Genomic DNA, 72,089 nt, shown 5'->3' on the forward strand with positions numbered 1-72,089 from the left:
GGTTCCAGACACGAACCGGGACCAATGTGCCTCGCTCCTCGCCCACAATCAGTAGTCCCGGTTTGTGGCTGGAACCGGGACCTCAGGTTGTCCTTTGGTCTCAGTTCCATCCACAAACCGGGACCAACGGTTGGCCCATATATACCCCCGCGAGCAGAGCAGTGCACTGCTCTGTTTTTTCGGCCGGCCGTGGGAGAGCTTTGTGGTGCTCTAGCTCACCTCCTATGCACATGAGGTGTTCGATGAAATGCTCAAGCCACACTTAAGCTTTCTCCTTTAGAAGCTCCTTGTCCAAGCTCCATTTTCATCAAGATTTGTGTAGTTTTTAATACACTTTATTATATAACGCACGCAGATGAACCATCAATGGATGTACGGTGACCGCTGCACCTCTGAGTATATTAATGGCCTGCATAATTTTCTTGAAGCGGCTAAGGCAAACAAGCAAAATGGTTTTATGCATTGTCCATGTACTGTCTGTGGGAATACGAAGGAATTCTCCGACTATAAAACCCTTCACTTCCACCTGCTTCAGAAGGGTTTTGTGCCACACTATAATGTTTGGACCAAGCACGGAGAAAGAGGGGTTATGATGGAATACAACATAGAACAAGAGGATCATGATAACTACCCGCCCCCTGAATACGGTGATGGTGCAATGGGGGAAGCTGAAGATCAAGAGGAACCAGACGATGTGCCCGATGATGATCTTTGTCGGGTCATTGTTGATGCACATAGAGAATGCGAAAGTGAAAGAGAGAATTTGAAGTTCAAACGCATGTTAGAGGATCACAAAAAATGGTTGTACCCAAATTGCAAAGATGACAACACAAAGCTTGGTACCACACTGTAATTGCTGCAATGGAAGGCAGACAATGGTGTATCTCACAAGGCATTTAGTTCGCTACTGAAAATAATGAAGAAGAAGCTTCCAAAGGATAACGAATTGCCCGACAGTACGTACGAAGCGAAGAAGGTTATATGCCCTCTAGGATTGGAGGTGCCGAAGATACATGCATGCCCTAATGACTGCCTGCTCTACTGCGGTGCGTACGAGGATTTGAATGCATGCCCGGTATGCGGAGCATTGCGGTATAAGATCAGAAGAGATGACCCTGGTGATGTTGAGGGCCAGCGCACCAGGAAGATGGTTCCTGCCAAGGTGATGTGGTATGCTCCTATAATACCACGATTGAAACGTCTGTTCAGAAACAAAAAGCATGCCGACTTGATGCAATGGCACATAAAAGACCGTAAGAAAGACGTGAAGTTGAGAGCACCCGCTGACGGGTCGCAGTGGAGAAAGATCGAGAGAAAGTGGTGCGACTTTACATGTGACCCAAGCAACGTATGGTTTGGTTTAAGTGAAGATGGCGTTAATCCTTTTGGGGAGTAGAGCAGCAAACATAGCACATGGCTTGTGACTCTATGTATGTATAACCTTCCTCCTTGGTTGTGCATGAAGCGGAAGTTCATTATGATGCCAGTGTTCATCCAAGGCCCTAGGCAACCCGACAATGATATTGATGTGAACCTAAGGCCATTAGTTGATGAACTTTTATAGCTATGGAATAGAAATGGTGTACGTGTGTGGGATGAGAATGAACAGGAGGAATTTGACCTACATGCGTTGCTGTTTGTAACCATCAACGATTGGCCTGCTCTCAGTAACCTTCCAGGATAGACAAACAAGGGATACAACGCATGCACACATTGTTTAGATGACACCGACAGTATATATTTTGACAAATGCAGGAAGAATGTGTACATGGGGCATCGTCGATTTCTTCCGATCGACCATCAATGTCGAAAGAAAGGAAAGCATTTCAAAGGTGAGGTAGATCACCGGAAGAAGCCCACCCTCCGTACTGGTGATCACATACTTGATATGGTCAATGATTTACAAGTAATCTTTGGAAAGGGTCCTCGCGGACTATCTGTTCCGAATGACGATGCGGGACACACACCCATGTGGAAGAAGAAATCTATATTTTGGGACCTACCCTATTGGAAAGACATAGAGGTCCGCTCTGCAATCGACGTGATGCACGTGACGAAGAATCTTTGCGTGAACCTGCTAGGCTTCTTGGGAGTGTATGGGAAGACAATAGATACACCGGAGGCATGGGAGGAACATCAATGTGTGCATGAAAAAGATGGCATGCATCCAGAGCAGTATGAAGGTCCTGCCAGCTAGGCTCTTACCAAGAAGAGAAGGAAATCTTCTTTGAATGCCTGCTTAGTATGAAGGTCTCGTCTGGCTTCTCGTCGAATATAAAGGGAATAGTAAATATGACAGAGAAAAAGTTCCAGAACCTAAAGTCTCATGACTGCCACGTGATTATGATGCAACTGCTTCCGGTTGCATTGAGGGGGTTTCTACCGGAAACGTTCGATTAGCCATTGTGAATCTATGTGCATTCCTTAATGCAATCTCTCAGAAGGTGATCGATCGAGTAATCCTGCCAAGGTTAATGTGTGATTTGGTGCAATGTCTTGTTAGTTTCGAGCTGGTGTTCCCACCATCCTTCTTCAATATCATGACGCACGTCCTAGTTCATCTAGTCGACGAGATTGTCGCTCTGGGCCCTGTATTTCTACAAAAGGGAAGTACTCTTTCCATACAAATAAAAACAAAAGGGAAGTACTCTTTCCTTACAACTTCAAGTGAGTGTTGTCTTCTCTGTATACTCGGTTTCGCTTACTCGAGGTTAAGTAAATGTAATTGATGAGTTATATATGCGTGCGCAGTTACCACTTTATTCTGCTATCCATTAAGCTTGATGGGGCAAAAGTAACTCTCTTAGACTCGACACGTAAAGATCCCGAGGATTATGCGGACATGACTGCAATGCTCAAAAAGTAAGTTCACTCAATACCGGGACCATACCGGCATGCAACTTCTGTTAATTTCCTGATATCAAGTAATCATTTTCTTTGCGTGGCAGGGTTTGGAAGAAGTTCACGAATAAGGTTTGCGGTATACCCAAAGAGTTGCAATTTACACACCCCCGAGTAAGTAGTACTAGCTAATTCCGCGCATCTCTAATTGATTCAAATTTTCATCAATATATCATTACCATGCTTCCTTATTGATACGTCTCCGTCGTATCTACTTTTCCGAACTCTTTTGCCCTTGTTTTGGACTCTAATTTGCATGATTTGAATGGAACTAACCCGGACTGACGCTGTTTTCAGCAGAATTGCCATGGTGTTGTTTTTATGCAGAAATAAAAGTTCTCGGAATGTCCTGAAAAATTACGGAGATTTTTTCTAGAATAAAAGAAAAATACCTGCGCAAAGATCCACCGGAGGGGGCGTGCGAGTGGGACACAAGCCCACAGGACGCGGCCACCCCCCTAGGTCGCGCCGTGAGGGCTTGTGGGGCCCACGTGGCACCACCGCCCCCAAACTCAGCTCTATATCTTCCGTTTCGCACGGAAAAAAATCAGAGAGAAGGTTTCATCGCGTTTTACGATACGGAGGCGCCGCCACATCCTGTTCTTCATCTGGAGGGCAGATCTGGAGTCCGTTTCGGGCTCCGGAGATGGGAAATCGTCGCCATCGTCATCATCAACCTTCCTCCATCGACAATTCCATGATATTCTTCATCGTTCGTGAGTAATCTCATCGTAGGCTTGCTGGACGGTGATGAGTTGGATGAGATCTATCATGTAATCGAGTTAGTTTCTGACGGGGATTGATCCCTAGTATCCACTATATTCTAGATTGATGTTGCTAACTACTTGGCTATGCTTAATGCTTGTCACTAGGGCCCAAGTGCCATGATTTCAGATCTGAACCTATTATGTTGTCGCCAATATATGTGTGTTTTAGACCCTATCTTGCAAGTTGTAGTCACCTACTATGTGTTATGAACCGGCAACCCCGGAGTGACAATAGCCGGAACCACTCCCGGAGATGACCATAGTATGAGGAGTTCATGTATTCACCGCGTGTTAATGCGTTGGTCCGGTTCTTTATTAAAAGGAGAACCTTAATATCCCGTAGTTTCCATTAGGGCCCCGCTGCCACGGGAGGTATGGACAATAGATGTCATGCAAGTTCTTTTCCCTAAGCACGTATGACTACATACGAAATACATGCCTACATTAGATTGACGAACGGGAGCTAGTTACATATCTCTCCGTGTTATAGCTGTTACATAATGAATCACATCCGTTATACTCATCCATCACCGATCCACTGCCTACGAGTCTTTTACTACTGGTCCTTGCTACGTTACTTTGTCCAGGCTTGTCCCTTGCTACAAAAGGGATTGGGCCACTTTGCTGCTACTGTTGCTATTGTTGTTACTCTGTTGCTGCTGCTACTGTTGTTCCTTGCTACTTCGTTGTTACTTGTTGCAAGATCGTTTCCCACACTGTTGTCCGGGAAGAATAGTAACTCGTCTACGTGCAACCTACTGGCGCCATTGATACAACAGTTAGGAATAGTCTGCATTGTCAACAGATCATTTCTCGCACCGTTGCTATCATACCACTTTGCTAATAATACTTTTCTTGCAGATACTAATCTTTTAGGTGTGGTTGAATTGACAACTCAGCTGCTAATACTTGAGAATATTCTTTCGCTTCCCGTCGTGCGAATCAACAGTTTTCGAGGTAGAGTATTCAACCCAAATTTGATGATTCCCCTTGTGTCGAATCAACAAATTTGGGTTGAATACTCTACCCTCGAAAACTATTGCGATCCCCTATACTTGTGGGTTACCAAGACCTTTTTATGGCGCCGTTGCCGGGGAAGCACAGCTATATTCTCTGGGTCACTTAGGATTGACGTCTGCTGATCACTATGAGGAATCCGAAAGATCCAAGAACTAAAATATTGCCTTCCACTACGAGGAGAGGTAAGGAACTGCCATCTAGCTCTGCACTTGATTCACCTTCAGTTATGAGTAAGTTTGCAACATCGCCTCCTGCTAGAAATCTTGATATGTCGCATGTGCTCGATGATGCTACTTCTGCTGCCCATAATGCTTATGATAATGATATGCTTGATACTATGCCTGATGATGTTATGCTTGATACTATGCCTGATGATGCTATGCTTGATACTATGCCTGATGATGCTATGCCTGATACTTCTTTGCCACTTGGTGCATTCCTTGATGCACAAATTGCTAGAGTTGATGCTAGATGTGATGATACTTCTGAAACTTCTGATACTATTGAAGCAGAACCTGCTACTATGCCTGAATTGCCTATTATGCCTGATACGCGCTATGTTATGGAGGGAGAGATAGCTGAGGATTTTCTTGCATGTAAGGATAGCTATGATGTTGAGAAATTACTGCGCAAGTGGAAAGAAAAATCTCTGAACGCTAGGATGAAATACGACCCGAAGTTTGCCACTTCGCCTATCTTTGTGACCGATAAGTATTATGAATTCTCTGTCGACCGTGAGTTAATCACTCTGGTCGAATCTGATCCTTTTCACGGTTATGAGTCTGAAATGGTTGTATCCCATCTTACCAAACTGCACGATATAGCCACACTATTCACTAGTGCGGAAAAGATCCGGCATTACTATATGCTCAAACTGTTTCCTTTCTCACTAAAGGATGATGCTAAGACCTGGTTCGCTTCTCTTGCTCCTGGTTGTGTGCGTAGCCCCCAGGATATGGTCTACTACTTCTGTGAAAAATATTTTCCTTCCCATAAGAAGCAAGCTGGCTTGCGGGAAATATACAACTTTGCTCAAGCTGAAGAAGAGAGTCTCCCACAAGCTTGGGGGAGGCTCATCCAGCTACTGAATGCTTTGCCTGATCACCCTCTTGAGAAGAATGAAATACTTGATATCTTCTATAATGGACTTACCGATGCTTCCAAAGACCACCTAGATAGTTGTGCCGGTAGTGTTTTTAGGGAACGAACCGCAGAACAAGCTGAGATTCTATTGAATAACATCTTGTGCAATGAGAATGCTTGGACTATTCCCGAACCACCTCCTAAGCCAACTCCGAAGAAAAGAGGTATACTATTCCTCAGTCCTGAAGATATGCAAGAAGCCAAGAAATCTATGCGAGAGAAAGGCATTAAATCTGAAGATGTCAAAAATCTACCACCTATCGAAGAGATCCATGGTCTCGATAACCCGATACAGGTAGTAGAAGTAAATTCTCTGCGTAGGTTTGATGAGAGTGATATTCCTTTTGATAAACCTGCTAGCTTATGCATGGATGAATTTGATAACTTTGTTGCCAAACAACAGAGTTTCAATGATTATGTTAGCAGACAATTGGAAAAGAATGCTTGTATGCTTAGTCATTTAAGTGCTTGTGTGGACAGAAACGTCAATAATCTTAAGCTTCTGAGTAAACATGCCTCTATGGTTACTACTCAGGTAGAACAAGTACTTAAAGCTCAGAATGACTTTCTCAATGAGTTGAATGACAATTCTGTTAGATTCGTCACTAGAGGCGGTAGAATGACCCAGGAACCTTTGTATCCCGAGGGTCATTCGAAGAGAATTGAACAAGATTCTCAAGGAGTTAGCACTGATGCACCTAATCATCCTAGAAAGAAGAAGAGAGATGATAGGAACATGCACGCTCGCAACCCTGTTGCTGCTACACGTGAGAGTCCAAACGATGCCTCTATCTCTGATCCTGAAGCACAATTTGGTGATGAACATGAGCCTAATGATGATATCAATAGTGATGTTCATGAAGATGCTCAACCTAGCAATGAAAAGGATGTGGAGATTGAACCAGTAAATGCATCTAGTGCCCCTTAGTGATTTTGGTGGTTTGAAGACTTATAGGTTAAGTATCTAATGTGTTTGTGAGTGTACACAGGATCTATAAGTCATTGAGGAGTTTGAGATATTTGAAGAATATCGACCCCTAAAAATATATGTCTTCAGTTGAAGAAGTTGGTCTGAAGCTGAAAAAATGAATCGCGAGAAATCTGCGATGAAATTGATATTCCTCATGAAGATACTGATATTGAGAAGTCTGGTGGTTCCTGAAGAAAATCAATCTGAAGAATTTGAAGCATGAAGATTTACACTTTCTGTTTTACTTTCTTCGCATTTGAGTAATAGGAACACCGTACTGTTAAAGGGGGTCGAAGTTACACTATGGAATGAATTTCCTCATGATGCTCAACCTAGGCCTAATCCTACCAAAATCCTCAAGTGAGGAATACGAGTAACATGAGGACTCTCACAGTTGAGGGTTCCGACCGTTTTGATAACCACGCCAAGTCATTGGTCTTATCCACTCCAACGGTCATATTATTTAAGGGCATTAGTGTCAAATCATGTCGGGATGCTCCCAGGCTATAAATAGCCACCCCCCACAACCACTAGCTGGTTGGCTGCTCCGTTAGAAACTGACACTTGTCATAAGAGCAACCCAAATTCCTCAGAGCCTTCGAGAGTAAATCATCAGTGAGGAAATACACCACCCACCGAAACCACAAACCAAACCTAGTGATTGAGCATCAATGAAGAAGTTGTTCCTATGTGGGACTGAAGCCTTTTACCTTTGAGGACTGTGCATCCTCCAGACGGTTAGGCGTCATGGTCTAGAGCAATCCAGCAGTTAATTGTCGATCGCCGGGTGACCAAGTTTGTGAGGGTTTGGAAGTCTGCCGTGAAGACTTACCACGAGTGTTGGGCGAGGACCGTGTGTCCTTAGCTCAAGGAGAACACGGTAGGGACTATGTGTCCCGGTACTGTGTGTCCTTTGGTTTCAATACCAAGCCGCTCCAAACCAGATGTACGACTGTCACAGCAGTTGGAACTGGGTCATCAACAACAGTCTTCACTGAGAAACGGGTTCTAATTCCTCAACTCCTTACTTTCCTCATATTATGTGTTGATGACTTTCACTGCGACTGTTTGAAGAATTTTCTAAAGACTTTCTCTGAATTTCCTCAACCCCAAGTTCTTCACGTCAGTTAATCCTCATCTGTATTCTGCGTGCCTGCTCACAGTGCAATCTATTTTCGCATTCTTCACTCTGAAAAACTGCTGTTGTGAAACTTTGCACTTCTGATCCTTTACTGTTTCTGCTGTAAGTTAGTCATCAGTGAGGAATTTCCTCAAAAGGAATTTTCTCGGTGATGAAATTCTAAAAATCTCCTATTCACCCCCCTCTAGTCGATATAACGCACTTTCAATTGGTATCAGAGCAAGGTACTCCCTTGTTCTGTGTGATTTTGGTTTAACCACCTGGAGTTTTAGTTATGTCGACTGCAGGCATGTTTAAGGTGACTGCAGCAGGTCCTACCTTCGAAGGAAAGAACTTTCCCTTCTGGAAGAACAAAATACAAATGCATCTACAAGCTATTAATAATGATCTCTGGTATATTGTGGAACATTGCGTCCCCATCATCTCTGCTAGTGTCACTGCGGTGATGTGAAGAAATTCAAGCAACTCGATTCTCAAGCGAAGAACATCATCTGTGGCCATCTGAGCCCAGGCCAGTTTGGAAGAGTAAGTGCTTTGGGCTCTGCAACACTGATCTGGGAGAGACTGTGCAAGGTAAATGAAGGAGTATCAGCCCAGCGTGACTCTCGTGTTGATATTCTTCGCAATCTCTTCAATCGCTTCAAGAGACATGACAATGAAAGCTGCCAAGACACCTTTGATCGCCTCACTGACATATCAAATGAACTGCAAGCACTGGGAGCTCGAGACATCACTGATCACGAAGTTGTGAAGAAACTGCTGAGATCTTTGGATTCTTCATTTGATACTTTAGTTCTGATGATTCAAGAAAGACCAGATTACAAGATGCTTGATCCAGATGATATACTAGAAAGGCTAAATACTCATGAATTCCAACTAGAAGAAAAGAGAGATTTATATGGACCAAGCTATTCCAGACCACATGCACTGAAGGCTAGAGCAATTTCCTCATCTGAAGACGAAGATACATATGACAGTATTTGTGACCCTGGAGAATTTGGACAGGAGCTTGCAATGCTCGTGAGGAAATTCCAGAGATTTACACGACGTGGTCAGTTCGGTAAATCTTCAAGAAGAGACATGAGGAAATCAGAATCTTCATCTGAGGACTACAAGAAACGAACCTGTCACAAGTGCAAGAAATCAGGTCATTACATTGCTGATTGTCCCCGTTGGGGAAAGGAATCAAAGAAGAAGAAATACAAGGATGACAGTTCTAATGACTCGAAGAAGAAGAAGAAATCTTCAAAATCCACATATTCAAAGCCCTCTTCACACAAGAAGACTAGTTTCAGGAAGGCTCGGGCACTTATTGGCAAGGAAATGGACTCCGAGGCAGAATCAGAGGAATGTGATGAAGAGGAGGGCTCTGATGAAGACTCAGAATCCGGACAGGCTAGTCTTGCACTAGCAACCACTTTCGTCAGCAAGTCAATCTTCAATCTTGAAGAAAATGATTGCATCATCCATATTGATGACTATGCTGATGACTTTGCTCCAACCTATTGCTTCATGGAAAAAGGATCAAAGGTATCAAATAATGCCTCCTCCTCTGATTCAAGTGACTGTGAGCCTAATGATTATAAGAAACCCAGTTACAGTAAACTTGCTATCATTGCCACTAAACAACAAACTGCTTTGGAAAAGCTTCAGAAACTGCTAGACAAAAGTGATGATCTGTTGAATGATGAAATGAACCTTACCCAAATCCTCACTGATGACATGAAAATTCTTCAGTCTAGATTTGATAATCTTCAGGATCGTTATGATACACTCCTCACTGATCATGAGAAGCTTTCCTATGAATTTCTTCAAAGGAAGCTTGATCTTGAGAAGTTGAGGATGTCTCATGATGATCTTCGTATGGAAAATGATTCATTACTAGCTCAACAGATCAGCGCTAGTCAAGTTCAATTTATTCCTCCATGTCTTAAATGCATTGAACGCGAAACTGCTAATTCCTCACCAGAATCATCAAATGCTACCATTGCTACAAATTCTTCAACTACACCTGTTGTGTCTATTTCCTCACTTGAGGAAAACACAAATGTTACTGATGAAAATGCAGGGTTGAAGGAATTGTACGTGACAGGCATGTACAAAAGCCTCAAAGGACATCAAACCCTTTGTGATGTGCTCAAAAAGCAGATTTTGAACAGGAACCCGAGGAAAGAAGGAATTGCCTTTGAGAGGAAATTAAATGCTGATGGATCTTATTGGAAACTTGAGCAGTACCCCAAAACCTCATGGGTTGCTGCTACTGGGCCTCCTTTTGATCCATCTAATCTAACTGGCTTTTCATGTGAACTATCCTATTCCTCGGATGAGTCACTTGATTCCAACTATAAATTGTTCAAAAATCAATCTGGTGAAGTATTTGCTCGATATGTTGGAACTAACTGCAGGAATGGCCCTCCTCTGAGGAAAATCTGGGTTCCCAAAAGCTGTCTTGAAAATCTTCAGGTGAATGTCCTCATGACACCACCATTGAAGAATCTGAACCCCAGATCAAATTCCTCACGAGGACCAAAGTCTTCAAGACGATCAAAATCCTCAACTGGTCAAAACTATGCTCGTATCCGTGCTTATGCGTCTAAGATGCACGGAAATTACAAGGAATATGAATATGAACGTTACTCCTCAAATCATTATGTTCATAAATCCTCAAACCAGTTCTCTGCATATTCATATGAGTACTTTAATCCCCCTACTGCTAAGAGAAGTGCATTGGCTTCAATGCCACCTCTCTCATATGGTGCTCGCAGGATGATGAACGCTTTGCCACCCCTTCAGATGTGGGTGGTGAAGAAATCAAACTAATCACTTCTGTAGGACAGGTCTCCAGATGAAAATCATCATCTGAAGAATTTGCTGGAGACCTGAGGAAATGCTTGATAGGACGCAAGCTAATGATTGATGAAATAGAGATATTTCACTCGTCCTTACATTTCTGTTATGATGAAATTACTGATCTGATGAAATTAGTATCATATTCTTCAAATCTGAAGCATATGAGATGGTAAGCAGTACTAATTCATCTGCAGGATGACAAACCCAAGAATACTGAGTGGGTTCTTGATAGTGGCTGCACACATCACATGACTGGTGATAAAATCTTACTGATGAATATGCCACTAACTCCATCACCTCTGAAGCAAATCACATATGCTGACAAAGGTAAAAGCAAGGTATTGGGACTTGGCAAAGTGGCTATTTCCAAGGATAGGCATATGGACAAAGTGATGCTTGTTGAATCCCTTGGTTTTAACCTTATGTCAGTCTCGATGCTTTGTGATCTTGATATGATTGTTATCTTTGGTAGATATAGATGTGTAGTCATCATGGAATTTGACAAATCCAAAGTCTTCGAAGGTGTAAGAAGAGGGGATTTGTACATTGTTGATTTCTCTACAGGTCCTCAACCAGCCACTTGCTTGCTAGCAAAAACCTCAGAAGGATGGTTGTGGCACCGAAGACTAGGTCATGCAGGCATGAGGAATTTGCACACGCTCGCGAAGAAGAAGCATGTCATCGGCATCGAATCAGTCAAATTCCTCAAGGATCATCTCTGCTGTGCTTGTGAATCTCGGAAAAATGACCAGATCCAAGCATCCCTCCAAAACCATCATGACCACTACACGTCCATTCGAATTGCTTCATATGGATTTATTTGGACCTACTCACTATGCCACACTAACCAATGCAGCATCTCTATATGGCTTCGTCATAGTTGATGATTATTCCAGATACACTTGGGTGCATATCATAGTGTATAAAACTGAAGTGCAGGAAATCTTCAAACGATTTTCTTCAAGGGCCTCGACGAACTTTGGCATCAAGATCAAACATATCAGGAGTGATAATGGAACCGAGTTCAAAAATACTGGTCTTGATGATTATCTTGATGAACTTGGTATTACTCACGAATTGTCTTCTCCTTATACTCCTCAGCAGAATGGTGTCGTCGAAAGGAAGAACGGGACTCTGGTTGAAATGGCGAGAACCATGCTTGAAGAATATCAAACTCCTCGACGCTTTTGGCCTGAAGCAATCAACACTGCATGCCATATCATCAACATGGTATATCTTCACAAATTCCTCAAGAAAACCTCATATGAACTCCTCACTCACAAGAAACCCAATGTAAGTTATTTCAAAGTCTTTGGTGCAAAATGCTGGATTAGAGATCCTCACCATAGCTCAAAATTTGCACCTAAGGCACATGAAGGTTTTATGCTCGGTTATGGAAAGGACTCGCACACTTACAGAGTCTTCAACAACTATCACAACAAAGTTGTTGAGACGGTAGATGTGCGGTTCGATGAAACTAATGGCTTGCAAAGAGAGCAATTGCCTTCTGATCCAGATAAGTTGTCTCCTGAGGAAGCAATAAAGCTCAAGCCTACTGAAGACATTGTCCCATCTGAGGAAATTGATGAAGAAACGATCCCCATCTCTGATAAAAACCAAGAAGATGCTCCTAAGGAAATTGCATCAGCACCACTTCCTCAGCCCAGACAAAATCCTCAACCAGCTCATGTGAGGATTGCAAACGAAGTAGAACTTGACAAAATCCTCAACGACATCAACGCGCCAGGTCCTCTCACTCGCTCAAAAGCATCACACTTAGTTAACTTTTGTGGGCATTTCTCCTTTGTATCCATCACAGAACCCTCAAAAGTTGCTGAGGCTTTTCTGGAACCGGAGTGGATCCAAGCTATGCAAGACGAACTTCTTCAATTCAAGCTGAATGACGTATGGGAGCTCGTCAAACGACCAGATCCTCGCAAGCACAACATCATCGGTACCAAGTGGATTTTTCGAAACAAGCAAGATGAGGACGGTCAAGTGGTGAGGAACAAGGCACGACTTGTAGCCCAAGGCTACACCCCGGTTCAAGGAATAGATTTCGATGTAACTTTTGCACCTGTTGCTAGACTTGAAGCTATTCGAATATTACTTGCTTATGCTAATCATCATAACATCACCTTATATCAAATGGATGTGAAAAGTGCATTCCTCAATGGTAAGCTTGAGGAAGAAGTATATGTAGCTCAACCCCCGGGTTTTGAGGATCCAAAGAATCCAGACAAAGTCTTCAGACTCAAAAAGGCTATGTATGGTCCCAAGCAAGCCCCTCGGGCATGGTATGATATATTGAAGGAATTCCTCATGAAGAAAGGCTTCAAACCTGGTTCACTTGATCCAACTCTTTTCACTAAATCCTATGATAATGAGCTATTTGTGTGTCAAATATATGTCGATGATATTATATTTGGCTGTACTGACAGAAGATACAGTGATGAATTTGCCTACATGATGAGTGAGGAATATCAGATGTCCATGATGGGGGAGCTGAAATTCTTCTTAGGTCTTCAAATTCGTCAACAAAGCAATGGAATCTTCATATCACAGGAGAAATACCTCAAGGATGTTCTGAGGAAATTCGACATGCACGAATGCAAAGGTGCCAAGACTCCAATGCCTACCAACGGCCACCTCGGCACTGATGAAAATGGTAAAGATTTCGATCAGCATGTATACCGTTCTATGATTGGCTCCTTATTGTATCTATGTGCATCTAGGCCAGATATAATGCTTAGTGTTTGCATGTGTGCACGTTTTCAAGCAAAACCGAAGGAATCACACCATAAGGCTGTGAAACATATTCTTCGATACTTAGCTCACAAACCAACACTAGGATTATGGTATCCCAAGGGCTCCAATCTTCATCTGGTAGGGTATTCTGATTCAGACTATGCTGGTGACCGTGTGGATCGCAAGTAAACTTATGGCACATGCCATTTCCGCGGAAGATCACTAGTTTGCTGGTCCTCAAAGAAGCAGAATTGCGTATCACTTTCCACTTCTGAAGCTGAGTACATTGCTGTTGGTTCTTGTTGTGCTCAATTGCTATGGATGAAGCAAACCCTCAAGGACTACGACATCAACATGAAGAATGTACAGTGCTATCAAGATTGCATACAACCCAGTACAGCACTCGAAGACAAAGCACATCCAGATTCGTCATCATTTTCTTTGGGACCATGTCCTCAAGGGCAATATCCTCCTCGACCATGTGAAGACTGATGATCAACTGGCAGATATCTTCACTAAGCCCTTGGATGAGAAAAGGTTTTGCAAGTTGCGGTGTGAGCTAAATATCTTAGAGTCTTCAAATGTTTTGTAAAAACATGCACACATCCTAACACTTATGCAAAGTTGATGACTTAGATGTGCAACACATAATGAATCGATTTTCTTCAACTGATGAAGAATGTCACTCTGAATGTGAAGAAATTAACAAAGAAATTGATTCTCAGGGCCCTACGACAATTGTACGCGGCGTCTGTAATCAACATTCTTATATGGTGGGTAACGCCACCGCCCTATGTGAAATTCCTCAAGTTGTTTTTCATCAAATGATCAATTTCCTCACAGTGTGTTTTTCTTCAAAACAGCTCTTCTTCATTGTGATGATTTATTACAAAATCTTCAAAAACACTTGATGACTTTCATTTGACTAGATAGACTGTGATTTCTAGTCCTCAACAACATTCACTTATTGCTATTCCTTCAAGTTGATGTTTCTGCTAAGTGAATGTCATCAGACCCTACTTTCCCTCTATGCTATACTTATCCAGTCTATTCAATTCTTCATATGCGTTCTATTTGAAACTTTGTTCAAAATCCTCACTGCGTCCTTGTCAGCTGATGATTTTGTAACGAAAATCCTCAAATCTTCAAAAATTGTTTCTTTAAAGACACAGTAACTGAACCCCACTTCCCACGATCGGATAACCACGATCTCCACTATCTCCACCGCATCGTACGGGAGCTACACGTGTCCTGCGGAGACGTAGAGGCAGGGGCTATTTGGTCCGACATTTTCGCGCCAAACAGTAACTTTTGGGCTATAAATATGTCCTTATTCCCCTAGGCATCCTCTTCTTCGCCTCATCGCTCTCCTGCCACAGCACACTCCACCGAACTCTAGCGCCACCGCTGGTAGTCTCGTCGCCGGTGAGGAAGAGCTTCACTGCCTCGACTTCTTCGTCGCGAGAACCACGCCGGAGTCGGATCATCTTCGTCCGCCGCCGCCGTAGACGTCCTCTGTCGCCAAGTTAGGGTGCATTGGACACTCGAACGAAGAGCCTCTCCACACACAACTTTCTGTGTTCTTCGTGCGCACCTTCCAGGGTAAATATATCCCATTTTTACAGCAAGTTAGATCTAAAATTTTACTTCCTCTATGTGAAATCTGTTTCTCCTCAAGATACGATGCGCACTTGATTCCACAAACACTACATATCACCACAATCATTGATGAACTATGCTAAGCATCTAAGATTATCCCGAGATTCCTCAATTGTGCGAATTTTCGGATCTGTACAACTCTGGAACCCAAGAACAATATGCTTAGGCAAATTCCTCAACCACTGGTTATATTCCTCAAACTGTCAAACTTTTTCATTTTCCTCAAATCTGAGAACGCATATGACCTCTCCAAATTCCTCGCAACCATACTCTGTTCACAGGTACACACATGTCAGGTGATGAATCTCTCGGTTCTCATCACATTAACTCATTTGCAGCATTTCTGGAAGAAACTCTTCAAGGCTCCTCAGAATCCTCAAGAGTTCAAAATCATCAGCAAAATCCTCAACTGAAGAAAATGGAGGAAGACAGAAAACAGAAGGGAGGAAAGAAGCTTGAGCAAAACACAGCTGTTGATATCCCTGAGGACATTTACTTGGACTATTGCACGCCTGATGAACATGAGACAATGGCCAAGAGAAAGATACGGCTGCAGAAGATTGAACGCCGATGGGTGAAGGAATGGAAGGAGTACAGGTTTGTGACTCCCAAATATGCGAAGAAATTTGCTTTGAAGCCTCCTGGCAGAAGGGCCCCACTTGAGGATCATCAAGTAGCACATCCATCAAGCCTCAAGACCATTGATGACTATCCAGATAAAAAGGAAAAGCATCTGGCCAAGCTCAAGAGGCGGGCAGAAGCTGCAGTGAGGAAATTTAATGAATCCTCAGCTGCTGCCTCTGGCGCTGCTAATTCCTCAGCTGCAGAAACCTCAGGCTCAGAAATTCCTCAAATGCAGTTTGCGCCATCAAAGACGAAGGCTCCAAAGCCTCAAGAGAAGTCTGCTCAGGCTTCTGTCACAAAACCCTCAACACCAAAACCCTCATTACCAAAACCTTCAACACCAAAACCATCAGCGCCAAAGCCCTCAGCACCAATCTCCTCAGTATCAAAATCCTCAGCTCCAACCCCAAAGCCTCAAGAGAAACCAGTACCAAAGCATGTCGTGAAGCCTACGACCGCCAGCTCCAACTCCTCACTCCCAGCTGCAACTAGCTCGGAGGCAAAGTCTTCAACACCTCCCGCGAAGACTTTGGCAACTGCTGAACATGCACCTCTGCCCAGCCCCAGGAAAATCATCGCAATCCCTTCTGCATCAGAGGGAAGTGATGAATATGATGATGAAACCCTGCAAGCCATCATCAGAAACAATCAAGAAAGAGTAGCTCAAGCATCAGGCAGTGCTATTCCTCTGGCCATGGACCCCAAGGTCCTCCTTGACTACATCAATATCTGGTATGAGGACCCAAACACTCCTACTGATGATTTGAAGCTTCCTCCTGGCATCAGCCACATGGTGGTCACCTTCATAAACGAAACCAAGTGGAAAGAACAGCAGGCCAGGCAGGCAAAGGTTGCAAAGATTGAAAAGGAGAAATTCCTCAGGCAGAATCTTCTCAAACTGACTCCTGATGCACTGGTAACTACACAGGCAGAGCTGCAGAAATTGACTGACAAGTACACCAAGTTGTCAGATCGCAAAAGCCTCAAGAGCAATTTCATCAAGCTGGCCACTAGTGCTGTTGATGACTACAACAAGAGAACTGCACCCCCAGCACCAACCCCTCAGCCCTTGGTTGAGGAGCCAGCAGATGAATCTCCTCAGGAGGAGGAAACTCCTCAAGCTGAGGAAGTACACCAAGAGCGCCATGTTGATGAACCGGCCATTGAAGAACTCATCATGGAAACACCAACTGATGAACTTGCTGCCACTGATGAGACTGCTACTGATCCAGCTGCTTCATCAAAGCAGGCTGATGACTCTGTTCTAGCTGGTTCCTCAATACCAGCTGAAGAAACTGAAGAGAGAACACCTTCACCAAAAGCTTCAAAGGTGAAGAAGATAATTCCGTCTGCATCAGACGTGAAGAAAACAAGGGCTACTGAAAAGGAAGCCAAGAAGAGAAAAGCCTCCTCAGCAGTAGATGAAACAGAGGCAAAGCACCTCAAAGAAATTGAAGAAACTGCTCCTCTGGACCCTGTGCCTCTCAATGTCGCCCCTTCCTATGAGATGGTCGTCATTGATGACCCAGCTACGAAGGCAGATGAGGAAATGAAGGATGTCCCTCCTGAGGAACACACTAATGAGGAAATTCAGATTGACGACAGTCCTAAACCTCATATTCCTCAGACAGAAACTGCTCAAGCATCAGCTGCACCAGCTGATGAAACTGCTTCTGCCACAGAACCAACTGAGGCAAAACAAGCTGAAAATCCTCAAGCTGAAGAAATCCAAAACTCTGAGCAAAATCCTCAAGATGAGGAACAGGCTGATCAGACTCCTCCAACTGAGAAAGAAGCAGAAATTCCTCAGCCTAAAGCTCAGTCAGAGAAAGCACCATCTCCTCAGCATGAAGTACCAGCTGATGAAATTCCTCACCTTGAGGAAAATCTTCAGCCAGTTCAGCGTCAGCCATTCTCCAAGCGTCCAAAGTTTCAGAAAGAAAATTTCTTTGAGGAACGCATGTACTTCATCGAAGAGAACCCTTATGACAAGCCTCAAATGAGGCATCTGAAGTTTTGGACAAGGACCCAGATGAACTACTATGCCTCTGTGCTTTGTGGACGCAACAAGATTTTCCAGCACAGGCATATTCCTCATGTTGAGCTTGAAGCAATACCTTGCCTAGAGCCAGTCCTCAGTGTACTCCACGATGCAGGTTTGCTCCCAATGTGCTCAGACATATCAGACTGGATCAGCGAGCTTATTCTTCAGTTCTATGCCACTCTTCACATATCTGGCAACCCTGAAGACATTAACACATGGGTGTTTGATTGGATGACCCAAAACACTCACTACAAGGCTCCTGCTTCTGAACTCCTGAGATAACTGCCCATACCAATTCCCTCAGATGCGGCAGTGAAGCTTTATGGTGAGTGTGAGCTGCCAAATGGAATGATGGAGGTCCTCTTGAAGCCTTTGGCTGCAGGCAAATCTTCAAGAACAACCTTCCTCGTCCACGAGCTCAAGTACACACCCCGATCTGTTTACAGAATACTCTGCAGTGTACTAGCACCGATCAAAGGCCATGACGATGAAGAAGATGTTGTAGGCCTCATGAAGAATATCCTCTTCAACATCATTCACGGTATTCCTATCAATATCCATGATTTCTTCTTGAGGACTTTGCCCGACAATGCCATGTGTCCCTTTGATCACAAGATATATGCCCCATGGATCATGAGATTCATCAGGACAAGGACAGGCATCAACTTTCACGCTGATTGTCAAAACCATGTTGGTTATATGCCTCCTATTCGGGTAAACAAGAAGACTATCGAGCCCATTGAAGGAAAAGGAAAATCTGTGATTGAAGAAGGTAGCAGGCCCCTTGATGGCCAGTTCAGAGAGCCAGAAGCATATTCTTCATGGGACGATACTGAGACTCGTCCAGGAAGCTTAGTTCCTCCTCGCGTGCTGAATACCAGAGAGTTCCTCCTCAGTCTTCACTAGAAGGTGGATCGCAAACACAAATGGGTCAAACGCTAGTTTGGTGCCATTGTGGAAACCCTCACTGAAACACAGAACTCTGTGAAGATTAACCATCACTATCTGCATGAGATTTTCAATCGCACCTGGGCTACACTTGCACATCTGAAGACTCAGACTGAGCTTGAAGAAATGGACTTTGAGCGAGACTGCACATCTGAAGCCTCCCAAGAAGAAGTTCAGGCCCATTCCAGTGCCAGACCTTGAAGACAGCTCCTTTTCTTCATTCCGCACTGCTGAATCTGATGAAGAACAGCTCGACACTGCAACCGGCCCCAGGAAGAAGAATACTCCCAAGAAGCATCACCGGCTCTTCCTCGACCGCCAAGAAATGAAGTCTTCACGGGCGTTAGTCCTCAGTTTGTCCCTTTTTGTCACTTGATGTCAAAGGGGGAGAAACTCGAGAGTTAGTCTTCAAGCGGGATATTTTTGGGGCTTATAAACTATATTTAAGTTACAAACTCTTGGCTCTTCTGAAGTTTTTATGTAATGAGTTGTAACTTAAGCCCGATGGTACTCTGACGCTTTTGAACGTTTTTCTTGCATGCTTATTCCTCAAGTTTTAATGCACGCATGCTGAAATTCTTCAGATACCATTTGCCATCATCCATCTTCATTTTATTCATATGATATGTTATATGTATGCATGATTTACAAGAATCAGGGGGAGATCTCCATGATATAAATCATCAATGTGCATTTGTTGTGAAAAGCAAAATCCTCAAGATATGCACATCTTGAGGGGGAGTCTCTCTGAATCTTGTTTTCAAATTCCTCAAATGAGTATTTACACTTCATATTTTTATTCCCTGTTGAAGACTTAACCTAATTGTCATCAACCACCAAAAAGGGGGAGATTGTAAGTGCATCTAGTGCCCCTTAGTGATTTTGGTGGTTTGAAGACTTATAGGTTAAGTATCTAATGTGTTTGTGAGTGTACACAGGATCTATAAGTCATTGAGGAGTTTGAGATATTTGAAAAATATCGACCCCTAAAAATATATGTCTTCAGTTGAAGAAGTTGGTCTGAAGCTGAAGAAATGAATCGCGAGAAATCTGCGATGAAATTGATATTCCTCATGAAGATACTGATATTGAGAAGTCCGGTGGTTCCTGAAGAAAATCATTCTGAAGAATTTGAAGCATGAAGATTTACACTTTCTGTTTTACTTTCTTCGCATTTGAGTAATAGGAACACCGTACTGTTAAAGGGGGTCGAAGTTACACTATGGAATGAATTTCCTCATGATGCTCAACCCAAGCCTAATCCTACCAAAATCCTCAAGTGAGGAATACGAGTGACATGAGGACTCTCACAGTTGAGGGTTCCGACTGTTTCGATAACCACGCCAAGTCATTGGTCTTATCCACTCCAACGGTCATATTATTTAAGGGCATTAGTGTCAAATCATGTCGGGATGCTCCCAGGCTATAAATAGCCACCCCCCACAACCACTAGCTGGTTGGCTGCTCCGTTAGAAACTGACACTTGTCATAAGAGCAACCCAAATTCCTCAGAGCCTTCGAGAGTAAATCATCAGTGAGGAAATACACCACCCACCGAAACCACAAACCAAACCTAGTGATTGAGCATCACTGAAGAAGTTGTTCCTGTGTGGGACTGAAGCCTTTTACCTTTGAGGACTGTGCATCCTCCAGACAGTTAGGCGTCATGGTCTAGAGCAATCCAGGAGTCAATTGTGGATCGCCGGGTGACCAAGTTTGTGAGGGTTTGGAAGTCTGCCCTGAAGACTTACCACGAGTGTTGGGCAAGGACTGTGTGTCCTTAGCTCAAGGAGAATACGGTTGGGACCGTGTGTCCCGGTACTGGGTGTCCTTTGGTTTCAATACCAAGCCGCTCCAAACCAGATGTACAACTGTCACAGCAGTTGGAACTGGGTCATCAACAACAGTCTTCACTGAGAAACGGGTTCTAATTCCTCAACTCTTTACTTTTCTTGTATTGTGTGTTGATGACTTTCACTGTGACTGTTTGAAGAACTTGCTGAAGACTTTCTCTGAATTTCCTCAACCCCAAATTCTTCACGATAGTTAATCATCATCTGTATTCTGTGTGCCTGCTTACTATGCAATCTGTTTTCACATTCTTCACTCTGAAATACTGTTGTTGTGAACGTTTGCACGTCTGATCCTTTACTGTTTCCGCTGTAAGTTAGTCATCAGTGAGAAATTTCCTCAAAAGGAATTTCCTCAGTGATGAAATTCTAAAAATCTCCTATTCACCCCCCCCTCTAGTCGATATAACGCACTTTCAGAACCTGATCTTGATAACCCACAGCCTAAGAATAAGAGATACGATAAGAATGACTTCGCTGCTACGAAGCACGGTAAAGAAAGGGAACCATGGGTTCAGAAACCTATGCCCTTTCCTCCCAACCCATCCAAGAAAAAGGATGATGAGGATTTTGAGCGCTTCGTTGAAATGATCAGACCTGTCTTTCTGCAAATGCGTTTGACGGATATGCTCAAGATGTCTCCGTATGCTCACTACATGAAAGATATTGTGACTAATAAGAGGAGGATACCTGAGGTTGAGATTTCCTCCATGCTTGCTAATTATACCTTCAAGGGTGGAACTCCAAAGAAACTAGGTGATCCCGGTGTGCCCACTATACCTTGCTCCATTAAAGGCAACTACGTTAGAACTACGTTATGCGACCTTGGAGCCGGTGTTAGTGTTATGCCTCTTTCTCTTTATCGTAGACTTGAACTGGATAAGTTGACACCCACTGAAATCTCTGTGCAAATGGCCGACAAATCAACTGCTTTCCCTATCGGCATTTGCGAGGATGTGACTGTTGTGGTTGCTAACACCACTATCTTAACAGACTTTGTTATCTTGGATATTCCCGAGGACGATGCCATGGCTGTCATCCTTGGAAGACCCTTTTAAACACCGCAGGGGCTGTTATAGATTGCAACAAAGGCAATGTCACTTTCCATGTCAACGGTAATGAGCATATGATGCACTTTCCGAAGAAACAATATCGAGTACATTGCATCAATGCTATCGAAAAGACTTCATCGATTCTTATTGGAAGCTTTGAATGCCCTATTCCTTGTGTCAAGATGAAGTATGATTTGCTTGTTGGGGAAATACACATCCCTATTGAGGTGACTTAGTGACTATTCGAAAATTCTCCGTTCTCTTTTGCGATTCGAAAAGGTTTGTCAAAGAGGCTTGATCAACCTCACTTACGGATTTCTTTCGATGACCATGAGATGGATGAATCGAGGAGTCACAAACCTCTGTTCCAAATTTTCACTTTAGGTTGCTTAGAAGAAAAATGATATGTTTAGTTTAGTTTTCCCTTTTTTCTGTTTTAGCGTCTGGTAGACAAGTACCCCGAAAATAAAAGTTCTTCGAACGCCGTGAAAATCAAGTATGATTTTTTCTGGAATTTTTTAAAAATTCGGAGACAAAGAGTTTGTCTGGGGCCCACACCAGTGGGACACAATCCCTTGGGGCGCGGGCACCCCCTGGCCGCGCCACCCAGGCTTGTGGGGCCCACAGGCACCCCCTCCACTCATTCTTGCTCTCATCTGGTTCTCCTACCTCCAAAAAAAATCGTTTCGCAGCTCAAACCCGTGTTCTCGCTCCTCTTGCTGGGATTTTCGATCTCTTTGCTCAAATCACCATTCTCCGAACTGTTTTGGGGAAATTACTCCTTGGTAAGTGACTCCTCCATTGGTCCAATTAGTTTTTTCTCTAGTGTCTTATACTCCGCGTATTTTTGCTGCCTTGGTGACCATGTTCTTGACCTTTGCATGCTAATTTTAGCTGGTCCCAAGTAGTTTTGATGTGTAATATGGCCTCTAGGCACTTGTGGGAGTAGTTGCTACTAGTTTAGTTGAGCCTTGTTCACTTTTCCTTTGGGTCACTAAAAATTTCAGAAAAGGAAGATGTTCAGGAGATACTTTCATGGTGGTTCCTCAAGCAAGAGAGGTCCCCATCTTGCGATTCGGGAGCCTGATCCTTACCAACCAAGGGACACGCATGTACAACCATGTGAATGGCCCTCTGATGAATTTATGATTGAGGCAGGTATCAAAGATGAGTTTTATGCACTTGTTCACAATGTCGGACTCGAAGAGTTCATCTCCAATAAATGTGAACAGTATGTTGCTCTCACTGCCTCTTTTGTTCGTAGATTCAAATTTTCAGCTGGCCGTGAGACACCGGTGCTGTTTGATCTCTATGATAAATCGTATACCATGGATTTAGACAATTTCAATAGAATTTGCAAAATACCTATTTGGGGTAGCCTCAATGATCCTGCTAAATCTTCGGTTAGCGATGTTTTCTCTGGTATTACTGTTGGGGAAACTAGAGACATTACGCAAGCTACCATGGGGAGTATTCATTTTCTATCCTTGCATTATTTTGCCCTCTTCATAGGCAGATGCATTAATGGCAAGATTGCGCATTGTCACCTTTGCGCACCCGACCTTAGTATCCTTAAGAGCGCAGTGACAGGTGACAAAAGCTTCAACATGGGAGCTATTATAGCAAGGAGGCTGAATAAGAATGCTATTGAAGGGGATTTCTTTGGTGGGATCTATGCCACTCGCATAGCAAATTTTCTTGGAGTACCCATCCGCGAAGGAGATCCCCCGCTCCATACAGCTTTCCTTGACCGCGTCGCTTTGACACGCTACCAGTTCCTTGAGAGGGATGATGAATCCCTCCTATACTGTTTGATATTTAACCAGCAGCGTGTTTTCCATATTATCCTTCCTGCTCCTGCCTTCTTTGACTTTCAGGTAAAACAGAGATATTACTTAACCAGAGGAGACGCAGAGGAGTATGAGAGGGAGTCAAAGGCTGCTCGTCTCCGTGAGGTAGCTATTCATGCAGTGGCTGCAGCGCTCCCGTATAACCCCCATTATGATTTTGGGTTTCGCGAGGACCATCCTTGGAAGTAGACCAACTTAGGCCAAAAGCCTAAGCTTGGGGGAGTACGTGTTCTCACCAACTTTACATTCTTGCTTATGCTTTCACTTTGTTAGCCGGTGTTCACACTTTGCCACTGTATCATCCATGCTAGTTTATTTTCTTTTTCTCGTTTTCTTTTCGTGTGTCTCTCTAGTTTGAGAAAAACCCAAAAAGATTTTGTTTTCTTCTTTTGCTTGTTGGGAGCTTTCCCGTGTAGATAGTTTTCTTTTTCTTTGGGTCAAGGTAGAAGATATTGGTTACAATGTTTAGTGGCTCTTGCATGCATACCTGTTTAGCTTTCAAAGAGCCATATTACTTTGTCTTCTCCTTTGTGTTTGTCTGCAGATTCCAGCTTTAGTCCAACGCACGAGCACACTTATTATTGTTCACATCGTTCGGTCGTGCAAGTGAAAGGCAATAATGACGATATATGATGAAGTGACTGAGCCTGGAAAAGCTGGTATGAACTCAATCTATTTTGTTTTTGTAAATATGACTAGCTCACTGTTCCTAGTTCAGCTTTGTTGTGAGAGAAACATGTTTGCAATGACAACTTAGAGATCATAGTTGCTTATGCCATGCTTACTTAGCTAGGAGCTTATAATGGTCTGTCTTGGTTGCCAACATGAATGTTGAGATGACTATGATGTAGTATGGTAAGATGGTATCCGCCTTTGAATGATTCAAGTGGCTTGACTTGGCGCATGTCTACGCATGTAGTTGAAACAAAATCAACATAGCCTCTATGATGTTCATGTTCATGGTGATTTATGTCCTACTCATGCTTGCGCTCAATGTTAGTTAATCTCAATGCATTTTGATGACTGTTGTCGCTCTCTAGTTGGTCACTTCCCAGTCTTTTGCTAGCCTTCACTTGTACTAAGCGGGAATACTGCTTGTGCATCCACCTCCATAAACACAAAGTTGTGCCATATGAGTCCACCATACCTACCTATGTGTGGTATCTACCTGCCGTTCCAAGTAAATTTGCATGTGCCACTCTCTAAATCTTCAAGAAATAATCTGTTTTGCATGCCCGAACCGCTCACGTGGTGATAAGGGACTATTAGTAACTTCCATGCTAGGCGTGTTATCCTTGATATGTATTTATTCACTATCATTCACGAGAAAGGGGCCGGTAATTGGAATTCCCAGTTCCATGCTCAAATCGAAAAGATAATTGCAAACAAAACTCCCCCGGGATTGATGTTGGTATGGACGGTACCCGAGTATTCGGCTAGCTGTGGAGTGTGGTTGATTGGTGGTGGGGGAGTCAAAACTTTACTTTTCTGTTTGGGAACCGCCTATAGCATGTGTAGCGTGGAAGATGTTGATAACTCTTAGTCATTGCATTGACAATGAAAGCATGCCACCCAAAATTATTATCTCTATTTTCAAAGCTTGAGCTCTGGCACCTCTGCAAATCAATGCTTCCCTCTGCGAAGGGCATGTCTATTTATGTTCCTGTTGAGTCATCCTTCTCTTATAAAAGCACCAATTAGAGAGCACCTCTGTCATTTTTATGCTTTGCTTTTAACTGTGTTGCGTATGACTGTGACTGGATCTTCATTGCCATGAATTACAATGTTTAGTCAGCCCTTGGTCTTTGAAGGTGCTCTGCATTTATGTTTTGCGGTCTCAGAAAGAGCTAGCGAGATACCATCTATTCGTACTGCTTCATGTTGTGTTGATTGAAGTGTTGACATTTGAGGCTTATTATTATTTGCTCGCTAGTTGATTATGCCATTGATATGAGTTTACCGTGAGACCTAGATGTCATTTGCTTATGTGGTTTGCTTGTGATCTTGCTGAAATTCTGGTTATGAGTTAGACATAGTTGCAACAACAAGATCAAACAGAGTTCGTCAATTTTTTTCTTTTGTCTCTTTCAGTTTGTCAACTGAATTGCTTGAGGACAGACAATGCTTTAAGCTTGGGGGAGTTGATACGTCTCCGTCGTATCTACTTTTCCGAACTCTTTTGCCCTTGTTTTGGACTCTAATTTGCATGATTTGAACGGAACTAACCCGGACTGACGCTGTTTTTAGCAGAATTTCCATGGTGTTGTTTTTGTGCAGAAATAAAAGTTCTCAGAATGTCCTGAAAATTTACGGAGATTTTTTTTGGAATAAAAGAAAAATACCTACGCAAAGATCCACCGGAGGGGGCGTGCCAGTGGGCCACAAGCCCACAGGCCGCGTCCACCCCCTAGCTCGCGCCGTGAGGGCTTGTGGGGCCCACGTGGCACCACCGCCCCCAAACTCAGCTCTATATCTTCCGTTTCGTCCGGAAAAAAATCAGAGACAAGGTTTCATCACATTTTACGATACGGAGGCGCCGCCACATCCTGTTCTTCATCTGGAGGCACACCTGGAGTCCGTTTCAGGCCCTGGAGAGGGGAAATCGTCGCCATCGTCATCATCAACCTTCCTCGATCGACAATTCCATGATGCTGTTCATCGTTCGTGAGTAATCTCATCGTAGGCTTGCTGGATGGTGATGACTTGGATGAGATATATCATATAATCGAGTTAGTTTTTGACGGGGATTGATCCCTAGTATCCACTATGTTCTAGATTGATGTAGCTACTACTTGGCTATGCTTAATGCTTGTCACTAGGGCCCGAGTGCCATGATTTCAGATCTAAACCTATTATGTTGTCGCCAATATATGTGTGTTTTAGATCCTATCTTGCAAGTTGTAATCACCTACTATGTGTTATGACCCGGCAACCCTGGAGTGACAGTAGCCGGAACCACTCCCGGAGATGACCATAGTATGAGGAGTTCATGTATTCACGGAGTGTTAATGCGTTGGTCCGGTTCTTTATTAAAAGGAGAACCTTAATATCCCGTAGTTTCCATTAGGACCCCACTGCCACGGGAGGGATGGACAATAGATGTCATGCAAGTTCTTTTCCCTAAGCACGTATGACTACATACGGAATACATGCCTACATTAGGTTGACGAACGGGAGCTAGTTACATATCTCTCCGTGTTATAGCTGTTACATGATGAATCACATCCGTTATACTCATCCATCACCGATCCACTGCCTACGAGTCTTTTACTACTGGTCCTTGCTACGTTACTTTGTCTAGGCTTGTCGCTTGCTACAAAAGGGATTGGGCCACTTTGCTACTACTGTTGCTACTGTTGTTACTCTGCTGCTGCTGCTGCTGTCGTTCCTTGCTACTTCGTTGTTACCTGTTGCAAGATCTTTTCCGACACTGTTGTCGGGGAAGAATAGTTACTCGCCTACGTGCAACCTACTCGCACCATTGATACAATAGTTAGGAATAGTCTGCCATGTCAATAGATCATTTCTGGCACCGTTGCTATCATACCACTTTGCTACTGATACTTTCCTTGCAGATACTAATCTTTCAGGTGTGGTTGAATTGACAACTCAGCTGTTAATACTTGAGAATATTCTTTCGCTTCCTGTCGTGTCGAATCAACAAATTTGGGTTGAATACTCTACCCTCGAAAGCTGTTGCGATCCCCTATACTTGTGGGTTGCCCTCTCGACCTCTCGGCGGGGCATCTCTCACGAACAATTTGAAGTACGTAAATAATATTCACAATTTTATTTTATATATTACCATCAATTGTGTTGAGTTTTATTCATATACATGCATGTATTGACCCCCTTCTTTAAATTAGACGAGGAAGAAGCGGGATGAACACCTATCAGACGATGGCATACGAGCAATTCAAGAGGAATTGGCGGGATTCTTTCTTGACCACGTCATACCTAAAGACGGAGAATACCATGTGAGCTATTTGTGATTGGATCTTAGGTAGATGATGTTAGGCGTTGTAAAAGATGTTATATTGTAAAAGATGTTAAGTATTGTAAATGGTTTCCTTCATTTTCTTATTAGCTAGCGTCATGTTCTCTGTATTTGTATAGTAGCTAGCGTCGATCAAGCACGAAGAAAGAGAGGACACTTCTCTCTATTAGCTAGGTAAGAGAAACTCTAGCAGACCCTGCATCCTGCCGGCCCGCAAAACGCGTTTGCAGTTCGCGCAAAACCCCTTTTGCGGGCCGACGCGGGCTGGCACAGATGCAGACCCTCCAAACGGATCCGTAAAAAAGTATATTTGCGGAATATGCTTTTTTACGGGTCGGCTTCTGCGGGTTCTGCTCGGGCTCCACCGCGACAATCCGCAAACATAAAAACTGCAAATCTCGCATTTGACATAGGGTTTGGCAAACAAATTCAAATTCAAACGACATAAATAGTTTGCGCGCAAATAAAAGCAAAGTTCATTACACAAAAGAGGGCATGCAAAGGTTTGCGCCCATGTCCGGCATTGTCTTGGGGGTCGATCTTCACTCCGCGCCATGGAGTCCATATTGCAGTTCATCGGTGCCACCGAATCCACCTCCGTCGCTTGTTCCAACTCCCGCACCAAAATCATCCACATTGGCACCATACGGAGCCGAGAAAACATCACCGGAACTGGAACACGGACCGGTCGAGGCAAGCATTCTCCTCTTCAAGATCTCTCACCTTGCCATATCATGCCATGTTTTGGTGAGGTCATCCATGTCATTGCGGTTCATTGACATGATCTTGTTCTCCTCGGCGAGCAACAATGACATCGATTTGTTTTCAGAGGCGCGTGCTTTTCTCTCCTCAATGGCAGCTTTGTGGAGCCCCTCTTCCTTGAGCATTTGCCATTTTTCTTGCTTCTCTTTTGCCTTCTTCTCGGCCAACTCTTTGGTGATCTCCAACGACTTCAACAACATCAACTCGTTTGATTCCACCATGGCATCAATCTTCTCCCTCAAGCTCTCTTCTTCTTTCTCTCTCTTCATCTTCTCTTTAGTCTTCTTGTCACCATCGGGCTTGTGAAAATTTCTTGGGCCATCATCATCCTCATCTTAATCCATGTTTATAAGTGAGCTTCTCTTTGGTGGGGATTCTTTGTCGATCAACTTCCACTTCTCGCACTTTTGGAGCAACTCCCAACAATGCTCTAATTTGAAGAATTTGCCTTCTGAAGCTTCCATGTCCTTGTATATATGTTGAGCAATCTTGTCCTACAAAATGTGAACAAAGTGATGCAATCATTTCCCATGATACATTATGATGATGCACAACTTGAACAAAGGAAAAACAAACTCACGTAGTCGGACTCCACGGTGCCACTTGGAGTTGCATTGTGTACTTGCTCCAAGCAAGCTGCCCAACGGCTGCACATAGGCTTGATATTATCCCAACGCCCTTGAAGTCACCGAAATGTGCGTGTAGTCCTATTAGGATACTTTTTCATAATGCGGAAATATTGATCTTCGATCCTTTGCCAATATCTCTTGGCGGTTTGAGAAACACCCGTGCATACATCAAGAGACACCACACTCCATGCTTGGATCAAAGCTTGATCTTCCAAGATTGTGTAGTTCTTCGATCTTTGGATTTTCCCACTCTTTGCTTGCGATTTCTCAAACGCTTCCACTTCGATCTTCTCCAATTCATCCGCAGCACCATGATCATCCACGCCGCCGTCCGTTTCATTGTAGTTGAATGGTTCGAAAGAGGCTTGATCAATGTCAACCGCGTTCGTGTCCAACATGTTCATGAACTCGGTTGTTACATTATTCGAACCACCACTATAGACAAACGATAACAAGTCATGAGCTATCGACACTAATGGCGAAAAATGAAAAGGAATCGCCAAGACCGAAGAGGCATACCTTCCGGCCATTTCGTCGAACACCTTGGCCGCGGGGGGAGCGGCATCGTTCAATGGCATTGCCGGAGCATCTCCTTGCGGGGGGTGGGGGTGAAGTCAGAGGTTGAATAAGGTGGCTTCCTTGAAGCCGGAACCTTCCTCCACTATACGCCCGTGGCCTTGTCGTCCTTCTCCGCCGCCGGCCGGGATCGCAATGCGGCGTTGGCGCCCGGAGCACGGGCCGTCGTGGCGGGGGCAGCCGGATTCCCGCCATGCACGACCACGTTGCCCTCCCTGTTTCGGGAAGGCGCGACGTGTTCTTAGGCGACGGCGGTGGGGACAACGTGGCCGCCGATGAGATCCGCCCGAGGGGAAGGAGCATGCGCGACCTCGACGGTGACGGGGGACAGCATGGGGTCCTCCATGGCGGCGAGGAACGACCAGGGAGGAAGAACTGGAGCTTGCGGAGGGGGGTAATAGTGGCGGAGGGTGCGGGGAGCGGGGATAGGGCGCGCGAAAATGTCCATCCTGCCAAATCTTGCGTCGGATAGGGGTTCAGCTCGGGTCGGCCTCCCAGCCCGTGAAGATAGAGGTTGGGGGAGAAGATCTAATGCGCCCCGCAAAAAAAATTGCGGGCCGGGACGGGATGCGGGGTCTGATCGTGCAGATTTTTCGGCCCCTACCCGCAATTTGGCGGTTATTTTGCGGGCCGAGGCGGGATGCGGGGTCTCCTAGAGTTTCTCTAACACAATATGAAACCACTAAATTAACCCTCCAACCCCACCCCCACCCCCCCCCCCCTGCGTTCAAAAAAAAAACCCCAGCTCCGGCCAAATGCTGACGCGTGGATGCCATGTTGTCCCTGTTGGTGTGACCAGCCGGGACTAAAGGCCCTCCTGCCCTGGCTCCCGGCTCCCCGCAGCGGCCACGTGGAGACCATTTGGTCCCGGTTCGTAAGCAAACCGAGACTAAAGGTTTTGGGCTTTAGTCCCGACCATTTAGTCCCGGTTCGAGAACCGCGGCTAATGGGCCTCTGGAACTGGGACAAATGGACAATTTTCTACTAGTATTAGTATGACAACTAAAAAAATTGGCCACACAAGTCTTAGTTAGAACTTAGAAGACGCCCAATTCACGAGATCAACTAAAAAGAACAATAGTAAAATCCGTTCAAACAATACTAGACGCCCTCATGAACATCTATATATCATATTGAGAGGCCCATGGTTAAAACTCATCAAGATGGCGTTGATTCTAGAGAGAGGAGACTGACTCCCGTGTCGCTTCTGCGGGCGGCTCCGGAGAAACCCTAGCTGCCAGTGACACCCATCACACCTTCCCTCCTACTCCTCCCGTCGTTGTCGTATGACGTTGCCGGGCAAAGCCCGCACGGCTCCAGCGGCAACGGGGACAGTTCTCCCTATTCTCCTTCAAACGTGGCGGCACGGGATGCTCGGCTGGCTGGGGGGACTCACACTCATGGACGAGGACGCGCCCCAGCAGTAGTGGCGCGATGAGGAAGCACGAGCGGTGTAGAGGCTCGGACTGCTCAGCCAACTGGGAGACCCGTCATCGCTCTGTCCCAGGGAGTTGCAGCTCCACATCTAGCTCCCTTGGGACGGTGGCTCGCTCCCACGTCCAATGGTCCCCGTGGTCACGACCGGGGGCTGGTGGCGCATGACAGTGCTGGTGGTCACTTCGGCGTTGTGGCTCGGGGGATGCGATGAATCTGGTGAGCTGCCATGCCCGGTCTCGGGCCACTCTACGCCTAGATCTGGACCCCTCTAGGATGGCAGCTCGCACGGCCAGCAGTCACCATGGTTGTGGCTGGAGATGGCTGCTATTGGCGGTGTAGGCGTGTGGTGATGGGGTGTTGTGGCCGGCGGCGAGGGTTTGGGTGCGGTTGGCAGCCAAGACCGACCCAACTCTCTCTCTGCAGGTGCTTGAGGTGAGCGGATGTGATAGCGGAGTTTCTTGTTGGACCTGCCGGGACACTCGTAGTGGTTTGGCAGTAGGGGGAAGGTCTGGGTTGTCGGACTTGGTGGCCAGCATCTGCGGAGTCATACGGGTCGGGATGCTTCACGCGAAAGCCTAGTGTCAATCCCGTCGCCAATGATGATGGCGACGCCCTCGAGCGTCGTTTCCTTTCGTGAAGGCATCATTTGGGAGCTTCCATTGCCCGCTTTTACTCTATGCTCTGGTCAAAAGCCTAAGATCCTTCCCTGGATCAAACGACGACGGCATCTTCGATGTTGTTTCCCCCGTTGGGGGCTTTGTTTTTGGAGCTAGGGATCCGCGGTTGGAGATCGATGTCTTGGTTGGAGTGTTGGTTTGGTTTGTTGGATTGTAGGGCGGCGGTGGTGGAGGTGTGTTGTGGCGATGACTAGTGATTTGGTCATCCTGTGGTGATAGTTGACCTCTCTTTTTGGGGGCTTGTGGCAGCGGTGAGGTATCGGTGTCTGGTGCTCTTTGACGACGTGTGAGCTTTGGTGGCCTCGCATAGTGCTCTGGTTCTCTATACTTCTGATGGTGGCCATGGTGTGGCCGAGAGGAGGTGTAGGGTTGTCTCAGCGGAACATTGCCCTTCGGCACAGTCAATGGCTCTCTTTGTCGCGACGTTCCTAGGCAGTGAGATGCCCTTCGCCGGTGGCTATGACTTCCCAGATCTTCAAGGTGCTGAGAGATCGCATGGCAGCATGGGGCTTCTTCTCTACGTCCTCTCGGCGGTGGATATCCCTTCGATTGGTCAAACAAAGCTAGCTCCCGCTCTTCTTGGTGTTGGCTTCTTGTCACAGTTCGCTTCTGGTTCTCCTTCTGTTGCTCCTTGTTTCTGTCTTATGTGTTGGGTGTTGTTGTTCCTTTGTTCCTTCTTGTGTCTCTTGAATGCTATCGGTTGTACACGTCATGCTATACACTCTTATTTATAATAAAATGGCTCATGCTAGCGTAAGCCCACCATAGCACCGTCAAATAAACTAATCGAGATAACCACTTGCTTGAATCGCACTTTGTAAATATCACAGGCCAAGTACATCGATTGATAACAATTTGCATTCAGTACAGATTTAAAAGCTAGGTCGTGCTCTTCTTGGTCAAGTGGTGGTCACGGGTGTTAATTTCGCTCCTGGTTCTCCTTTTGTTGCTCCTTGTTTCTGTCTTATGGGTTGGGTGTTGTTGTTTCTTTGTTCCTTCTTGTGTTTGTTGAATGCTATCTATTGTACGCGTCATGCTGTACACTCTTATTTATAATGAAAATGATTCAGGCCGACGTAAGCCCACCGTAGCACCGTCAAATAAATTAATCGAGATAACCACTTGCTTGAATCACACTTTGTAAATATCACAGGTCAAGTACATCGATTGATAACAATTTGCATTCAGTACAGATTTAAAAGGTGGTGTACTCAAATAATCTCGACCTTAAGATGATGCAATAAACAGAAAATTCAAACAATCAAACTGAACGAGACAACTTGTTGTTTGGGGTGACAAAACTAATCCAAAGCCCTAATCTAGAGCTTCAGGGTTAGATCAATCCCGTTGGGGGTCTCCTCCTGATCAACTTCGCTCATGGCTTGCTGGCGTCCAAGAAGAGCCCCTTCTCCATTCTCGCCGTATTCATCTGCCAGCACCGCCGATGATGGTTGAGCGCGAGCAGGACCTCCAGCTGGTCCGGTGCCCGTTTCCCACCGGAACGAAAACGGGACGGAGGGGTCGTAGTGGATGTGCCATGCGTCAAAGGGCCGCGCGTGGAGGCAGGCGCTGCGCAGGGCGGTGGCGACTGAGCACCAAGAGGGACGACGGCGCATGTGCGCCTTCTGGTTGTCGCGGAGAGGGCGTAGGAGCGTGCTGTGCGCCTTCTGGTGCCCGCCCAGCGCCCGCGCTGAATTGAAGGCGCGTGGGCAAAGCTTGCACTTGAACGTGGCCGGGAGGGACACCTCCTGCTCCCTCTTGGTAGCCGATGACGGCGTGTGAGACGATGCCGTCGGGGTCTTGTGCCCTAGCTTCTCCTTGTCGACACGGATGGCCCGCGATAGCGACGGGTCGACGAGGAAGTTGGACGAGGTAGAACCGGAGGACTCCATTCTTGCAGATGGAAATCGAGATACGAGCTGCCTCGATGGATCTGGATGATTTGGAAATCGAGAGACAAGTCGGGGGGTTCTAACTTATAGCTACCTCGCTGTGAGGGAGGAGTATGGTAATATCCAGTTAACGGACAACTGGAAATGCAGGTGAATTCTCGGTTTGTTGTATGCGAGAGTGAAAGCGTTACGTGTCTTCGAATTGCTGGCAGATACGCGGTACTTTCGCGTTTCTTGCCATTTTTTTGTGTACGCCTCAATGCATTTCTTTTTCTGAGGGGGCGACGCATCAATGCATTTTGGTTTCCTTATTTGTATTAAACATAGTACTGTATTTTGCCTATCTTACCGTTGTGAACAGCTCATGCTCGATATGGGATTGGAACAGTGCCTAATAGGAAAAAAATTATCGAAAAAATAAGCCCGAAACATTAACATACCCTGATCTTGGGGTGACGTACGTAGTCATTAATCGGACATCCTTGCTAGTCATGCTTATCTATCCTGTATACACTGTCCACAATCAATAATGGTACCATAAGTGACTACATCAGATAAAAGGTGGCACCTTAATCTTTTGTGCCACACATTATTTGTTTCATTATTTATTTTTAGAAGAATTTGCTCCCTATGTTCCATATTACTTTTCATAGTAATTTCGTATTAACTCAAATTTGGTGAAATTTACTAAGCTTATGAAAAAAATAGGACACTTACATGTGGTGTCGAGCTGATCCCATGGAACGAATCGTTGGGCGGGGGAGCAGCTCCTCGCGACCGACTTTGCTCGTTCGCCAGCACGCAGGCCCAGTGCAAGCCCTCCAGACCCAAAATGCCCAATTAAAGTGTTTTTGTTTAAAATTTCCAAGCCAGAAATATAAAACAAAAAAGGTTGACTGATCTATTTTTAATGGCCATGTAAAACTTAAAAACTGCCATCCTTTAGATAAAATAAACTGCTATCCTTGATGAAAAAATGCAGTGAATTAAAAATTACGCAAAAATATATAAAAAATGCCATGGTCTGATTTTTTTTAAACAGTTCTGCTACATTATAAAATTGCCATCATCTAGATGCAAATATTTATCTAGATAAACCAAAAAAGTTGCAATCTAATTAAAACACTAAAATTGACATCATCTCCACATTAAAAGTTGCCATCATCTTTATAATAAAATACTATGTCAACAATAATAAAAACCATGCTGGCCATAATAAAATAATCACATGTTAATAATAAAATGGCCATCCTTGTAATAAAAAAAATAAATTTTACTAACATTAAAAATGACACACTCATAATTTCAAAAATGTCATCCACTTGAAAAAAAATAAAAAGTTTCATGTTCGAAATGAGAAAATAAAATTTATCAATAATAAAAAGTCCATCCTCTTAATAAATAAAAATGCCATGTTTCCAATTATTAAAATGCGATGCTGTTAGGAATAAATTTTCATGGGGGAATTAAAAATACAAAGAAAATGGCATGCTGCATTAAAATAAAAAATGCACATGGTGTTTTTCCTACTCTAGAAATATGGAACTTTGTTCTTTCCTACTTGGAGAACTTCTGGATTTTTGAATTTTTTGCAAATGAAAAAATAAATTTAAAAGAAAATATTAAAGTTGTTTTGACATGACATCCAATTTGTGTCCATATATGTGCGGCCGGATCATACAACAGGAAGGGCTTTCGCTAGCATCAACCTCCCGGCAAATGTTTGCCACATAGTGTTTTCAAAAAAAGACTTAGGTCGTCATAAATTAAAGGTTAGATGATGAGTAGTATAGATGTGGATGTCTTTTCTATCAACTTGGTCAAACTTTACAAAGTTTTACTTATGCAAAAATAATATCCAAAGGAACATGAGATAGAGGGATTATTTGGTTGTTGATGAGGATGGTACATATGTATGACACATAGATCCTTGCCTATTTTGGAATCTCGAAGAGTAGAGAGTGATACCCTAGCTACATGTAGGTCTTAAACGATCACTTTAACTAGTATGTGCCACTTGATATTGAAGGAGATGCTATACTTTAAAATGTGAATAATTGTAATGAAACATACATCAAACCTTATATTGCTCTCGAGGCTATTGTTGACCTCAATATAGTTTTCAAGAAGCACATGTCGAACTGTAGGTGGCGTGTGCTATATTTGATTGGTACTAGGATTACAATGTTGATTTTGAAACTTCATGAAAAAGCCAAGAACAATTCAATTGGACAAGTGGCACATTTGGATTATTCTTACACTGGCGCTCCCAAAGCATGGGCGCACCAATAAATTAGTAAAGCCTTCGCCCGCCATCATCTTGCTAATTATTGGTGTGAAAATTCATGTGGAATTGAATTGGAAGGCTAGGATGGTTGGGGCACATCAAATTATTGCCACCCATCCAAGCATTTCCCATGCACTCTTATGAAAGTGGCTAGGCAGGTAGGGTGTGACGTTCCGGACCTATGAAGATTTGAATCTTTGTGCTACACTATGCTAGTTTTGGGATCTTTAGCTAATACTCACAGTATAGAATAAAATACCATAAGTTTATCAAATGTCACACAACATATTCTAAACCGTTTACGAATGCAACTTACAGAGCTCAAGGCCATCTCGAAATAAATGTAGCAAAATAGGAGAACAATCTATAGAGTTAATCAGTGTCACCCGCAAAAGCTGAGTATAGACTCGTAACCCTGTAAGTACCCTTATCCTTATGGAAGAAAGCACACAACATAAAAGGTTGCAACCTCGAGGATCATTACAATGAATGTATTGGTAAATAACGCAATAATGGTAGCACGGTCCTATTACTACATGCCTACAATAATTTATCACACAACTACCTAGTCAAAATATTATCAGTGGTATATAATTTCTTAGTGTCATAAATCCGACCATAAAATCTCGTATATTTCATATTTTTCTCGCACAACAGAATTATTAAAACGACGAGACCATCTATTAGTTTCAAGTTGATATGCTTTAAGTTATCCATGATCTTATTTTACACTCTTCATAGGTTCATACACTTTAACCACAAGGCCTAGTTAACCCCTTTCGGTAGTATACTCAAGTTTATAGCTACTGGGAGGTAACCGATGCAAATCCCTTGCGATGCAAACCAGTGACCAGTTGCAGCACCCGTTCCCAGCTATCTCACTACATGTTCTCTTTCTTCCCGACAAGGTCCATACAACATACTCAATTAAGCGAGAACCCATAATGACTAGTGGTTGTATTATAAGATTTCCATAATGAAACACGTTTGATCCCTTAAAATATTGGTGGCAATCTTCTCTAGTTAGTCCGCTAGCACACCAGGTACCATCTCTACATATAAACAAAACAAAAACACCTATAAGGTTCATAATTAAGTGGAATTTATGTTGATCTCTCATACCCTTCATCAATCACACTTCCCAACCCAAAATATTTTCCCCTAAAGCAAGGCTCTAGAAAAACTAAAATATGGAAAAACTGGTTTTGTGGTGATAAGGTTTAAAACTTCACATGCTATGACAATCTACTAGATTTAGCATGGTACTTCATACATGCATACTAATTTATGGTGAAACCTTACATGCACTATAACATAGGTGAAAGTATCTAAAAAGATATAACATTTGAATAATTCTATGGTAGTATTTTCTGAATAACCATAGCTCGAGTATTCTAAGTACGTAGTTTGTGTCAAGGAGTCCTGCGGAAAGCGGAGTCCCTTGCGTGAGAGAAGGCAATGGATGGAGATGATACATCCCAAAAATATATACTTTGTTCAACAGTTTTAATTAACTTTTAGATGCATACACTTCCTCTATTAAATCAAGACTGACTTTATTTGAAGTAAAAAAAACCTTTGGTGTTATACTTTTATGGAGGAAAGTGATAGGGAAAATCAAGTAATTATTAGACAATAGTTTTTGTACCAAGAGAGCCACCTGGGTCTAGCTAGACATGTGCTAGGGGGAGGACCAAGGCGATTAGGTCCCCCCTTAGGTGCCCACATGACAGGGGAGCCGAGACTAGGCACCTAGCCAGAGCCTAGCCTCTCCCATGGCTGGCTCCTAGTAGTCGTAGCTTTATATTCACAGTGAGAACTCCCATGAATTACCGATAAATTTTCTGCAACTCCGAGAAACCTCCACCACTATTATTCATCCCGAATGGCTACTGGAGGCTAGGATTTTGCCTCCTGAGAAAGGGAAAGTTCACCATCCACTCCGCCAACCCCTTCTCCCAAATTTTTATAATTGCTCTGCAACCATGTGTGACTAATACTCTATAAGCACATGTGAGAGATGGTAATTGGATTATATTCATTATGTAATAGACACTACATTGATGGGGAATTAATCTTTAGTGTCATGATTGCTCAAGAATTTATGTTGCTATGAATATGCTATGCCCAACGCTTATTACAAGGGCATGAGTACTAATAAGATTTCAGATCCGTACCATTTATGTCTTAATATAATTTTTTATTGTTGTACATGTAAGTTATATGCATGAGTTATAGTTTTCATATGGAGACCTCTAGGGTGATAGGCCAGGATATGAATTGAGATAGCTATAACTTGAGGATTACATGTGTTAATAGAGTGCTAATCCATTAATCCATTTGTCTCAAATGGTCACCCTAATAACACTTAGTTTAAGGTGAGGACTACCACGCAGGGGGGGGGGTTGGATTGTAGACGAGGGGCATGTTCTTAGGAATAAGCATGTCTCCCTACATAAGTAATACATCCCAACAATAATTCAGAAACATGAGGTTATCCTTGTCAACTGCTTTGTTATATAATTAGTGTCGTGCTGAAACACACAAATATCCATCCTTATGCCTACGCTTTAAGTCTACTCCTTACTCTCTTTAAGATAATTGTACTTGGAACTTCTCGGTATTTTCTCGTTGTGTTACTATGCTCCCTTAATCATGTTGTCATTACTACTAATAATTTCAGCAAGTAAGTATTTTTTTCATGTATAGTTGAATTGACAACTCACTGCTAAATCTTATAAATATTATATGTACCTTCTTGTATTGAATCAATAAATTTGGGTTAATACTTTTCATCGAAGACTGTTACGATCCCCTCTACTAATAGGATAACAAGGGAAAATGCTCAATGGACTTCGGCCTCCAAGGAAGACGAAATTCAAATGATCAAATTTACACATCTCTTTTTTCAAACACTAAAGGAAAATGACTTATAGGTGAACCGACCATTAGTGGTGGCAGAGTCAAGCATCGGCCATTACTAATCTGAAAAATTAGAAGTGGTGGGCGACAATGTTGGTGCACGAGTGGCGAGCATGTGTTCGTGCCCATGAGTGTACAAGTCTCCAGTTTTTTTATGGGACAAATGGTAGCTGTGGCGTGCATGTGGCCATGACCATCATTGTTATTTAGGATTCTAGTGGCGGGCAACAGTAATTACCCGCCAAACAGTAATTACCCGCCAGTTCAATTTTCGGTCTCGTGGCAAAATTTTGCTTAAAATTAGCAATGATGGGCTGGTATGGCGGTGACGGGCTTCTGTTTGTGCCCGTCATAGGCTACCACATCCCTCCTAACCGCAACCCTAACACGCCGCTGCCCCGATTCTATCTCCCTCGATCCCGTACATGTCGCTCTCCCGATTCTATCGTATCCCTCCCCCTCGATCCCCACCGCTACATCCACCCACCAACCATCGCCGTCGCGGCACGCACACTCACGAGCTGGACTCGGACCCCTTCGTCCTCCAGTTCGGCTAGATCTTCTTCGTTCACTGTCTGCGACACTCTCCCGCGACACCTAGTCATGGCTAGGGTTTCAGTTCCTGCCTTTTGTCCATCGTCGGCACAACTCCGACAGCTCCTTTCTGAGATATGTACCTAGGGTAGGGTCATATGCCTAACCTAGCTACGTGTCCTACCTAAGGACACCTCATTAAAGGCTTGAAGACTACAAGGAGGACTTTGACTGGATAGCCATAGCATTTGAGTCACTCGGAAGCAATCACTCGGAGGGTTCTTTTCCCCTTCACTCGACAATCCACTTCCACTCAGAAGAACCACAAACCAGTCGACGCAGAAGACCAGAAGACACTCCAGGAAGGCCAACAAGCGAGCGTTTGGCTCGTCGTCATAAGTAACATTAATTACGTACATTATCAATAACGTACGTCTTTAAGCTCCATTGATTGAACCGTTAGTGGCCTGGCATTGATGAGGGGCATCGCACCCTATATAAGCCGCCCCTCCCCTCTGGCACAAGGGTTCGCAACCTCTGTAACACGCATTCCACACTCCAAGAGCTCCCGAGCACTCAGACGTAGGGTTGTTACCTCCACGAGAGGGGCCTGAACTCATACATCTTGCGTACAAGCTTGTCGTAGCTAGGACTCTGCCCTCTCCTTTCGTACCCTACACCTTTACTGTCAGGTTCACTCCCATAACAATTACTACTCCCTCAGTCCCAAAATAAATGACTCAATTTTACATTAACTTTAAAATAAATGACTCAATTTTACATTAACTTTAGTACAAAGTTAGTAAAAGTTGTGTCACTTATTTTAGAACCCGGAAGGAATATATAATTATAAGAAAAGTATTAAATATAAATATAATATAAAATCAATCTTCTCGTGTATTTTTGCATGTTGAGATAGGTTTTTCGCATGCATGTTTCATGATGGAGTGGCAATGCTTGCATGTTGATAAATATATGATAGTGCGTGTGGACCTTTTCTCATGCATGTTATGGGATGATGTGACATGCTTACATGCTAAGCGAAATAGTTAAGGCATGTACAATGATTCTATCATACGAGTGCCACATATGATAAATGATGAGGTAAAGAAAAAAGAACTCATAAAAAAAAAGATTTGTCTTCTTTTATTTAAAAAAAACAAGAGATAATCTCTTAACACAATATGTCTCACCATGTTTTTAGAAATATCTAGTTATTTAAGATAAGGCTAAGAAATAACCCGTTGTGAAGATATTTTTTTGCCATTTCTAAATTACATGTAAGAATTAAGATAAAATTATCTTATCAATCATTGGCCCTTAGTAGGGAGTAGCTATTTAGATATATAAAATTTCTCAGACCATCAAACTTGTTGGATATGTATACTTCGATCAATTTACAGTCACATTACAACCATATAACTAGCTATCGCTATACGAGGGAAACTCCAGTTCACGAATCCTGCCGTGGATCGGTGGTCCACAAATTGCGTGCCCTCGTGTGTGCATGCCGCAAATCCCCACCCCGAACCTACACCAGGTCGGAGGTGATTATTATTTTTGGGGGAGAACCAAGGTTGGACTTGTTGCTTGAATGATGTGTACAAATCTATATAATCTAAAGTTGCATATTTGCTGGTTATTGTAGTCCATGGATTTATATGACTATGCATATAACATTGTTGGATGCGTCATACAGCACTGATCGATACAATATGATCACCAACCCACCCACTCATGCACGCGCGCAAGCATGCCTGCACCACTGAAAAGTGCATACGTGTACATATATATATGACCGAATGGACAAACATGTCCCATTCAATTAACTAGTCGACAGCACATCCATATGAAAAATATTTAATTACGTAGCAACTGAGCGGGCTTCATGATGAGCTGCTCATGCATGTTGTCTCGGACGTCGTCACTTGGTGGTAGCACCGGCAGCATCCCTTTCTCCTGGAGGCTCTTCACCGTCTCGTATATACTCTGCAGCACCGGCACGAACTCCATCCCCAGGTCCTTGAGCCTCTGGTTAGTGAACTTGTACCCTTTCACCGGTGGGTTCACCTCGTCCTTGCACCTATACACACACACACACACACCAGCACGCATGTTAATGACCAAATCCATCTATCAACCGAAAATATGGTTTGTAGAACCAGCGGTGATGTTTGCATGCAATCTGCATGCGACGACGTACTTGGTGGGTACGGGATACTCGGGGAAGAGCTTGCCGAGGACGCGGCAGAGCTCGCCGCGGTGGAGCGTGGTGCCCTCGGCGCAGATGTAGCGGCCGTGCGCGTCGGGGGCCTCGTAGACGCGGACGTGCGCCTCGGCCACGTCCTTGACGTGCACGTACGCCTGCGCCGCGTTCACGTACGTCTTGGCCGACCCCGTCAGGTACTTCATCACGTGCTCCGTGCTCGCGTTCACCGTCGGCTGCAGCAGCGGGCCCAGCACCAGCACCGGGTTCACCACGACCAGCTCGATGCCGCGCTGCCGCGCCGTCTCAAGCGCGTCCTGCTCGGCCACCGTCTTGGCGTAGCAGTACCAGTTCTGCACACGCAAGGCATGCATGGATCAGTCATGCATGCAATAATGGTTTACATCTTCGAAAGACATGATGATTCTTCTTATGTTTCTTCAAAGAAATGATGAACTTCCACGTTCATTCTTCCGTTTGGAAAAAGAAAGCACTTCCATTCAAAAAGTGGATGACCGACCGTGTCCCCAACTGCCGAGCTATCCACATATATTTTATTCTACCCGAGTTTGGTCTCAACAACCAAAGAAGCAAAGGATAGGATCCCAGCCGATCGAGTATATGTGCGGCGGTAGGTGTGGAGCAAAAGGTATTTGGAGTGGTTAAAAATGGCCGCAAGCTAGAATGGTCTTGCTGGTGCAGTGCTTGGCGCACTGGCCAAGGAAGAACACCTCATATATAGGCCCAAGTAGGTAAGAAATCAACGTCGCCCTTTCTAGGAGTTCGACCTTTGCATCCACGTTTGGTGAAGCTCAACATTTGCGTACCATCAAAAATTTATCAAGCGCACGTTCTATCAAATCATTGGCAGTAAACATGGGTTATTGTGTCTCTGTATATATATATGAACAAAACAAACAATTACTACTACGTACCGCTGTCTTTTTGCAGTAGTCAAGGTCGCTCCAGCAGGTGTCATCGACGGGCTTGCTGGGGTCCCTGTGGGGGTTCATGTACACCGTGCCGATGGTCGACGTGAAAACCACACGCTTGATGCCCATGTCCGCGGCTGCAGTGATCACGTACTTGGTCCCCCGGATCGCCGGCTCGATCATCTTCTCCTGCAGGTAGCGATCGATCGGGAGTTTAGTTTCCATGTAGCTTACCGATGGAATGGATCAATCAAGGACAAATTGAATCTATCGTGTGGCATCAATGGTACGTACAGGGTCGTCGGTGACGGGGGAAGCGGCGTGGAAGATGCCCTCGCAGCCGGTGAAGGCCTCGACGAGGGTTTCTGGCTCCATAAGATCGGCGCGGAGGAGGACGAGGCGGTCGGCGGCGCCGTCAAAGGCTCTCAAGTGATCGTTCTTTGGATCAACTGCCACAAGTCATGCAAACGATCGAATTAATAGTAGATAAGAAGACGAGTGTCTTGTGCAAGAAGAACTCACGTACTGATCGATAGAGCATGTTATATCACACACGTACCAGGGTTGCGAACGGTGCCTCGCACGGTGTACCCCTTCTGGAGGAGGCGCTTGACGAGCCACGAGGCGATGAAGCCGCCGGCGCCGGTGACGCACACCGTCCGGCCGTGGCCGGGAAGGTCGGCTGCCGGCACGTTATCTGTCGTCTCGATCGGCATCTCTCTCGACTTACTTTCGGATTGGCACGACGTACGTATCTGGGGATGTTGCTAGCAGCAGGGGCCTAGCAAGGTATCGACAGGCACCAGTACGATGTGTACTGGGAAAGGTTCTTGCCTGCTACCACAACACAATCACCAGGTAAGTAGTGTAGTAGCTAGCTAGGCAGCTGCTGGATATGAGAGGGTACTACGCATCGTGGCTGTATTTATAGAGGCAGCGAAAGAGAGAGCTTGAGTGGTTCGAGACGGTTGGAAAACCGTGTGGCCCGCATCGACAGGACGGTCGTCGCTCGCTTTTGGCGCCATAGTTGGTGGGAAACTTTCTTTACTTGCTGCGGCCAGAGTTGGCACCTCGATTTAAGCATTGCGCATGATTCACAGAATCACAGTACAGTAGTACTACTATACATGAACTAGTTTAGTACTAAATGGGTGCTTGAGCTCATTTGTTTAAGTGAGATTAAGCTCTCCGTCATATTCATAACCGGCCGTCTGCCGGGCCGCACCTTCGAACTTAGGCCAGCAGCTTCGTTGATTTGGGGTTGGTAGTCAGCTACTAACTATAGGAGTCGTGAGGCGCGTGTTAGACCCCGAGAAAAGTATTCTGTGCGACGTACTCGTCGTCTGTACGTGTTACGTACATGTGCTTCATGTGGGGATCATCCAGGGTCAGTATTCGCTTTCAACTGGTAACGTCTTTGATTAAGCCCCTCATGCATGGATGGATGTCTTACTGCGTATTTTCCACAAGATGCTAACTGGAATTAGAAGATATTCACATTGTAGCTCTGTGATTTCTCATTTTAGCCAGTTCAATGGCGGTCACATGTCTATATTTATATGATGAAAATACTGTTGGATTATAGATGGGATTCGGTGCATATGACGCAACAATACCTGATTAATCCCTAATGCCCATTTAGATGCATGGCAAACGGTGTGAAGTTTAGTATGGTGCTACAAGTGAAGCGAGAGTGTGAGCCTTTTATAAGGGTTGCGGGAATAAGCCAATCCTTAGTCGGTCAGAAATGCTTAATTAATTTTGGAATGTGCCTTGTCAGTCAGCATTTTAAGCGTTGGCAAACAAGGACCACCCTGTCGCTCACAGCGATGAACATGTTCTGAGTTAGTGATGTGCACTAGTAGAAATGAGGGCTTTGGCCCACTTGATGAAATCTTATTAGTCTCGGTTCACTCACGAGCCAGGACCCATGGGGGGCATCGGTCCCGGTTCATGAGGCGAGGGCGTCGGCCGGGCCTCGTGGGCCATTGGTCCCGGTTTGTACGACGCCTTTGGTCCCGGTTCCAGACATGAACTCGGACCAATGTGTCTCGCTCCTGGCCCACAACCATTAGTCCCGGTTTGTTGCTGGAACCGGGACAAAATTTGAACTTTAGTCTCGGTTCCAGCCACAAATCAGGACCAATGGTTGGCCTATATATACCCCCTGCCCGCAAGCAGTGCACTGCTCTGTTTTTTTGGCCATCCGTAGGAGAGCTTTGTGGTGCTCTAGCTCACCTCCTATGCACATGAGGTGTTCGATGAAATGCCCGAGCCACACTTAAGCTTTCTCCTTTCGAATCTCCTTGTCCAAGCTCCATTTTCCTCAAGTTTTGTGTACTTTGGTGGCCCGTCCTGTCCCGTCCATGTCCTCACCGCCGTCCATCGCCCGCGCCCACCTCGACGCCGGCACCACCGTGGTTAGTCTCTTCTTCTTATTTATTTATTTTGAATGAAAAAAGTTCTTACTTGTATGATTTAGGTAGATACTTATGTAATTTTCTTACTTTTATTATTGTTTGTTATTATATAGTGCGATGGTTTTGGTATCCTCCTCCGTCGGCCCTCGTCCTGTCTATGATTTGGATGTGGTATATATTATATTTTATAACTATTTGTTTTATTTAGTGTTTATGACAATTATGCCGACCAACGTGACATTGATTTTTTAATCTAGGAGGTATGTGAACCGGAAATTCCAACCGACATAGAAATTCTTGCCGAGAAGTTAAATTTGATTGAAGAAGAAAACAATTACTTGAAAGAAAAACTACAAAGAGTTGAAGAGGAGAAGATGATATTGGAGTTGGATGTTGCCGATGTGCGTGACGATCACAAGATCGAAATGGATGCAATGCGCTTGAAGAGTAGAAAGATTAGAAAATATGCCATTCATACTGAGGCTTGTTATCATTATGTCGTTGGATCAATTGCTACCTTAGTTGCGGTTATGTTCGCATTTGTTGTTGCATTTAAATTTTATAGTTTCAATGTATGTTCTAATTAGATGCTCTAAAGAGCTATATGTTGTTCAATAATGAGAACTATGTATGAACGTTATGTATTTATTTTGGTCACTACTGTACTTTGGCTTTAATGTGATGATGAATTTCTATTAATTTTGTCACTTTTCTATTCATGATATGTTGTAATGGTTTTTAATACACTTTATTATAGAACGCACGCAGATGAACCGGCAATGGATGTACGGTGACAAAGCAGAATGTATGTATTAAGGGCCTGCTTAATTTTCTCGAAGCGGCTGAGGCAGACAAGTAGACCGATACTTTCTGCATCTACTACTATCACTCCACACATCGACCGCTATCTAGCATGCATCTAGTGTATTGAGTTCATAACAAACAGAGTAACGCCTTAAGCAAGATGACATGATGTAGAGAGATAAATTCATGCAATATGATATAAACCACATATTTTTACCTTTGATGGCAACAACACGATGCGTGCCTCGCTACCCCTTCCGTCACTAGGTGAGGACACCGCACGGTATGAATTCAAAACCAAGCACTTCTCCCATTGCAAGAATTATAGATCAAGTTGGCCAAACGAAACCCAGAACTCGAAGAGAATTACAAGGATACGAAATCATGCATATAAGAGATCATAGGAGACTCAAATAATATTCATAAATAATCTGATCATAAATCCACAATTCATCGGATCTCGACAAACACACCGCAAAAGAAAGTTACATCAGATAGATCTCCATGAAGATCATGGAGAACTTTGTATTGAAGATCCAAGAGAGAGAAGAAGCCATCTAGCTACTAGCTATGGACCCGAAGGTCTGTGGTGAACTATTCACGCATCATCGAAGAGGCAATGGTGTTGATGAAGAAGCCATCCGTGTCCGAATCCCCCTCCGGCAGGGAACGTGCCCCAGATGGGATCTTGCGGAGGCAGAAGCTTGCGGCGGCGGAAAAGTATTTTCGTGGCTCTCTTCGGTCGACTTGGAATTTTATAGAATTTATAGGCGAAAGAGGTAGGACAAAGGAGGCACGTGGGGCCCACAAGCCTGCCAGGCGTGGCCCCCTCCCCAGGCCGCCGCTAGGGGGCTTGTGACCTCCCCCTACGTCTCCTGCCTTGGTTCTCAAGTCTCCTGCGTATCTTCTGTTATGGAAAAAATCATCCCGCAGGTTTTATTTTGTTTGGACTCCGTTTAATATTCTTTTTTGAAAAAAGGTCAAAAACACGGAAAAACCAGAAACTGGCACTTGGCACTGAGTTAATAGGTTAGTCTCAAAAAAGATATAAAATAGCATATTCATGCATATAAAACATCCAAAGTTGACATGATAATAGCATGGAACCATAAAAAATTATAGATACGTTGGAGATGTATCAACCGGCTGGGAGGAACCTTGTTGGTTATTGCTCTTGAACTTCGGGGGCAGTGGCAGCGTTCACCATGGGTGACGGCGACCGGCGAGCGCCAGCGGCACCGACGTGCGCTGTGTGAGCAACGCGGGTGGTGCGGTGCTCTGCGCTAGCCCGGCGAGCGTCAGCCATCGGAGCATCGGAGCTTGGAGAAGGCACAGCTTGGAGAAAACCCTGACACGCCCCCTACATGGCGCGCCAACTGTCGGATTTCGAGCTCCGCAAAAACCCTAAGGATTCGAAAACAGAGGCGTGTATGAGGATCTCCCCCTACCTTCACCTAGCTCGCTAATCGATGGAAACGACGAAGGACTCACTCGATGGTGAGGGAAACACTGAAAACAACAGTTTACCCAGGTTCGGGCCACCGTGAAGCGTAAAACCCTACTCCTGCTTTTGGTGGATTGCCTCTCACGGAGGTTGGTGGATGAACTAGCATAGTGCTCTCGAGCCTCCGGAAGCTATGTGGCTTGGTGTGTTGTTCTAGGGCCAGAATGAACCGATCCCACTACCAAGTGTTCTACCCTTTCTATTTATAGCGGAGGCCCGAGTCCTCTTCCCTCATAGCTTCGACAGGAAGGGATCCCACAACGGCCAATTTTGAAGGGGAACAGGGGAACATGCTCCCCCGTCCAAAGGTGGTCTTCGCATGCAAAGTAACTGTCCGCGCTGCAGGGACGGGCCCGAGGATGACGTTTGCCCTACTGGCGGGCGGCGGCGGCTTCGTTGCACCAGAAGGGAAACCTTTGGAAGATGCCTTTGGAACCCCGGTACGCTCCCGCCCCCTTTGCATTAAAGGGGAAACTACTCCGTCCTGCCATCTACTGCTCGCCTGTCCTTCCCTGACGTCACCCTTGACTCCTGAGGCCCGGCCTTGCCTCAGAATATCCGTCGCTCCGGAGGGGTCCTGAGGAGGCCCCCCTGCGGGTCTTGATGCTCCTCCTTCTCGTGAGGCTTGACCCCTCACGAGGGCCTTGCCTTGAACGGTGCCTGGCCCGTCGGTTCGTTTCGATGAGGTGAGCCTACCCTGGGCCATAGGCAGGCAGGTCTGGGTTCCCCCATTCCCAGACGCCGACAAACCCTATCGCCAGGATACTTGGCGGTAGGTTGTTATACCCTACCGCCGTGAACCCGGGCGGTAAGAAAAGTTTTAGACCCCGATTTTTTTACAAACACTACTGAAATTCAGAAATTTGTCGTCTGCCAAGGCGGACGGCAAAGGGGGCAACCACGGACGGCAAAGGCTTTGCCGTCTGCCCCCTCATGGCAAAGTAGACGGTAAAAAAAAATCCGGTGAAGAGGCTCTTTGCCGTCTGCTTTCACAAAGCGGACGGCAAAGAATCTTTGCCATGAGGGGGCAGACGGCAAAATAAGTGGGACGACATATATTGCAACGCCCCCGTTAAGTGTTAACGGCAGGCCTCCTCTCTTTGTCGTCTGCCTCCCCCCCTTTGCCATGTGGGGGCAGACGACAAAGAGGGGAGAGAGAGGGGGCAGATTCCCTCTTTGCCGTCTGCCTCCCCCCCTTTGCCATGTGGGGGCGGACGGCAAAGAGGGGAGAGAGAGGGGGCAGATTCCCTCTTTGCCGTCTGCCTCCCCCCCTTTGCCATGTGGGGGCAGACGACAAAGAGGGGAGAGAGAGGGGGCAGATTCCCTCTTTGCCGTCTGCCTCCCCCCCTTTGCCATGTGGGGGCAGACGGCAAAGAGGGGAGAGAGAGGGGGCAGATTCCCTCTTTGCCGTCTGCCTCCCCCCCTTTGCCATGTGGGGGCAGACGGCAAAGAGGGGAACCAGCCCCTTTTTTATTTATTTTTTGTTATATCCAGCATTTTTAACAATAATCAGGATATATATATATTTGACATAAATAAATTTCTTTCCGTACTCATAACCATATTAAAATAACTCTCATCCATAGTGCATACATATTATGGAAGTTACATCCGTACTAAACCATATATTACACCAGTTTCATCCACGTGCATACAAAGTTTCATATATTCATATACTACAATAGTTTCACTACAACCCATGGTACAAGAAATAATCTTCAAGCATTCCATCAACCAAGCTTCCCGTGAAGTGAAGGTAATCTGCAAAATGACAAATAAGAAAGTTAGAAAAATAATACTAGATGAAGTAGTGTATATATAGGTTATTTCGGAGAGAAATTAGCTAAGTATAGACCATTTAGGAGCTAACTAAGCTAATTATGTCATTTAGGTGGAACCTAGCTAACTATAGGAGAAGAGAAAGAGAAGAAGAAGTAAAAGAAGGAGGAGGAGGAGGAGAAGGAGAAGGAAGAGGAGAAGAAGAAGAAAAAGGAGGAGGAGGAGGAGGAGGAGAAGGAGAAGGAAGAGGAGAAGAAGAAGAAGGAGAAGAAGAAGGAGAAGGAGCGGGAGCTCCTTCTCCTTCTTCTTCTCCTTCTTCTCCTTCTTCTTCTCCATCTTCTCCTTCTTCTTCTTATCCTTTTGTCCCCTTCTTCTTCTCCTCCTCCCTCTCCTCCTTCTTCTTCTCCTTTTTCCTCTTCCTTCCTTTCATTTTCCTCTTTTTCTCTTCTTGTCCCCTTCTTCGGGCTAAATTGGCTAAGAATGCCTTTTTGGAGCTAATTATGTCATTTCGAGGATAATTAGCTAAGTATAGGTCATTTTTTATTAAATAGGCCATTTTGGAGCTAACTAAGCTAATTATGTCATTTCGTAGGATAATTAGCCAATTTAGCCTTTCTTGGATAAGTCTAAGCTACGTAGAAGAAGAGATAGAGAATAAGAAGTAAAATAAGGAGGAGGAGGAGGAGGAGGAGGAGGAGAAGAAGAAGGAAGAGGAGAAGAAGAAGAAAAGAAGAAGGAGAAGGAGAAGAAGAAGGAGAAGGAGAAGGAGGAAGAAGGAGGAAGAAGAAGGGGAAGGAGGAGCTCCTTCTCCTTCTCCTCCTTCTTCTCCTTCTTCTTCTCCTCCTCCCTCTCCTCCTTCTTCTTCTCCTTTTTCCTCTTCCTTCCTTTCATTTTCCTCTTTTTCTCTTCTTGTCCCCTTCTTCGGGCTAAATTGGCTAAGAATGCCTTTTTGGAGCTAATTATGTCATTTCGAGGATAATTAGCTAAGTATAGGTCATTTTTTATTAAATAGGCCATTTTGGAGCTAACTAAGCTAATTATGTCATTTCGTAGGATAATTAGCCAATTTAGCCTTTCTTGGATAAGTCTAAGCTACGTAGAAGAAGAGATAGAGAAGAAGAAGTAAAATAAGGAGGAGGAGGAGGAGGAGGAGGAGAAGAAGAAGGAAGAGGAGAAGAAGAAGAAAAGAAGAAGGAGAAGGAGAAGAAGAAGGAGAAGGAGAAGGAGGAAGAAGGAGGAAGAAGAAGGGGAAGGAGGAGCTCCTTCTCCTTCTCCTCCTTCTTCTCCTTCTTCTTCTCCTCCTCCCTCTCCTCCTTCTTCTTCTCCTTTTTCCTCTTCCTCCCTTTCATTTTCCTCTTTTTCTCTTCTTGTCCCCTTCTTCGGGCTAAATTGGCTAAGAATGCCTTTTTGGAGCTAATTATGTCATTTCGAGGATAATTAGCTAAGTATAGGTCATTTTTTATTAAATAGGCCATTTTGGAGCTAACTAAGCTAATTATGTCATTTCGTAGGATAATTAGCCAATTTAGCCTTTCTTGGATAAGTCTAAGCTACGTAGAAGAAGAGATAGAGAAGAAGAAGTAAAATAAGGAGGAGGAGGAGGAGGAGGAGGAGAAGAAGGAAGAGGAGAAGAAGAAGAAAAGAAGAAGGGGAAGGAGAAGAAGAAGGAGAAGGAGAAGGAGGAAGAAGGAGGAAGAAGAAGGGGAAGGAGGAGCTCCTTCTCCTTCTCCTCCTTCTTCTCCTTCTTCTTCTCCTCCTCCCTCTCCTCCTTCTTCTTCTCCTTTTTCCTCTTCCTTCCTTTCGTTTTCCTCTTTTTCTCTTCTGGTCCCCTTCTTCGGCTAAATTGGCTAAGAATGCCTTTTTGGAGCTAATTATGTCATTTCGAGGATAATTAGCTAAGTATAGGTCTTTTTTTATTAAATAGGTCATTTTGGAGCTAACTAAGCTAATTATGTCATTTCGTAGGATAAGTGGCCAATTTAGCCTTTCTTGGATGAGTCTAAGCTACGTAGAAGAAGAGATGGAGAAGAAGAAGTAAAATAAGGAGGAGGAGGAGGAGGAGGAGAAGAAGAAGGAAGAGGAGAAGAAGAAGAAAATAAGAAGGAGAAGGAGAAGAAGAAGGAGAAGGAGAAGGAGGAAGAAGGAGGAAGAAGAAGGGGAAGGAGGAGCTCCTTCTCCTTCTCCTCCTTCTTCTCCTTCTTCTTCTCCTCCTCCCTCTCCTCCTTCTTCTTCTCCCTTTTCCTCTTCCTTCCTTTCATTTTCCTCTTTTTCTCTTGTGGTCCCCTTCTTCGAGCTAAATTGGCTAAGAATGCCTTTTTGGAGCTAATTATGTCATTTCGAGGATAATTAGCTAAGTATAGGTCATTTTTTATTAAATAGGCCATTTTGGAACTAACTAAGCTAATTATGTCATTTCGTAGGATAATTAGCCAATTTAGCCTTTCTTGGATAAGTCTAAGCTACGTAGAAGAAGAGATAGAGAAGAAGAAGTAAAATAAGGAGGAGGAGGAGGAGGAGGAGGAGGAGAAGGAAGAGGAGAAGAAGAAGAAAAGAAGAAGGAGAAGGAGAAGAAGAAGGAGAAGGAGAAGGAGGAAGAAGGAGGAAGAAGAAGGGGAAGGAGGAGCTCCTTCTCCTTCTCCTCCTTCTTCTCCTTCTTCTTCTCCTACTCCCTCTCCTCCTTCTTCTTCTCCTTTTTCCTCTTCCTTCCTTTCGTTTTCCTCTTTTTCTCTTCTGGTCCCCTTCTTCGGCTAAATTGGCTAAGAATGCCTTTTTGGAGCTAATTATGTCATTTCGAGGATAATTAGCTAAGTATAGGTCTTTTTTTATTAAATAGGCCATTTTTGAGCTAACTAAGCTAATTATGTCATTTCGTAGGATAATTGGCCAATTTAGCCTTTCTTGGATGAGTCTAAGCTACGTAGAAGAAGAGATAGAGAAGAAGAAGTAAAATAAGGAGGAGGAGGAGGAGGAGGAGGAGGAGAAGAAGAAGGAAGAGGAGAAGAAGAAGAAAATAAGAAGGAGAAGGAGAAGAAGAAGGATAAGGAGAAGGAGGAAGAAGGAGGAAGAAGAAGGGGAAGGAGGAGCTCCTTCTCCTTCTCCTCCTTCTTCTCCTTCTTCTTCTCCTCCTCCCTCTCCTCCTTCTTCTTCTCCTTTTTCCTCTTCCTTCCTTTCATTTTCCTCTTTTTCTCTTCTGGTCCCCTTCTTCGAGCTAAATTGGCTAAGAATGCCTTTTTGGAGCTAATTATGTCATTTCGAGGATAATTAGCTAAGTATAGGTTATTTTTTATTAAATAGGCCATTTTGGAGCTAACTAAGCTAATTATGTCATTTCGTAGGATAATTAGCCAATTTAGCCTTTCTTGGATAAGTCTAAGCTACGTAGAAGAAGAGATAGAGAAGAAGAAGTAAAATAAGGAGGAGGAGGAGGAGGAGGAGAAGAAGAAGGAAGAGGAGAAGAAGAAGAAAAGAAGAAGGAGAAGGAGAAGAAGAAGGAGAAGGAGAAGGAGGAAGAAGGAGGAAGAAGAAGGGGAAGGAGGAGCTCCTTCTCCTTCTCCTCCTTCTTCTCCTTCTTCTTCTCCTCCTCCCTCTCCTCCTTCTCCTTCTCCTTTTTCCTCTTCCTTCCTTTCATTTTCCTCTTTTTCTCTTCTTGTCCCCTTCTTCGGGCTAAATTGGCTAAGAATGCCTTTTTGGAGCTAATTATGTCATTTCGAGGATAATTAGCTAAGTATAGGTCATTTTTTATTAAATAGGCCATTTTGGAGCTAACTAAGCTAATTATGTCATTTCGTAGGATAATTAGCCAATTTAGCCTTTCTTGGATAAGTCTAAGCTACGTAGAAGAAGAGATTGAGAAGAAGAAGTAAAATAAGGAGGAGGAGGAGGAGGAGAAGAAGAAGGAAGAGGAGAAGAAGAAGAAAAGAAGAAGGAGAAGGAGAAGAAGAAGGAGAAGGAGAAGGAGGAAGAAGGAGGAAGAAGAAGGGGAAGGAGGAGCTCCTTCTCCTTCTCCTCCTTCTTCTCCTTCTTCTTCTCCTCCTCCCTCTCCTCCTTCTTCTTCTCCTTTTTCCTCTTCCTTCCTTTCATTTTCCTCTTTTTCTCTTCTTGTTCCCTTCTTCGGGCTAAATTGGCTAAGAATGCCTTTTTGGACCTAATTATGTCATTTCGAGGATAATTAGCTAAGTATAGGTAATTTTTTATTAAATAGGACATTTTGGAGCTAACTAAGCTAATTATGTCATTTCGTAGGATAATTAGCCAATTTAGCCTTTCTTGGATGAGTCTAAGCTACGTAGAAGAAGAGATAGAGAAGAAGAAGTAAAATAAGGAGGAGAGGAGGAGGAGGAGGAGAAGAAAAAGGAAGAGGAGAAGAAGAAGAAAAGAAGAAGGAGAAGGAGAAGACGAAGGAGAAGGAGAAGGAGGAAGAAGGAGGAAGAAGAAGGGGAAGGAGGAGCTCCTTCTCCTTCTCCTCCTTCTTCTCCTTCTTCTTCTCCTCCTCCCTCTCCTCCTCCTTCTTCTCCTTTTTCCTCTTCCTTCCTTTCATTTTCCTCTTTTTCTCTACTGGTCCCCTTCTTCGGGCTAAATTGGCTAAGAATGCCTTTTTGGAGCTAATTATGTCATTTCGAGGATAATTAGCTAAGTATAGGTAATTTTTTATTAAATAGGCCATTTTGGAGCTAACTAAGCTAATTATGTCATTTCGTAGGATAATTAGCCAATTTAGCCTTTCTTGGATAAGTCTAAGCTACGTAGAAGAAGAGATAGAGAAGAAGAAGTAAAATAAGGAGGAGGAGGAGGAGGAGGAGGAGAAGAAGAAGGAAGAGGAGAAGAAGAAGAAAAGAAGAAGGAGAAGGAGAAGAAGAAGGATAAGGAGAAGGAGGAAGAAGGAGGAAGAAGAAGGGGAAGGAGGAGCTCCTTCTCCTTCTCCTCCTTCTTCTCCTTCTTCTTCTCCTCCTCCCTCTCCTCCTTCTTCTCCTCATTTTTCCTCTTCCTTCCTTTCATTTTTCCTCTTTTTCTCTTCTGGTCCCCTTCTTCGGGCTAAATTGGCTAAGAATGCCTTTTTGGACCTAATTATGTCATTTCGAGGATAATTAGCTAAGTATAGGTCTTTTTTTATTAAATAGGACATTTTGGAGCTAACTAAGCTAATTATGTCATTAGATGGAAGTCTAGCTATTTTGGAGCTAACTAAGCTAATTATGTCATTAGATGGAAGTCTAGCTATTTTTTATTAAAACACTAGAAATAACATACCTAAGTTAGGGTGACGCACGGTGGCTCTGGCTTGTTTCACCTGGAGAAGGCTGCCCTCGAGAAGGCTCGACTGTAGAAGGGTCGTGCGATGCGTTTCGGCACATATTCTACACCAAACATCGTTTGCAATGTGTAGTTAGCATGAGGACACTCTTAAGATCACTCCACTGAAATGAAACTCACCGTCCCCGCCACGTTAATGACTGGCATCGGCGGAGGGACTTGGCCGTTCTTCTCGCACATAGACTGTACATTTGGTTTCGACAAGTCAAACTTTTGATTTATTAATGAAACGGACATTCAAATGCAAGATTTGAAATAACATGAAGAAGAAACTTACCACGAAGAGCTCGTATATGGCCCTGGTAGACGCTTCATTCCGTGCCCTCTCCGCCTCCACCAATGCAGTCGTCCTCTCCTCCAGCTCCCTAATTTCCTTATCCTTCTCCGCCATAGCCGCCTGCATTGCCGCTCTCTCTTTCTGAATAGCAGCCTGCAACACAACTCATTGTTAGCAATGTAATCATATTGGTTCCAACGCACAACATAATGCGGAAAGATAGTTGAGTCCATTAAACTAACCTCGATGGCGAGCTCGACTGGCCGTGGACGACGTGTTATCTCCGGACAAGAGCTCGTTTGGCGTGCCTTTATCTGCCGGAGAGTGCTAGGACAACGTATAAGGCCGTCTCCAATGGCGATCGAGCCATGGGGCCTCCCGTTGCCAGCTATCATCACCAGCTCTGGATCAATAGGCCCCTCGCTCGGGTTAAAGTCCTCCCCTTTCCTCGCCTTCCCGTGATCTCTGTACTTCACGAGCTTGTCGTGGGAGGAGATGTTGGTGAAGTTTTCTGGATGCTCGAGGTCAGACTCACAGAATGCCTTGACCTTCTTGTACGAGGCAGTATGGGCCATCGCATACAGGTCGTACATCTGTGGCGCCTGTGTCTTATTGTGACGCGCCTAAAAGAGAGAGAGCAGAAAATTGTATTGGTAAAGGGCTCAAGATAGCATTAAGAATGAATTGCATGAGGCATGAAGCAAACCACATACCCAGTTCTCGCCAAATTGGATTAAGTTGACGCTCCCTAATGGTGTGGCACGCCAACCATTTTGCCACGCCTCTCCTTGGCGTTGTTGTGGCTGGTCTCCCACGTTTCGGAGCACCACTGGTCCACCAAGGCCTCCCAACAATCCATCTTATCCACACACCATCTAGGGGGCACCTAAGTTAATAAAGAGAAATTTGAGTGCGTAAGAACCAAATCAAGGAAACTAACTACAAAGCCTTAATAATATGTAATTACCTTCATGTAATGCTCCTTCTCCATCTTAGCATCACGGCACTTCGCCTTATCAATCCTAATACGCCGCGTGGCATAGTAGTCTCGAACAGCCTGCACCCGAGCCTCGTGCCGGAAGTTTTGAAGTAGGCGGCGACATTCGGTTTCGATAACCTTTGCTGCGTCGTCCTCGTATCCCTCCTCACACCTGTAGAAGGTCTGCAAACGAGACAACACCGATTAGTACAATAAATAGCTATGGTTAATTTATAATTGTGTGAAAGAGAAATTACCCAGAACTTTCGGATCACCATGTCCGCCCTCGTGGCACACAAAACACCGTCGATCTCCACCTCCGGCGGGGCCGGGGCACCCAAGTAGTGCTCCCAGGTCATCCCTACCTCTCGCTCCCGACCGGGCAACGTAACAAACCCTGGGAAGTTTTGACGGCAAAGAACACCGAGGACGCTGTTGGGCTTGCGGACACCCTTGGCAACAATCCAACCCCTACAGTATGACAAATTAAAGCCAAAACATTAGATATTTGAGAAAACGCGAAGGCAAAAGGTTAAATAAGAGTAAATTAACTTACTTGTCCCCATTTGGCCTAATCGAGCACCTCTGCTCGGGGGTCGCTGGCACGAGCGGGAGCCCCGAACTACCATGCTGGTAGACGGTATCCCCCTCACCCAGCTCCTCGTCGCTACCAGCATGGCCAGTTGGCTCTGGCCAGGGATCCCACTGGGTCTCTTGGGACGTACCCTCATCCCTGCTGTGCTCCGCAGTCGTGTGGAAGGAAGCCTCTGGGACACGAGTCTCGTGGGTCAAAGGCTCGTCGACCTGAGGCTCGTCGACCCGAGGCTCGTGAACCGGAGACCGTGTAGCCTCCACCTCAGACGAATCCACCCTAGAAGTCCTCCTGTGCTCAGGTGAATCAGCTTGGGGTGGTGGCGGAGACCGTGTAGCCCTACCTCTCCCGCGGCCACGTGTACCTTTAGTACAACATAAATACCAACATGAGTAATAAAATGTATATAAATACCAATATGCATACAACATGAGTACAACATAAATACCAACATGAATACAACGTGTACCTTTAGTGCCTCTCGGCTTCGCGGGTGGTCGACCTCCTCTCACGGGGGCCGCTCCTTGCATAGTAGAGAGCAACACTCTCCGAAGAGGCGAGGCAGGAATGGAAGTACCCATCCCATCGCCCGCCGACGAAGAAGCAGCCGCGGCATGCTTTCGACCCTTTCCCACCATCTTTCAACACCTGTCATGACAAAGAGTAAATGAAATTAGTACAACATAAATACCAACATGACTAATAAAAATTCAATACCTAACATGAACTCAAAATTTATATATAGTATAATAGTTGAATACCTGACATGAACTAATAACAATCGTCCTCGTCTATATATGCTTCGGGGTCAATAAATGCATCATGATCATCACTATCATCAATAAATGCATCATCATCATCACTATCTAGAAGAACATGTGGAAGGCCACCATTATGTAATCGGTCAAGAAGTGACAGGTCATCCACAGCAGTAACCTCTTCTTCTTCCAGCTCTTCCTCTTCGGGCTCAGGGGTTAAGACGGATTCACTGTCGCTGTCTACTTCAATGTTCTGGGGTGAAGTAGAGCGGTTCTTGAAACGTTTCTTGGACATACGTGTTTCTTGGAATAATTCTCCTTCATATGTGTCTGGGTTAATGTGAGGTTCGTAATCCTCTTCATTGAGGGTAGGTGGTCTAAAATGTGGTGGCACTTCATAAACGACATCCCAACCTTTGAGATTTGGATCAGTTTGGCAGGCCCACGGTAGATAGAAAACTTGTGTCGCCTGTTGAGCCGTAATATAGACATCGGGAACATCTAAGTGGGTGTTTTGGTTGATTTCGACTAGTCCTATATGTTCATGAGTCCTTCTAGTCTCCCTCGGCTCAAACCAATAACATTTGAAGACTACGACGGTCGGTGGGTTTTCACCATAGAATAGAAGTTCATAAATTGTTTCAACCCTTCCATAATACTCGGTGTCTCCTTCGCCGATAGGAGAGACAGAATAATTTGTAGTCTTTAGGTCGGGCATAGATAGCTCTTTGCCAAAGGTACGAAAGTGATACCCGTTGATGTTGTATTTGTCAAATGAACGGACCTTATAGTCAAAACCATTAGCGACTTGTCTCAACTCGGCGTCCATAGACTCTACATCAGCCTACAAGTTTAATACGAAAGAATGGATGCATTAGCCGCAAATTAGACCAATAAGTCAAATGGGCCCTTAATGGTAATTAATTACCCTTTGTTTGAACCAAGAGATGAAACCAGGATAGTCGCCTCCATGCTTTGCGAGAAGCTCATACTCTTCGACGGAATCCTTTTCGATGACCGCTCCATCCGAGAATTCGGCGACGTATCGACTATATCAAATATCCGGGAATAAGAGTGGTTCAAAGCAATTAGAAGTTGCGGAACAATAAATTACCAAGAACTTACTCGATGTACGGCCACACTTCTGTTAGGTTGGTGAAGATATACAATGAAATGGTCCGCCATTCTTCGACATCCAACGATTTCCCTTTCGAAGCACCGGATGGTGCGAGCTTACCTTTGAATAGGCTGAGGTTGGATCGAACTTTTTCTCGATTGCCATCATTGTACCGAGGCTTCGGGTTATGCAAATGATAATTTTTGGCTTCGTAGTGTGCTGTCACGAAGTTTGCCGCCTCCTCAGTAATGAATGCCTCGGCCATCGATGCTTCAATTCTACATTTATTTTTACACTTAGCTCGAAGCGTCTTCTGCATCCTCTCAGTTGAGTAGCACCATCGATTTTGAACGGGCCCCCCCATTCTTGCCTCGGTCGGGAGATGCAAAATCAAATGTTGCATTGGATTAAAGAAGCCCGGTGGAAAGATCTTTTCTAATTTGCAGACCAACTCCGGCGCCAACTCTTCTATTTCATCTAGCACGCCAGGCGATAGTTCTTTCGCACAAAGAGAACGGAAGAAATAGCTCAGCTCTGCCAGTACTAGCCATTCATCCTCAGGGATAAAGCCACGCAACATCACCGGCATTACCCGCTCAATCCATATGTGCCAATCATGACTCTTGAGCCCAAATATTTTCAATTTCTCAAGACTCGCTCCCCTCTTTAGATTCGCAGCATACCCATCGGGGAACATCAACTGCATTTTCACCCACAATAGCATTTCCCTCATAGCTGGCCTTTCAAGATTGAACCATGCCTTTGGCTTCGCTATGCTTTTCTTTCCTTTCCGTTGTCGCAAGTTTTGCAACGGTCTATCACATAGAGCCTCCAGGTCGATTCTAGCCTTAGGATTATCTTTTGACTTCCCCTCTATGCCGAACAATGTACCAAAAATGGCCTCCGCAATATTCTTTTCAGTGTGCATCACGTCAATGTTGTGTGGGCAAAGGAGGTCTTTGAAGTAAGGGAGATCCCATAAGCATGACTTGTGAGTCCAGGCGTGTTCCGTATTATACCCTTTGAAGTATCCTGGACGCAAAGGATCAGGCTCGAGAGCGTTTAACTGATCAAGGGTCTGTTGGCCTGTCAACGCAGCTGGTGCAGTGTTTTTGACAACTCTACCTTTGATGAAATTCTTCTTGTCTTTTCTGAACTTATGGCCAGGATCCAGGAATTGTCTATGCATGTCGAAGCAAGAATACTTGCGACCAGCCTGCAGCCAACGGAACTGAAGAGCTGCCTTGCATGTGGTGCACGGGAACCTTCCATGCACACACCAGCCAGCGAATAGCGCAAACGCCGGATAATCATGCGTCGAGTACATGTACCACACATGCATTTTGAAATTTTTTTTGGTAGCCGCGTCGTAGGTCTTGATCCCATTATCCCAGGCTTCTTGCAACTCATCCTTAAGCGGCTGCATGTACACATTCATATTCTTCCCCGGATAGTTGGGCCCTGGAATTATCAACGTCAGGAAAATGTTCTTTCTTTTCATAATCTCTCCGGATGGCAAATTTAGTGGAATGACAAATACAGGCCAACAACTGTATTGTGCTGCCATCATACCATACACATTGAACCCATCCGTGCTGATGGCAACTCTAGGTTGCCTTGGATCTTCCGATTTATCCTTATGTAATGCATCGAAGTGCCTCCACGCAAAACCATCTGAAGTGTGTACCAGCATCTTGTTCCCATCCGCATCTAGTTCGGTTCTTTTGCCCAATTTGTGCCATGTCATCTGTTTGGCCGTCTCTTCGACCATGAAAAGACGTTGAAGTCTTGGTACGATTGGCAGATATCAAAGAACACTAATGGGGATTTTGGTCTGATTCTTCTCACCCATGCCGTTGTCTACCATAATATACCTGGAAGAATTGCAAATGGGGCAATAGTTCAAGGCCGCATACTCAAGCCTAAATAAGGCACATCCATTCTCACAGGCATGTATCTTCTCATAGGGCATCTTAAGTACACGGAGGATTTTCTCTGACTGGTACAGGTTTGCAGGCAGTACATGGCCTTTGGGTAGAAAGCGTCCAAATATCGTCATCATCGCGTCGTAGCATTCTGTGCCTAGGTTGAATTGAGCCTTCAGAGCCATTACTTGCGCGATGGCATCCAGCTGACAAAGCTCAGTCTGCTCGTGGAGAGGACGTTTTGAAGACTCCAGCATTTCATAGAAGGCCTTTGCAGATTCCTCCATCTCATCGTCCGAATCCCGAGCATCATCAAAGTCTTGCACCATGTCTTCAATCCCGGTACCATGCTCGTCGGTGCGACGACGAATCACCTCAGCTCTGGCACGTTGGTCAGACTCACCATGAAAAGTCCACACCGTATAATTAGGCGTAAAACCCCACTTCTGCAAGTGTTTACCCATTTCAAACTCTGTGTGCTTTTTCCAGTTGTCGCAGTTGGGACAGGGGCACCATGTTTTTTGCTGGCCATTTGCAAATGCGGCTCTCACAAACCCCCTGGTTTTTGTTAACCGTTCATGGGTCATGTCTTTCTGACTAGGGTGACCAGTGTACATCCAAGCACAATCACTCATGTTGCCTAGCTACCTATGGGGGCACAAGAAATAAATACATAATTCATCATCTATATTCATACGCTAATCAAGTTTGTCAGTTTTATTACGTCCATGCAACCTACACGCTAATAGGTAAAGATAGGTCCTAATCCCACCCGAGTATGTGTAGACTGGGTTCGTTTTCCCATGCTCTGCTCCAGATGCGACGCAGAATTTCGGCAGCACCTCCCCGCTGTTCTCCTGATACACGACTCGGCAATAAGCAGAGAGGATGTGTACCCGGAGAACAACATGGGAGGCACTGACGAAATTCCGCATCGGATCCGGAGCACAACATACGGGAAAACAAACCCAATCTACACATACTCGGGCTGTCCATGGATAATGTTGGACAATTCGAAAGGATGGCGGTTATAAATATGCAAAGAAATGCATATTTATAGATGTCGCCCTTTCGAACGGGAGACGCATACTGGTCACGCATACTCATGATTGAAGAAACCTATAGCTAGCAAGTTTCATCGGCACGAAGACCGGGACAGAGCAAATTAAGGGGGTAGGAGGAGAAGTCATTTGTGCTCACCAACAAACGCAAGGGCGGAGCTCGTCCAACGCACGTGGAGGTCGTCGAACAACTGCACATTGAAATTCACCCGATCAACACAAATACGATGTTTTTATAATTAACATGATCGGAAAATATGTGACCTAACTCATAATTTACAAAACTATGACCCCGTGGGCCTCTGGAAGGCCGAAAAGCACCTTCTCGTTCAAAAGAAGGCAGAAGAGGTGTCGGGGGTCGGGGCTTAGTGGCGTCGGGAGTCAGTGTCGTCGAGGGTCGGTGGCATCGGGGGTCGGGGGGTTAGTGGCGTCGGTTGTGGGGGGTCAGTGGCGTCGGGGGTCCAGGGTCAGTGGCGTCGGGGGTCCAGGGTCAGTGATGTCGGGTGTCAGTGGCGTCGGGGGTCGGGGGTTGGTGGCGTCGAGCGTCGGGGGTCGGGAGTCGTGGGCCGAGGGTCTGGGTCGGGGGCAGTGGCGTCGGGGGTCGAGGGTTAGTGGCGTCGGGGGTCAATGGTGTCGGGGGTCGGGGGTCGGGGGTCAGTGGCGTCGGAGGTCGATGGTCGGGGGTCAGTGGCATCGGGCGTCAGGGGTCGGGGGTCGAGGGTCAGTTTCGGGGTGCCGGGGTTCCCTTTTCCTCTTCTTTCTTCTTCTCCTCTCTCCTCTTTTTCTTCTTCTTCTTCTTCTTCTTCTTTTTTCTCCTCCTACTCCCCCTCCTCTTTTTCTCCTTCTATTCTTTTTCTTCTTCTTCTTCTTCTTCTTCTTCTTCTTTCTCCTCCTCTTTCTCCTCCTCCTCCTCTCATCTTCTTCTTCTTCTTCTTCTTCTTCTTCTTCTTCTTCTTCTTTTTTCTCCTCCTCCTCCTCCTCCTCTTCTTCTTCTTCTTCTTCTTCTTCTTCTCCTGCTTTTTTTCCTTCTGCTTTTTTTCTTCTAACCTAACTAACTAACCTAATTAGCCTAATAATCTAACCAAATAAACTAACTAAATTACCCTATATATAATAAAAAACTAACCTAATAAACTAACTAAAGTAATTAACTTTTTTAAAAAGAAAAACAGGAAAAACTCACCGGCAGGGGGCGGCGGCGGCAGGGGGCGCGCGGCTGGGGGCTCGCCGCAGGGGGCGTCGGCGGCAGGGGGCGGCGACGGCAGGTGGCGCGCAGCAGGGGGCGGCGGCGGCAGGGGGCGGCGACGGCAGGGGGCGGCGACGGCAGGGGGCGGTGGCAGGGGGCGGCGGCAGCGGCAGGGGGCGGCGGCGGCAGGGGGCGCGCCGCAGGGGAGGTGCCCTCTCGGGGAGGGGATCCCACGGGGAGGGGGTCGCCGGGGGGGGGGGGTGGGCTCGCCGCTGGGAGGGGGTCGCCGCCGTGGAGAGAGAGAGTGGTCGGGGTGAGAGAGAGAGAGAGACAGTGAGCGAGGGGGGGGGGGGGGTAACGGCCGTTATAGGGCTGCCCCTTTGCCGTCCGCCCCCCGATGGCAAAGGGCCGTATGGCAGACGGCAAAGGGCCGTATGGCAGACGGCAAAGGCCCGCGGACGGCAAAGGCCCCCGGATTTCGGACACGGCAGGCATGGGACCCACGCGTCCCCTTTGCCGTCTGCCCTGGGGCTCTTTGCCGTCTGCTGGCAGACGGCAAAGGACCCACACATGGCAAATAGTATTTTTGCCATGTGTCAGTTCTTTGCCGTCTGTATTGTGTCAACTGATGGCAAAGAGGTTCTTTGCCGTCAGCCAGCAGACGGTAAAGAACTGGCTGACGGCAAATTTCTGGATTCCAGTAGTGAAACTAGGGTCAAATCTGAATCAACTTTCAGAAAAAGGTCTAAACACGAAATTTAGCATGTGGTTGACGGTATATATCCTCAGTGGGCTACGTTTGTGAGCACCATCTCTAACCCAGTTGACCGAAAAAAGTCTCACTTTGCCCAAAGAAGAAAAGCAGCTAGATAGGACGTCGATAGGGTATTTGGAGTTATGTAGGCTCGTGTTACAGTTTTTCCTGGACCTGGTGATGCTATCGAACTTCTAAAACAGATTTCGATGACCTTTGAAGAGTTTATTGAAATGGGTTAACAAATTCGACATCGACCAACTCACGAGCAGCTCGAGGAAGACAACAATGTTGGGATGTAAAATTTGCACTTTTTAAATTTGAACTAGTGTTGTATGCTGTTATTTGAATGTAAGTATTGTATGAACATGACTATTTAAACGTTTCAACTCTATGTATGCAATATTTGAGTGTTTGAATTATTTAAAAAAATAAAAAGACTAGATATATCCGAATAACATTAGATAACGGCCTCCTGCGTCCGTATCGGTGGAATGGTGTGCCGTTGCAAATGCCCTAAAACAGGACAGAGGTAATACCGTGTTGGGCTAATTCTCAGCCCGAATGTTTACTTTCACACCTAGAACCATGATTGGCGTGACCAAAAGAGTCCAAGGGCGGTCCACTTTTGGGGCCACGGTTTATTGAAAATTGTGTACGTAGGTATCAACTGGTCGAGTGATGAAGTGAGTTTGAGTTGTTCGCTTCAACTATTAGGTGAGCTAGCAAGCCGGTACTTGTTCATGACAAAAGAATTATGTACCGAGGATACAGTATACATAACTTTTCACTTGGATTTAATATACATAACTGCCGAGCCGACGAAGGAAGGCTTCTAGAAAAGCAGACGCGGGAGGATGAGTAAGTCGAGATTCCTTGACAATCGATCACGTGTAGGTTTATGTGAACGTGAGGGTGCAATTTCAGATGCCTTGGCCTTTACTACTAGCTTGAATTTTTCCTTCCCTCATGGACGTCCTTTTGAAAATATCGCACACGCCCCTTCGGCACGCGATCAGCACTCGGCTGACTATAGCAAGAAAGCAAAGGCGGACATGGAAGCACTAATTCCAGGGAGAAAGCGATTAAAGTCCCAAGGACGATCGAGATCGACCTCACACAAACGCAGGCCAATTAAAACCGGCATGCATTGCATGCTAGGGATGGCGCACCATCGATCCACGGCACTGCGCGCACGGTACAAGGAGAGATCACTCCCGATGTTTGATGGTGACCTAGAATCTCTACGTGGGCTACTCGAGGACAACTGCGATTGTGGCCACACTTACACTAGTGGAGAGCCGAGAACCAGGTTTTAGTTCCGGTTGGCAATGACCTTTACTTCTAGATCACCAATCAGGACTAAAAGGTGTAAACTAAAGTCTATCATCTTCTAGTCTCGGTTGGTCATGATCCGAGACTAAAGTTCCTTCACAAGCTCACATGGCTGTGAACGGACGGTAGGGTTAGAGGACCTTTAGTGCTGGTTGTTATCAACCGAGACTAAAGATTTTGTATTTTTTTGTTGGGGTTTAGTCTTTTAGGTTTTAGGGTTTATGGTTTATTTTTTCTTTTTATTTTGTGTTTTTCATTCAACTCTTATATAATATACGGGATTGTTTAAATTCTAAAAATTAACCTAGACTATATTAAGTTATAAATTCTGGTTTAAATGTTAATATATGTGATTACGTATATGAGTTATTAAAATTTATACGATTTTAGTTATTTATTTTATTTTATTTTAATGCGAAGTATTATTATATTATTACGCGTATTTTGCAGGATCTTTGAAGGGCTGTCGAGGCCAACAAGACGACTAAGGTGTGCGCTATGGTGTAATATCCTACTCAGTACTCATCATATTTATCATTATGCTGTTTCAGATGTAGCTAAGTTCGTTCACTTGATGTCTTAAGTTTCAAATTTATGGAGTAAATTGCTATCGTCTTCCCACGCAGTTCCACCAGAAGGGACACTTCTCTATGGCCATAAGGTTCTCATTCAAATGCCACACTAGCCGACACAGAGAACTACCGACAGAGTTTTCTCCTATAGGATCCCTAGCATAAGAATTTGTCTCATAAATTCATAAATAAAATACGAAGTGAAACCACGAAACTACATCATTTCCACAACATAATTTACATATGGTTTTCCCTTTTAGGAACCCTCGAAGGGCTTACACAAGGATAAAATAAATGACCTTCTAACTACCTTCGCGAGCTTATAAATGCTCTAACTATTGTAGCTCTTATTACACGATGAGGAAACACTACTACTACTACTACTATTACTACTACTACTACTACTACTACTACTACTACTACTACTACTAAGCAACGAGCCTGCTAGCAGAGTTGCAGCTCTCTGCTCTATCTGTGGCTGGTTCTTCTCTGTCTGGTGCCTCTCTTCGCAGCAAGACTCCTCCTTTTATAGGCAAGAGAGCACCTCTTCGATGACTTTCGGGAGAAGGTTCCTCTATTATTTCCTCCTTCTTTCTCCTTGTCCATCATGCACCTAGATTTTAGGTCTTCTAGGCTTTATAGGCTTTGTAGCCATTATAGCCCTTCTTTCTAGGGTATTGAGTGCATGTTGGAGGGAATTGCACACCGTGTCTTGGCTGCCAATGGAGGTGGCATTATCTTCTTTTTTGATTTTCTTCTTCGTCATGATTTTGTTTTGGACTTTAATATTCAGAAATATTACAATCTTCGGGTATGCATGTGCACGTGCACTGCCTGCTGGTAATAGATAGAGTCTTGTAAGTATGTCACCTTAACCATTCATGCTGACACAGGTCTTCCTGAAAGGGAATATGGTTCAGTAGGTAGTAAACCTATTACCAGGCACACACCAAGTAGAGGGACTGGGATGAAGGTATCCAGGGCATTGGACTAAATCCAATCATCTAGTCAGGGGGCATGGGTGTTTCTCGTCTGGGACCGAGAGGGGAAGAGCTCTCCCCTTGTAGCGCACGGTATAAATTTGATCCCATGCTAGTCGAGGATGGAGCCTCCCCGTATTATGGTTTTTCTCTGGCAGCATAGTCCGAGTGATATCAGTCTTCACGGGATAAAAATGTGTGTGTACTAGTTCTGAGTGTTTGCTTCTAAAATACCGTACACGGGATTAGTCCGAGTGACTATCGAAACCCGTGAGCTGTGGGTAAAGAGTACACCCTCTGCAGAGTTTAAACTGTTTGAGTAGCTGTGTCCACGGTCAAGGACATCATTGACTAGTCAAGTGTCGGTCTGAGTCTCGGTCTTCGGAGGAAGTTAAGAAATTGTGAGACAAATCATAAAATATGGTAGATGATCATAAATATTATTTTACTATGGACTAACCCCTATGATTATGATTGTTCAATAACCCTGGGACAGTTCTACCTGCTGGATATTCATTATTTATTATTGTCTCATATAAGCCCTTTATGTGGTGTCGCTTAGATGCCCGACTATGGAATGTTATTATCAATATAAGCCATTTATGTGGTGTCGCTCAAACGCCCAAGTGTTGCATGCTTTTTATTATTTTATTCAAGCCCAGTATGTGGTGTCGCTCAGACGCCCGAAGGAGGCATGTATTATATCACATCCATTAATCTTACTCTTATTGATTGCTTATTAATTTCTCAGTATGATTAAATTTCCATTACTAGTACTTGGGAAGTATATATTGGTTGACAGAATATTCTGGTATTATTGCAAGTGCATATTAACCCCTCCCAATTTATGTTTGTTTTCATGATGTTTGCGAGTACATTCAAAGTACTCGGTGACTTCTCCCTAGCTATTGTCTTGGCCAGATTGCGTGCTTGGAAAGGAGGAAACCGACTATAACCCTAGAATCTAGGCACCGAAGGCAGTAGCTGCGTGAGACAGGAATTATCCAGGTCAGCTGTTCCTGTGGAAAATGGAGTCCCCTAGACGCTAGAGATTCCCGAACCGCTTCCACCATCAACCAGTAGAAACCCTTTTTGATATACCCCATGGACCACCTCGGTCATGCACCTCGAATTTGTATTTTTTTTCTTGGACAGTTGTATCAAGGATTTGTGCACTAGCTAACAGTATTCCTGGGGCTGGTATGCACAAGGGCCATTTTGAAGGGAAATTAAAATCTCAGAAAAAGCGGTTCTGACACCTATCAAGTTTTATAAGGTGACCCTCATAGATGGTAGGGTCATGCCCTCATGCAAGTGTTAATGAAGAACCATCAGAACAACATGTGTAGGGGTTTACCGACTCAATTATGATCACATGCATTGAACTGAAATAATGAATATGCAAGCATGAAAATATTTCCTCGAACATGGTCAAAGGGCTACTTTCCTTGCTCAAATAGGTCTCCAGGGTCTTCAGGTCTTCCTGTCCAATTCCGAGTACTCCGTCTGTTTTGCCAACTACCGTCGGAAACAACCACGTAAGCCACACAACAAGCAGAAACAAAAGTGTTCTATAAATAAGAGTTTTATTCTAATGGGATATCCGTGGTCATAAGAAAAATACCTAAAGCTTGTTCGAGGAGATTTGGTTTACCAAAGATTTTTGAACGAAGGAAATGGAGGCATCACTCGCCCCAAAAGAAGAATACAAAAACATTTTATTAAAAATGAGTGGGGGCACTCATTTCATAGGGCATAAATTTAGAAACATTTAGGAAGTGGTTTCACTGGACTTGGAGTTGGTATGAATATTCTATGGGTTTTACAATGTTGAATAAATAGGAATATGTGCTATTTAATTGATGAAGAGAAATATGGGAGAGAAAATGTTGACTAAGGCTATAAAATTAGATCATGATTTTATAAGTCTTTGGAAATTGGAATCACTCCATTTGGAGTTGATTTGAACTTTCTAGGATTTTTGCAAGGTGGTGTTTAAAGTATTTAGATTTGCATTTGAAAGTCAACACCACAGAAAAGTCCATTGGAAAAAATGTACGACGCATATATCTGGATAGTACATGATTCTGGGAATCTTCACAAATTTGAATCAACAAATTTGGAGCTAAGATGAATCAATTATGGATTCTAGATGCTCCTCCTAAAATGAAAATAAAGAGGAAAAGGATTTATACTAGGGCTATTGTGCGCACAGGGCGCCAGATAACCGCCTCGGCCGGTCCAGTGGCTCGGCTGTGCCTGCGCAGCCACCACGCTGAAGGCATATTCTGGGAATACATTTCCCATGTGGGGAGGCGTCTGTAGCTGGGGGCGCCTTCACTCAAAACGGTCGGGCCTAGCCCCTGGCTCATCGACAGACAGGCCCCACCCAGAGGCCTCTCTCCCTCCTCCCGCTCGAGCGGGAAGGAAGTAGGGTAGGCAGTGCCAGCAGGTGCAGGCACCAGCTCCGACGGCTCTAGCTGTCCCCCGGCGGCGTTCCGGCCAACAGCAACTCGAGGAGACCTGTCGCACCCACCTGGGTGGGTGTGAGGCCCTGGCGAGGTCGAGGGCAGGTGCACCATGGCCAAGGAGGAGGTGCTGGCGATGGCCGTCGGAGTGGTGCTTAATTTGTCAGGGAGGGGAAACGAGCGCGGGGACGAACTCGCGGAGGTGCTAGGACTCCCCGGTGGATCCTAGAAGAGAGGAGGGGGCCTGGAGAGCTGCGAGGTCGAGGCGGGCATCACCGTCCGCAGGAAGAGGGAGAGAGCACGTGAGCTCCTTGGGGCTACCTAGGAGGTGATTAGGAGGGACGGGGGTGGACCAGGGGGTCAGAGTGCTCGGGGAGAGGGGCATATGGATAGGGGCGACGAGAAGGACCTCGGGAGCGCCTTGGGCGCACTTTGTGCATGGCAGCCACGTGTGCAGGGCCGTCTTGGCAGCTTCTTGGCGTTGGGAAGGGGCTTGGACGGTCAAAAGAGGCTCTGCGGCGCGCTAGGACAAGCTCCCACATCCAGGCACAAGATGCTGCATGAGGACAAGGTGCACAACATCATTTCTGCATGCCAGGGGATGGTCACCATGTCCACTCATGCCTATAGTGGAATTCTGACTAGTCAAAAATGCAAGGCATGCAAGGCATGCATGTAGGATGCTGATGGAAGAGTTTGGCCTCATATGAAGATGGTTAGGATGGGTTTTAACTACAATTAAGTTGAAGTAGCACACTTGGGGTTAGCAAAAGTGGCTTCCGGAGGAGGGATCTTGGGATGAAACTATGTCTTGTAGGATGAGCTATGGAAGGAATACAATCCTGCAAGGTTTCAGACCAAGGAGAGGTGTGTAGCTAGCAGTTGTAGTTCAAGGTCCATTTTCTGCCAAAACAAGTTTCAGATGGGCTGCTCATATTTCCCACATGAGCATGCCATATATTGGTTTGGAATGATGCATTAGCATACTAGAGCTTCTCTGGAAAGATGTGGGGCATTAGCTTGAGCAGAAGTATAGCAAGAGGGCTAAAATAGATGGTGCCAATGTAAATAGGAGAGGTAAAGAGAGGGAGTTACCTTCCAACAATTGATCAAGGGCCTTGGCAGGAATACTGGAGGTAAAGGGCTACTAGGAAAAGTTGTGGCAAAAAATTGAGCTCAAGGGAAATAGTGGGATGGGGCCAAGCAACAATTTTGGTAAATGGACAGAAGGTGTTTTATGGGTGTTAGGGCTAGCAAATGGATTCAATTTCTATGAAACTTAACAGGATCACATGATAGGTCAAAATAAGCTTGGACACCAAATTTAGGATTTGTTGGAGAAAGTTTACAATGTAGACTTGAAAAACCTAAGAAATGGACAGAAATGGCTTTCTGCATATGAATCCATGCAAATAAATTCCCACTAACCTACAACTTGGTGTGGTGTCATTATTTGAGCATTAGGCCATGACCAAAAAGTTTGGGATCACTTGGAGAAACTTCAGAATGTAAAGTTTTCCAAATCTAGAAATCAACAGAGAAGGTTTTGAGAGCCTTGGGGCAAGTTCCTTTGTTCTTCTTGATTCACCACTTGGTGTGGATGCATTGTTGGAGTATCAGAACATGCCCACAAAATTTGAGCATAATTGGAGACACTTGGCAATGTAGAATTTTTCAAATTTGGATTTGGACAGATAGGGTTTTGGGATATTTTGCTCACTCAAATCAACTTGGCTTGTGATGAAACTTGGCAAGATCATCAAATGTATCATGTCTGATATGCTAGAATTTACTGGGATTTATTGAGAATATTTCCTATGGAAATATTCCAAAAGCTTCAAATAGGCATGACCATGTGTTGAAACTCTTATATATGAAATATATATATATATATATCCATTGTGTTTCTCTAAATTTTATCAAATATTTAGTAACCAAGGAAAATAATCTTTCTTTGTAAATGAAAATTTCTGGCGTCAGAAAGAGGTATTTAAATAAAAAAGGATAATAACTTTTAAAATAATAATTTTGTGGTTTTGGGAAGTCTTTTTGATAATAGGATTTGAATAAAGTATTCGGGGCAAAACATCTCCCCTAGTTGGAGGACTTGTAGTACAAACCTCAACTTAGGGCCTTTTGAAAAGCTAATTTAATAAATGCTCTTTGGTAAAATTAATATTTGGTATAAATTTCCTTACATTCTATACACATGGTATGTTCATTGGACAAAGATTTGGGATAAGGAAACGAGGCCAGAGGGATAGGCAAGACTTTTGTGATTTAAACACAAGCAAACATGCAAGCAAGCAATAATCACATCAAGCATCACAAGCATTCACAAAATATTTAATTGGTCCTAAATTTTGAGCTATGTTAGTTTAGCCAGGAGAGTTAAAACAAAGAGTGTGATAGATGATACGTCCATTTTGCATCATGCTTTCATGTTGATATTTATTGCTTTTTGGGCTGTTATATTACTTGTGGTACCATATTTATGCCTTTTCTCTCTTATTTTGCAAGGATTATTTGAAGAGGGAGAATTCAGGCAGCTGGAATTCTCGACTCGAAAAGGAGCAAATCCTAGTCCACTATTCTGTACATCTCCAAATGGCCTGAAAATTTACGTGGATTTTTTCTGGAATATATTAAAAATACTGGCAACAGAACTATCGGAGGGGGGCCACCAGGGCCCCACAAGCCCCCACTCCGCCACCCCCCTGGTGGCGGTGGGCAAGCTTGTGGGCTGCCTGAAGGCCCACTAGCCCCCCTCTTTTGCTATATGAAGCGTCCTGGTCTGGAAAAAATCAATCGGGAGCTTTTTCGTGGTTTCGGCGCCACCACGAGGAGGAACTTGAGCAGATCCAATCTAGAGCTCCGGCAGGACGATCCTGCCGGGGAAACTTCCCTCCCGGAGGGGGGAATCGTCGCCATCGTCATCACCAACACTCCTCTCGTCGGAGGGGAGGCATCTTCATCAACATCTTCATCAGCACCATCTCCTCTCCAATCCCTAGTTCATCTCTTGTAACCAATCTTTGTCTCGCGACTCCGATTGGTACTTGTAAGGTTGCTAGTAGTGTTGATTACTCTTTGTAGTTGATGCTAGTTGGATTACTTGGTGGAAGAGTTTATGTTCAGATCCTTGATGCTATTCATTACACCTCTGATCATGATTATGATTATGTCTTGTGAGTAGTTACTTTCGTTCCTGAGGACATGGGATAAGTCATGTTAATAATAGTCATGTGAATTTGATATTCGTTCGGTATTTTGATATGATGTATGTTGTCTTTTCCTCTAGTGGTGTTATGTGAACGTCGACTACATAAAACTTCACCATATTTGGGCCTAGAGGAAGGCATTGGGAAGTAGTAAGTAGATGATGGGTTGCTGGAGTGACAGAAGCTTAAACCCCAGTCTATGCGTTCCTTCGTGAGGGGCCGATTTGGATCCACTAGTTTAATGCTATGGTTAGACTTTGTCTTAGTTCCTCTTTTGTAGTTGCGGATGCTTGCGAGACAGGTTAATCATAAGTGAGATGCTTGTCCAAGTAAGGGCAGTACCCAAGCGCCGGTCCACCCACATATCAAACTATTAAAGTAACGAACGCGAATCATATGAACATGATGAAACTAGCATGACAGAAATTCCCGTGTGTCATCGGGAGCGTTTTTCCTCCTATAAGACTTTGTTCAGGCTTGTCCCTTGCTACAAAAGGGATTGGGCCACTTGCTGCACCGTTGCTACTACTTGTTATTTGTTACTCTTTGCTTGCTACGTTTCACGTCGCTACACAATCACTTGTTACCGCTACTTTCCGTGCTTGCGGTTATTGCCTTGCTGAAATTCG

General features: G+C 44.7%; 1 protein-coding gene across 1 annotated transcript; it reads right to left on the reverse strand.

The window, feature by feature from the left end:
* Positions 1 to 40,894: 40,894 nt before the first annotated feature.
* On the reverse strand, positions 40,895 to 43,329 carry LOC123398835 (cinnamoyl-CoA reductase 1-like). The gene is made up of 5 exons (XM_045093283.1): positions 42,978 to 43,329; positions 42,713 to 42,867; positions 42,422 to 42,607; positions 41,484 to 41,839; positions 40,895 to 41,363 (listed from the first exon to the last, which is right to left on the reverse strand). The coding sequence occupies exons 1-5, from the start codon at positions 43,132 to 43,134 to the stop codon at positions 41,141 to 41,143; spliced, it is 1,077 nt and encodes a 358-aa protein (XP_044949218.1). The 5' UTR covers positions 43,135 to 43,329; the 3' UTR covers positions 40,895 to 41,140.
* Between the last annotated feature and the right edge of the window lie 28,760 nt (positions 43,330 to 72,089).

This window comes from Hordeum vulgare, chromosome 5H, assembly GCF_904849725.1.
Source record: "Hordeum vulgare subsp. vulgare chromosome 5H, MorexV3_pseudomolecules_assembly, whole genome shotgun sequence".
Lineage (NCBI taxonomy): Eukaryota > Viridiplantae > Streptophyta > Magnoliopsida > Poales > Poaceae > Hordeum > Hordeum vulgare.

What these genes read in the sequence shown, in the direction of transcription:
- LOC123398835 (XM_045093283.1), bottom strand. Translation starts at nt 43,134, where the DNA reads ATGCCGATCGAGACGACAGATAACGTGCCGGCAGCCGACCTTCCCGGC. An exon ending in AGGCACCGTTCGCAACCCTG is followed by an intron (nt 42,868 to 42,977) that starts GTACGTGTGTGA and finishes GACTTGTGGCAG; the next exon opens with TTGATCCAAAGAACGATCAC. An exon ending in ACTACTGCAAAAAGACAGCG is followed by an intron (nt 41,840 to 42,421) that starts GTACGTAGTAGT and finishes TTGCGTGTGCAG; the next exon opens with AACTGGTACTGCTACGCCAA.